The sequence below is a fragment of the Myripristis murdjan genome, chromosome 5, assembly GCF_902150065.1.
Source record: "Myripristis murdjan chromosome 5, fMyrMur1.1, whole genome shotgun sequence".
NCBI classification, from domain to species: Eukaryota; Metazoa; Chordata; class Actinopteri; order Holocentriformes; family Holocentridae; genus Myripristis; species Myripristis murdjan.
The window spans coordinates 30729712-30782968 of record NC_043984.1 but is presented as its reverse complement, the minus strand read 5'-3'; the positions used below and the strand labels follow the sequence as shown (position 1 = coordinate 30782968).

The following is a 53257-nucleotide window of genomic DNA, read 5'->3' as shown; positions in this document are numbered from 1 at the left end:
GAAACTAACTGGATTGCTGTCCCTATTAAGTCTGAGAGGTGGAAACACAGCCTCCAGGTAATTCGAGTCCCTTCAGCTTGAAGATGCAGACCCTGAGGTGCTCTTGCCTCTCCGAGCTTAACTCATATCTTGGACCATTTTTGATGTAGACCCGACATCGTTTTCTGTCATATCAGATGATTCTGACCGAAATCTTGTCCAGTGCCTTAATAAATATCTATACGTCTTGCGTGCCTTGGAGCATGACTCCCCAGTACAAAACAAAAACACCAAAAGCACGCAAAGCATGTTATATTAATCACGTTAGCTCTGTTATAAAACAAATATATATTTGAATTTTTAGTTTATTCATGTCCTTACAATTTTCAGTGTATTTTGCATTATTCTATACAGAAGTGCAAGTTGACTGACAGCCACAGCTGCCCAGTAAATGATAAACAAGAACGTACTAAAGGAATGGCCAAGGTAGCATCAAAACTGCAAGACAAAAATGTGACTTGACATGAATCATTTCTGGTTTTGTTGGCGTTTCTCATTATATAACATCCATTTGCCTTATGGGATTGTAATGAAGAGGCGTGTACCATGTGCAACTAAAAGTCTTTCTTGCAATGCAAAGACAGACCAACTCTAGGGCAGCATTTCAATCCTAATTTCATGGAAACTGAATGTTGCTTATGAACATATTGAGTATTGCAGTTACAAGATTTTTTCTAGTGCAATGAGGCACTGTTGAAATAATTCATTTGTACAAGACTGTGTTTCATAAATATTTGTATTTCTCACATTTTTCTAAATATTGTGATGGATTCTATACTATGACAGTGCAGCTAGTATTTAGGAGGTCTATCTGATATCATTTGGTGTTATTTCGTTGAATAACATTTCCAGACAGGCAGCCCCTGATTGGATAAGTGCCCCACCACTTTTGACATATAACCGCTGGGAAACAAGACACAAGCAGCTTTACAGTGAAGCACTTTATGGCTTTTTTGTTAGAATCAATCTGTACATTGGAATAAGATGAGAAAAGAGAGACAAGCTAGAAAATGGCTGGAGTTGTCTTGTATAGCCAGTCCGGAGTAACACACAGAGACCGTGATATTTCAAACCTGAAAGTGCTCCACGCCTAGGGACCTGTGGTAGAGGCACTGCCACTCTGTCTGAGCACAAAATAGCCCAAACATCCAGGTAATTTAGGGTCTTCAGTCCCCCATCACTGCAGGGGTGCTCAGACTATATTGAACCACCCGATGAGTGTGTGAAGAGCAAAAAATACTCCCGAGGGGAGAGTACACAATACACTCTGCATTTGCAACCTTGGGAGCCACTTGTGGCGTTCTCAGGTAGGCACCATCATGAGGATCCATGAGGGTGATTGTGGCAATGTCTGAAAGCACACTTTGGTAACCATGGAGCCTTTAAATTGCTTTCTGAGCATGGAGGAGGGTCCTGACCAAGATTAGCCCACAGGTCTTCTCCATATGTCCTGGGTACAGCGTGATCAGAAACAACTTGGGAATTCCCAAGTGTGTCTCTGCAGCGGAATACAAAAACATGTCTTGATGAGCCCGACAGACTGCGCAGAAAAAAGGTTATGTGGCTTTTGACCCCAGCGACAGATCCACCACAGACTGAAGTTTGTTGTCATGCTGGGGGATGTCACATAGATGTAACCTCCGTGAACCAATGTATTGCCTTGTCATTGACTTGGCCTTTGCTTGGTTAGCAAAGCACAAAAACATCTGGTTGCATGTATGGAAAGCCTGCTGCGGCACCATTTATATGCACTAAGCGCACAGAAGGCATTTCAGCTTTCTTTGCTCCTCTAACAAGAAAGAAGGGAGGGAAAAAAACATCCCAGGCAAAGACCAGAGCTTAAAAGAGGCTGGGAACTTGAAGAGTGCACACTCTCTTAGCCAGATACTGATCTTAGTTCAATCCAGAACATATCTGGTATAGGAAATGTGGACGAACAATAAGCTAAGGTTTTCTTACAAGAAAAACAACAGGAGGGTAGTCCTTTGTGCTCGCACATCTAAGCCCAGCAAAAAACAATTGTCTGGATGGGCAACTGAATTATCCAAAACCTGTCTTTGTCTAAGATCAAAGATGGACTTCGTAATGGTGCACCTTGTTTATTAGTGGTATGCAAGCACTGAATATCCAGAGCATCCAGCCCCAGGGGGTTACTGCTCACTGGAAAAACTCCCAGGTATGTCTTGATGGTAGAATAAGAGACTACTAACTCGAAAGGGTCCTGTAAATACAATAAATGCTCTACAGTAAAGGATCTTGTCAATAATGAACAGACACTTTACAGAATTAATGACATTAGGAGGTAATTTATTTGTCATTAAGCTCCTACACCCTGGTGTGCTCACTTCCACAATAAAATAGCACCCAGATACAAGCACATTTCTTTTAAAACCAACAAATGTGACAGTGTTGACGACAGGCAATGAAGACGTTGGTAGGTTTGTATGCTAAACTAATGTATTATGTGAACATAATGGGAGCCTATAGGACCAACTGGGAGCGAGTGACTATGTGAGAGAGTTTACTTACATTTGGAATAACATAATACTGACATGCTTGTATTGTTTGTGCCAGACAAATCTCATGCACTGCACAATCCTTGCTGGAAAAAAATATGACCAAATAGAATCACCCACTGGGCTCTTGCATGAATATGTGCTTGTGTGTTAATTTAGGTCGTGACTCAAAGATCGGAGTAAAGATAGGTTGTAGCTGCAAATCCTGTGCACCCTGCAAACTAATTCTAGGAGGAAAATGGGTGAAAGTTCATGCACATGTCAGCTAATCTGTGCATGTTGCCTGCTGCAGAGTCCCATAATGACCAGTTATGCAGGGATTAAATGAACTCATAAAGATATTGTGACATTTTTGTTATACCTCTACAGTATTGGTTGTCCCAAATAATATAAAAATATATATAATATAAAAAAATATATGTGCACATGTATTAAATTTCACTTCAGTTCAATATTTTATATTTGTTGTACAGGGGATCACTGTCATGGTCCTGGGTTTTTGTGTTTTGGACACAGCTGTTTGTTTCTGCCAGTGTTTTTCTTGTGTTTTGGTGTAGCTTCCTCTGCCCTCTGTGTCAGTCTTGTTTGCCCTTCAAGCTCCCCACACCTGTCTCGAGTTTGTGTAATTATTCTGCTCCTTCCCCAGTGTTTCTCTCAGCCAATCGTCTGTGTTCTCCAGCCTTGGGCTCCAGAACCTTCCCCAGGTGTGTCTGGTTTCCTCGTTAGTTTCTGGCGTATTTAAGTCTTGTTTCCAGGTCAGTCTTGGTCTGGTTGATGTCATTGTTCCCAGCGTTCCCAGTGGTCCCAAGGACTCTTAGTTCCCTCAGTTTGTTAATAAATAATGACGGTCCTTGATGTGGCATTCACCTACCTACACATGCCGGTTACACTGTTTAGATAATGTTGACTTACGCAACTAATTTCATAATACCAAAATTAACCCCACCCTAAATAAATAAATGAATTAAATACATGGCAAATACCTGTATTTTTTTTTTCTTCTGTGAAATCCATGTTGTATGTTCCTAATATAGGGAATTCAATCATTTTCAACGATGAGAGTAAATATCATTGTTTTAAATATATAACATATGTACATCATTTATGTTAAAAAACTACCTTAGATCAATAAAACTAGCTGATTTACTTGAGTGTTCATTGATTCATTTCATACATTAATTAGTTTAGTGTTAGCATCTCTCTTACACCTTATACACAGAATAACCTTTTCTATTAACTTTTTAAACTGACTTTTGCGCAGTGTGAAATTTTTGTCTTATGTATTCAGACAAGATGTAAGAATCAATATTATGCTGTAATGATATGGATTTATCATCCAAATTGATCATAGTGACTTTGACCATTTTCAGCAAAAAATAGGACCTCACCATTTCAGATCAATTTTGTCCTTATTTATAATCAGATTACTGTATTCTGAATATATGCAATCCATCACTTCCCCACCTGACTGAAGCATACTGGGGTCTTCTCCAGGGAAGATGAGTGGAAATTGGCAGCCTGTCTTACTGTACACCGCAGTCCTCAGTGCATCTTGATATGTTGGCAGGAATTAAATGCAGGGAAGGAGAGGGGAAACATTCAATATTCTCACCGAGTCGAGAGCAGAATGAATTAATTAAGCTCTACTTTCTGACTGCTCATTAGCATTCCATTGTACAGCTCTGTCACTGTGCTTGTATTCACGAGGCCTCATACCTCACTGAGACCTTGAGCTGCACTTCTTATCATGGCGACTTATGTAATACTTGTGGTGATATGTTTTCTGGTCATCTCAGTTATTTCAGAGAATATGTGCAGGACAGAGGAAAATCCATCATGAAGGGGTTATTAAAATCCCACAGGTGGGATTTAAGCTTTGCTGCTTTTAATGTTTACTTATGCTTATCTTTTAATGCTAGAACAATATTTCAGCCATTCAGTAAGAGGGTTAGGGTCAGAGTAGGGTAGGACTCAGATGCTTTAACCTTACCCGGAGGGCAGGTGTGACTTGGGCCCAGATGGGATGGCTGTACTGCATTCTGAATCAGTCAATACGACAAATTTCACCTTTAATTACAAAGCCAATATTTCCATGTCTTTTGCATGCTGCACAAACAACAGCAATACAGCAGGAAAGCCTTTTGTTTTCAAATGACCTATCATCTTTCAGCAGCAGCTCAAAAAGAGGTCAAAGAGGGTAACCTGGCAATTTTGCACCTCAGTGCGCGGTTCTCTGACCTCTGCGAATAAAAGAGCACAATTATGCAACCTCAAGTATTAAGGGCACACTTTACTTTTTGATTTTTGCATTCTCAGTAATTACATGTCCATTGCCTACATGGCAGTAGGTAAGCTTTAGATGTGAACAATTTGAATTAAATATGTCAAAACTGTGAGGAATCACTGCTGATTTTAGTCAAGATGAATGAGAAAATGTTAGATATTATACACATAAGAAAGTCAGGGTTAGCCATTGCTAGAATGTCTTTATTCTTACCTTTACATAATAATATGACACACCTCCACAACCCTGAAAAATGCCTTCATCCATTTAATCAATGGTGTAATCTAAAGTATGCATCAGCTTCATTTTTACCATGCTATGACTTCTAAAAGTGCTGTGTCATGGCCTGATGGTAAGCACAAGGCCTTGAAAGCCCATTTACTCTGGGCTATGATAAGAATGGGCTTGGGCACTTGTCCAATGAGCCCTTAATTGTTCACAGGACATGGACAAAAGCGGTGCAGAGCTGGTGGCATGTAAAATGTCAGGCAGGTCTAGGAGATGCTAAATCTGAAATTCTGTTTGCTACGGGGAAAAGTTCACAAGTTCACAGAGTGCAAGGGGTACAGCCAGGAAGAAGTAAAGCACAAGTCTGAGCTTGGATCAGGCTGAAAATTTGATTTGCATTAATTGATTTGCATTGTTTTTTTTTTTTGTTTTTTTTTTTTTTAATGCCACGTGTAGCATTTCAAAACCAATACATGGGACAATCACTGAGAAAACTGGCCTGTACACTGAATTTTACTTGTGTAGCACCAGGTCATATTTGGATCTGGATTGCTTTATGGCACAAAACAGGCTACCATTTCCTCCATGGTCTCATTTCATTACTTACATTATTTTAGCAAAATTAATATGACAAACTGATGCCATCTTAATGACATGTGGATGTGTAAAAATACCACATATAGCACCTTTAATCAGTTTCTTAGAAGAGATATGGTTTTCTTTTTCACAGTGCAAAATAGGACCTTTCCAAAGACAAATATTCATTATTAAACTTGCCATTATTACGGTTTTAAAAAAGGCTATTACAGTGGAAATGTGCTGGAACATTATGTTCAGAACTGAGTGCTGGTGGGAAAGTTTATGCAAAACTCCCATTAAAAGACTTGGGACTCCCCAAAGCTAATAATTCTTCATTTTTTTTTTTTTCCTCAAAAGACATCCGACACTCGTCTCTCTGTCACTTAAATCCAGAACTGTCTTTTGCCTGAACATTCAAATAACTAATATCAAATAATAAAATGAACCTTCTCTAGGACGTTGAGGTAATTCCTGCTGTGTATTAAATTCCATCTGACATAAAATAAAGTTACAAACACAGACGTTATAATTTACATATCAAACTTTCATAACTTCCTAGCAATAGGTGCCTCTTTGCCTCGCTGGGGCAGAATGCAAATATATGCCAAGGACAAGCTAAGTGCCCTTCATCTCTCCACACTTTTATTAGTTTTATACTTTTGATTATTTTTCACTTCAGCATTCATATAATAACATCAAACTGTCATCAGAGAGATTAAACAGGCTATGAGCTGCTCGATTAACTTTTTCAATGCAGAGTTTGATCCTTTGTCCTCAAGGGATGTACATTTCTCAATAAATTATTTGCCGGTTTCTTCGTTGTCATTTGCATTTTCTTGGCCAGGACATATTGAGGCAATGCTGGGTTATGTTTTTCTTATTTTAGCTGTTATGAATGAGTGGCTTACCGCCGCGTCCAGTCAATCAGGTCTCTCTCAAGGTTATTTGCCAACCCTTGTGTCGTATTAGTGATTTTTCAGAGTCAATCTCTCCAAAGTAGCCCTGCTGCTGGCACTGTTTGAATATGTATAGGCTACTTTTTTAGCGCCTGACCTTCTGCTGCAGCCTCTGCTTATTTTATCAATACTGGAAGCGAGCGAGGGTCCCGTAGTTCAGCAAGCCCCAGGGCACTGGAGTGAATCGTCCCACCAAAGTCCTACCTATCGCAGTGAATCAGGATATTAGTGAGCATACACTAAAATAGCATGACTGAGTGGAGCAATGGGACGGCGCCCTTGGGCAGGAAGAAACAATGCCGTAGCAGAACTGGGGCAGAGAGTCTTCCAAAAACAATCAAGTAACTTTTTTTAATTAAACAAACCAAAAGAAGACACACATACTTGAACACAGGAGATTAAAATCCTCAAAGGCAACCCCCGTTTCCAGTCATCAAATTATTGTTGAGTATTTTTTTTTTTTTTTTTTTTTTTTAGTTTTTAAGATTTGTGGGTCTTTTTTTTCTGTAGTTGCTACACCTCCAGGCAGCTGTCACCATAACCCCCATCAGACGCGCTGAAGTTTGAAAGCTTAACAAAACATGAGACGATATTGTTATGATTGTTGTCTGATTGCAGTTTGCTTGAGCAGCAGCAGAACCCAGGCAGGGCATCGCGCTGGCCCCTCCTTCATTAAGCGCAAAACACACAGAGAATCGCTTTGTTACCACGCACATGCAATAAATCACTTAAGCAGCTGCTGGAGAGTGATTAAGTGAAATAGATGCCTTAGAAAATTCAAAATGACTCTGGGGTACATTCTTTATCCAGGTGGCGTCTTCTGTGTGTTTGCGCTTTGCACAGTTTGACATTCGTCCGTGGGGTGAAAAAGCAAACTTGACCATAGACACTTCCCTGCTTAGCCTGAGTTAAACGGCCTCCTTTTTATAAAGTGTCCAAAGTATACACAACTTAATGAAATGGGCTTGCACATTTTGCGGCACCGCGCCCCTCTCCACCTTTGTGCACTATCATATAATATTATTACTTTTCATGACAATTGCTACAGATTTGATGTGAGATCAGGCTGCATATTTATATTTCACAAACCTCCACTAAGCCTCAGAGAACTGCTTGGCTGAATTTGACAGGTTTAAGCTGCATGAGGCCACTTTGCACGTTGGAAGCCCCATGACCAGCCACGTGACGCTTTATATCAAAAGATACCGAAGAGGATGAGAGGAAACAGATCTAACAGCGGTGAGCACAGTTATGATTTCAGTTTCAGTCGCCATGTCTTGTGGACGGACACATGTCCATACCGACATACCCGACAGCCTAATTTCATCAGGGCAAATAGGGCGAGTCGAGCACCTCAGTTAGGGGGAATGGGATGCTTCCTCTCTGCTGTAACCTCAATTTGTGATTTCAGGCTGACAAGACAGGTGTATTTTTATAAAGCCTGGTGCAGCTTTCGCCGGACAGCTTATTCTGTGCCGAGGACGGTGGCATGTATAGACTGAACATGACAGCTTTCCACAGAACGGTACACACACATTTCAGTTCATCAGTCACACAGCAGGCTCAAAACATAAACACAATCAATCACTGCACCGTCCTGCACAGAATGGCCGTAGAGTGATGAATGAAGGCGAGGGTGTTTAGCAGGGGAGCTCAGCCACATTATGGATTATTTTGAACAACATGAACACCTCTCTGCTCTGTGACGCCTCAGCCTTGTTGATTATTGTTTGCGTGATTGATTTTCCTCGGGAAACATCCCTCAGGTTTATGACACACCGAGCTTCCGTGCTCAGTAAATTCCCAACACACAGGTCTGAACACAAATCCACTCTGATCTCGTCTGGATCACACATACACGAATACACACATCCAAACACATGACATAGCCTCTGATCATCACTTCCTGCTGAGCTCACATCAGGCCAGGCCACATGACTTACAGGTCACACACCAACCAAAAGCCTTTTGGCAGATTTCATTCTCTGCGTGCTTTGAAAAGGATGTCAGGGGATTCAATTTTATGATGTAAACCTTTTGACCAGATTATCCAACGTAATGTTTAAAAGAGAAAACAACATAGAGGTAAAACCCTGCAACACAGAAATGTAATTATGCTTTTTTCTGATCTGATAACATGGGAACAGCGCTTTAACAGCAGCAAACCAAAGTCTGGAGACAGTATTTGAATATTTCAATAATTTCATAATCCTTATTGTTTCAGTTCATACAGTCAAGTTGATGACATGACTGCAGGTTGACTGAGTGGAGCAATGGAAGCAATTTCAATGCTTCATAGATAGCAAATAACATTTCATGATATGAATTATTATAATCATTTTCAGTTGTTTTGAACAACATAGAACATCTATTTGCTTGTGTGAACTAGCAAAGACGGCTGTAATTGTGACAGCTTGTCTTCTTCAGTCACTCATTGTTTCTCCACAGCATAACTCTTAACATTACACACATTTTTCCTGTAAGAAATTCTTTATAAATTTACCTGCCTGGACAAACTCTTATACCCTCTGAAGGCCTCAGTTTTGAAGCTGTAGCTGTATTCATTTTCATAAGGATTTAATTACCCCACAGGTCTCATTGGCTTATTTGGAGTTTATTAACATTTTTAGGCTCATGAGAAATCTAAGTAAATGGTATCCCACTTATCTGTATGTTATATAAACATGGTGCATTTTAAGGGAAGATCCCACATTAATGTGTTAAAGTAAATATGTTTGATTTGTTTTTAATGTGCTGGCCTTGCTTTGATCACTGATTGGAGATCACAGTTTATTTACCACTACATTGTGTAATCACAGATGAAAACCGGCTATTAAAATTATAAACTGTATGGGCTAAAGGGAGTGGTTTACTTTCTTTTCCCCCCATGGCTCTCTGGAGCCACAAAGTTAATGAAGCTGGAATGACGCTAAAAGACTGCAAAGGTCATTTTATGTAATAAGGTCCAATAATAAGACTCACATGTGCTCGAGCTCAAGCTATAGACTTCTGCAGAAAAGTAATTTCTGCATAAAACCGGGCCTAAATTGTGTGTGGTTGTAAAGAAGAGACTCACTCATTGATGAATTTCAATGGTCATTAAAACAACATATTTAAGTCAATCTTTTATCTTCATTTGATCAAAAATAACAGATACATTTAATGTGACATACCCATTTTTTTATTTTTTATTTTAATGTTTATTTGACGGGGGCAATACATACAACATTGCCACAAAAAAGGGAAAATGTGATACATATAAGATGTCTAGCTTCAGTTAATTTGCAGTCTTTGTCCCTGGTCAGGCTTTTGGAATACAATAATGTCCTCTGTACATTGTGTAATATCTTAAGAAACTATCAGATAACGGTTGTATTTTGAGCAACGTTTACAATATTTTTCAGTGAATCAGTATGATGTGATTGTAATTTGTCATGTTTTTGTCAGGTTTAGGCATAAAAACCTGGAAACTGGATGCAGTGTCAAACACATGCAGAAGGATGGTCCCAGGCAGGGCCGGCGCTAGCCATTTGGGTGCCCTAAGCACAAATGCTTTGTGGTGCCCCCCCCACGCCGCCGCCGCCGCCACCGCCACCGCCACCGCCACCAGAAATGAACAATAATTCAGTATTTGTCATTGCGTTTCTCTTTATTTTACAAAATAACTTTTCAACATTTATGTTTCAAAAACTGTTGGAAAAAATAAGAGATAAATAATAATAATATTTTTTTTTATAACACATTGACTAAACATTAACTAAATATGGCACCAAACACTTGAATAAATAAATAAAATAAAATAATTTAAAATAAAAAATAAATGACACCACTATTAAATAAAGATCTGTCAAAACTGTAAAAACAGTACTAAGTATCCTTGAATAAGGAACTGGTTGGTGATTGACGTCTGCTTGTGGATGGTTGATGTCTGCTTGTAGATGGTTGATCATCTGGATCTTCCACTTGGCTTTGTGTTCCTCCTTGCACATATCGAAGCATTGAGCCTGTAATCACAAATACAAGACAAAATACTCAGGGATTCTACAGTGAAATACAGTTTTGAACCATGGTACAAAAATATTTCAAAATTAATTATAGTATTATGTAGGCCTATATTTAAAACACTGGTACATGAAAAATTTATTATTTTACCTTTATAGACAAGGATTAATGGGGCACAATATAAAAATTCTGTACATAGTTTGAAAACTATGAATATGAAGAGGGGAAATCTACACAACTTTAATATTGATTTTTTCAAATTACAGTTTCACCAGCAGATGTCGCTCTTGGCCTATGAACCTCACGAAAATGTTGCGTGAGCTGCCGGCCAGTCGGTCACCGTAATGACTGGTGTATCCGCACTCCATCGGAAAGCTCCGGCTCTCTGCTTTTGGAAACCGTCGTAATTTTTTCGATAGCACCATTGGTTCAGGATTTACGGTAGTGCCAAGCTCACATTACAAACTGGGAATCTTCTGTGATTGGACGGTCGAAGTGTCAGTAGTCCTACATGCTACCGTAATGGCACTCTATATAGGCGCAAAGCTCCGGTTTCAGATGTTTCTGAATATCTTAAACGGTCACGGAGACACCGTTATGTAACGTCGGCATGCCGAATCCTGTCGGCTCAGACATCGCCGGTGTAAGAGGGCTGATAATCAAATAGTCTTATTTGGCATATCACATCAAAGTTCAGGTTACCAAGACCCGTTTTCCATTCATCAACTCATTATTTTTGTTTTTCACTACACAATCACATACTCGTTGGTTCATAGAACATAACAAACGCCAAATACAGACATCTCAACTCCAGATCCATATCCATATACACAACTAAAAATAACTAGCTAGCCCAGCATCAATTATTTGAAACGTAACACTTACATCTGAACATGGCTAGTGGGAGCTAACGTTACAAAGGTTGTTGACGGTAGTATTATCTGGCACGAGCATAGACATGCATACTAGGGCAAAAAGTAACAAAATTAACATTTGTTATTGTCTTACCTGCAAGTGACGCGCGAGCATCATCTCATTGTTTCTTTCTTTCCCTCTTTTCCGCCCCCGACTCTTGCTGCCTTTTCGATGACATGTCCAAAAATAAAGGTCTGCCAAACTTGCGATTGAAGCGTAATGGAGCAAACCACTAGGGGATGGGGGAGGGGGGCACCAAAGGTGGACTGGGGAGAGGGCCGCACAGGAGATTCATGTTTTTCTCGAGCAAATAAGCCTATGTTATTTTTGTATTGCTTGTATCTATTAACATGTTTTACACACTTTACACAATTTTAAATATATCATTATTATGATTACTATTATTATGATGATTTTTCACGAGCTTGTTTTTTTTGGTGCCCCCCCAGGCACTTGGTGCCCTACGCGCAGTGCGTGATACGCGTGTGCGGGGCGCCGTGTCTGGTCCCAGGTTTCACTCACAGTCTTTTTCAGTCTTGCCTAACATGCTTAATGTGCTTTGGTTCTCATGGTCTCACTTCTTGTTCTCTGCAAAGCCCCAAACCCGGGGCTCCTCTTCGGGGTATTTCTGTGCATGCCACCCGTCCCAACACCTCCCGGCGTCGGCTTTCTCACTCTTCTACATCACATGGATGTTCTTGTAAATCTGCCCTCTCATTTTCTCATTTTCTCTCATTTTACAATCTCTACAGGGTGAATTGATTGCATACTGTGGAGTCGTACTGTCAGACTCGACAAGTGCCCTCTTGGCTGATGGTAATTGTATTAGGCTATTATTATTTTCGTTTAGTTTCAGTTTAAACCATAATGTAGCTAAACAGCTTAAGAGACTGTTGCTATATTCACATTTTCTTCTTTACATATTTGACTGACTGAATGTCATTTCAATAATTCAGTTATTTAGTTAATTTAATGAAAATTGTTTAAGGAAAATATATTACGGGCAATCAACAAAACAATGGAAATCAGGCAACTTAAGTGTTATTGTATGAATGGTGAGCAGCTCCAGAAATGTGAAATCAACCCAGAAAGGAAAAAATGCTTGCCATGTATTTGTGCAGTATAAAGATATACAGATGGATATGGATAATATGATCTCTGCTATTTTGGTTCAGGCCAAGGCGTGTTTGAGAGTCCTAGTGATAAACTAATGATGTCAGTCATTCATTTTGATAATCTGCTGATAATATGCACAGCTTGAGAAAAAAAAAAAAAAAAAACAGAGGGAGAGGAGGGATGTTGGTATTGGCATAAATGTTGGGCAATGTGAAAAATGACCCCATGACAATCTTGTCCCTGGTAACATGTAGCTCTCACATGACAAATTAAGCTAAACACAGGTAAATGTGTTTATCATGTCCCTTTAAACTGATCATTTGAATTGCTACATTTGAATTGGCTGTATAAGGGAACCCTTCCTTGAACAACTGTCAAAATGCATCAGATCTGTATTTGATTTGAAGCAGGTCTTGGTCTTCCACTAATTTCCACCACCAATACTTACACTCTAGTAAGTCAAGCCATATTGCAAACATTTTATTTTTCTGTGACACAGAAACATAACCACACTTGCAGCAGAGGCAGAAACACAGTTTCTACCATAGGTCAAGCTATAATTCATCTCGGGTTCACAAAAGGGTGATGACACACCTCCCCACCTCCTCCTCAGAGAACAAGCAACTGAGTGGTGTCTTTTTCGTTCTTTCTCTCTTTTTCTTTCTTTTTGTACTACACTTCTACGCCCTCCTGTCAAGTGTGTGAGTGTTGGGGTGAAGTGGGACCGGCTGTCAGATGTGTGGCTGGATAAGAGGAGTTGGGAGCCTGCGGTGACAGCCCATTGATGTCCATGCTGTGGGCCCTGCTATCCCTTCCCATGGCTCCATAGCACAGTTTTTGTCAGGACCACAGTGCTTTGAGTGGCAGTGGTCAAATCTCCCAGAGGAAGCGTGGTGGCATGCTGGGCGCACAATTTAAACCGCAGAATTATGACAATGTGTCGCAGCATTGTGAATTTATAGTCATTTTTGGTTTGTTTCAGCATTGCAGTTGCAAACAAAGAAATGCATCTCAAGCTGCTTGCAGAGCTTAAAAGGTGGATGGTGGAGTTAAAGGATTTAAAACAGACTGGTTAGTTCGACGGCGGTATAATGCGCTGTTGTGAGGTTTCTCGGGGCTTGGTGCATAAAGGAAACACATCAGAGAGCTGTCAGGAGGCCAAGGCAGATATGAGTTAACCGAAAAGGCAGAGTTTCATGAGATCACTGCCTGGCTCTAGAAATCAGATGATGTTTACATCAGCCGGAGCAGATGGGCAACTGAGAGCCATTGTTTGAGTGGAAATAAATCGTACTCTGTCTCTCCTGAGTCTTCCGCCCCGCAGTCTAAGATGTGAAGCCCAAGGATATACACACAGTGCTGCCGTTACCAGTCATGTCAGTCCAAATATTAGAACCATAACATCTGCTTCACGATTTGAAAACTAAGCAGGATATATTGCATTGTGCCCACATGCATAATTTCAGTTCTTTTTCTCTTAAAGGAAGAATTACTCAGTGTTAATCAAGACTGGTGCTTCAAGATAAGCACCCCTCAAAGACAGAGAACATCATATGTGACTCAACTAAACAAAAAAATAATATTACACTAACTAACACCACACAGAGTTATTGTCAGCATTTATGTCTGTATAAATGGAGATGCTCAATATACTGTGTAAGACAATATACACTGTATTACGCCACACCTCTTAATCATTGCATTCAAGTGTTTGGTTCAGCCCGATTGCCACAGGTATATAAAATCCAGCAGCTATCCATGCCTTTACAAACATTTGTGAAAGAATGGCTCGTTCTAAAGAGCTCACTGAATTCCAGTGTGATGCTGTAATAGTAATATAACAGGATGCCACCGCTGCAACAAGTCAGCTGGTGAAATTTCTTCCCTCCTAGATAGTCCAGAATCAACTGTAAATGGTATCATTGCAAATTGGAAGCATTTAGGGACCACAGCAACTCAGCCACCAGGTGACAGACCACGTAAAGTTACAGAGCGGGGTCACTGAGGTGCATAGTGTGTAAAAGTGGCCGACGCTCTGCTGACTCAATAATTGCAGAGGTCCAAACCTCCTCTGGCATTGACATCAGCACAAAAACTGTGCACCGGGAGCGTCATGGCATGGGTTTCCATGGCCGAGCAGCCGCATGCAAGCCTCACTCACCAAAAACAAAGCCAAGTGTTGGATGCAGTGGTGTAAAGCACGCCGCCACTGGACTGTAGCGGTCTGATGGACGAGTCTGAGTTTGGCGAATGTTGGTGAACAGTTTGGGGAAGGCCCTTTTCTGCTCCAGCGTGACTGAACCTCAGTGCACAAAGCAAGCTCCGTAAAGGCATGGCTGGCTGAATTTGGTGTGGAAGAACTTGACCAGCTCGCACAGAGCCCTGGCCTCAACCCCATCCAACACCTTTGGGATGAACTAGAGTGGAGATTGTGAGCCGGGCCCTCTCACCCACCTCATCTTCTGGATGAACGGGCAAAAACTCCCACAGACACACTTCCAAAATCTTGTAGAAAGCCTTCCCAGAAAAGTGAAAGCTGTTCTAGTTGCAAAGGAGGACAAATTCCATATTAATGTCTATGGATTTAGAATGGGAGGTCAGAAAAACTCCTGTTGGTGTAATGTGTCCCAATACTTTTGTCCATGTGGTGTAGTCCAAGTGCACTGTACTGGAAAACATCATACTGTATTGAATTTGATCTGCATTGCTCTGCAGTGTGATCACATGGCTTTCTGCTCTCTCCTTATTGTATACCAGCACAGAAGATGGTGCTATAGTGATGACTGTGATAGCATGACTTTATAAATTGTGTCCTTGGCCAGCTGTTTTTTTTTCCCACCAATACACAAATGAATGCTAATAAAACAAAACAAAAAAACTCTGCAAGGTCCAGACAGTAATTGCCATGGCTCCTTGTCTGCCTTTTCTTTATTAGATGATCCAGCTCAATACAAACAAGAAGAACAGAGATAATTGATTGTATTCAGCCTTGCATTGTGTTATGTAACTGCTCCATTATGGTCTCACCTTAAGGTCAACATCAGGCAGGCTGGTCCATGTGAAGCATTAATCCTAAAGAATATAAGGGACATAAGGACCTGATGGACACAATGGTTTTTAGCATTTTTGTCTTCGGTGTCATAACCTCACTGTATTTTGTCATTTTGTAGTAGATGCTCTGACCTTTAAGCCGGTGTGTCTCAGCGTTTTTGGTGTCAAGGACCTGCAAATGGATCCACATCAGGCTGCAGACCTGTATTTGATTAGTCTCAGATTTAGTTATTTCATAACTGTCTATACTGTAGATTGGCAGATTAACAGTGAGGAATATGAATCTTATGAACGTGAATAATCATTCTTACACATTGTCTCATTGGCCTAACTTCTAGTCCAAGAAATAATAGTAAAATCAAAATGTATGAGAATCGCTGCTTTATGCACAACCTCTATGAAAGGCACAACATATAAAACATCCTCACTTTCAATAAAATAATAATAATAGTAATAATAAAAAGCAAACATTCCCACATATTGTGCTATAATAATATCTACATGGCCATATTCTCCTAATGGAAAGGTAACACATTTACTTGAGGCTTTTTAGGACATTTAAATGATTGTGTCGTGATGTCCCAAAGCTTTGCCGTAATCCCAAATATCTCCTCTAATATCACTGATTGCAGAATGTGTTGTATAAAGCCTAAAGTATTTTTGCAGTGCACTCAAATGCTTTAAACAATCTCCTCGGTGTGTACAGAGCGGGCTGGGAAGATGAGATATTATCCCATGAATCAGTGTTAAGGAAATATTCATTCCCTGCACGAGATAATTGCTCCTTCCGGCTTTTGTCGAGCAGATGGATAATAGTGTGTTTGGAAAAACTGGGGGAAATCTGAATACCTCCCTAAAGACTTCAAGAAGCTACTTTCTCATCTATCTGCAAAATAGCTGAGAGTCACTGTTATGTCCATATGGAGTTATCACAGTCTCACTAAATCAAGACCAGTGTGTGAGGACCCGTGACCATATCAGGTTAGAGATGTGTGTGCTGCGTTTGAGTTTTCATCCGTGGTCCATTTCTGATGCAGTCACATAGTACTGCTTTGGCTGTAAGAGCCTTAAATAGCCAATCAGTTTATTTGTACTCCGTTATATCTGGGGAAATGGGCAGCTGTCATACCTTCTTTGACAGTTTCTATGGTAACCAGTGGTCAGTACTGTTAGTGAGGTGATTATTGCCCGGAGCGGACCATATGAAGCATGTCAGATATGGTCCAAACAGTGTCAATCATGTCTGCTTAAGTAGGCCGACACAAAGAGAATTACAACAAGACAGACAGACCAAAAAAAACAAAACACTATTCATATGTGGCAACAGTTGAAAATGCAGTGTAGATTAGGCCAGGTCTAATGCTTCAGTGATTTTTTTTTTTTTTTTTAATCATAAATATGAGATGAACTCATACCTGCATCTCTGAATGCCAAACACTGCACAATAAGGAACAGGGAAGCATGAAAAAAGTGCATTATCCACTCTTGGCCAGTCATGCCGGAGAAGACATCTCTTTTCCATAGAAACTCACTGAAAGCAAAGTAACTGCACTTGATTTGAATGGGTATGACCAGACAAGACTATATGGGGATGCATCTTGTCATCACAAAAGAGCCAAGATAAAAGATCTTTTAGTAACTCTAAAAGACGAATGTGTATGGGGGAACATTGCTCTGTTGTTGTACAACTATGTATTTCGTCAATAGATAACCCACGCTGTTATGCGGCTGGCTCTACATGACTCACTACATTCAGCCAAAACAAATGAAACACCTGCATATCTGAGGCACACGGCATTAAGACAGTTCAGGTTCATTTCACCATCATGAAGATAAGCCATATGATGTGACATCATCTTAATCCCATGATGGAGCATCTCTATACTGATGCAAATAATCTCTATAAAGATGAATCCCCCACCGACAGCATACAAATTATCATGATGTGATGAGCAGGAAATAATATAACTCCGTCAAGGATGTCTTAATCATCAGATATTTATGCAAAATGCACTAGAACAGTTGCTGCCAGTAGGGACAGAACAGCACATCACAATGCAGTTTCCTTGTGGAGGTTATATCAGGGATTAAATTAAAAGTCGGCGATACATTCATATGTTTTTAAATTCATCTCATTTCATTGAATCCTATATAGCCAGGTCATAAGGAAATTTTATATATGTTTTTTTTTTTTTTTTTTTTTTCGCCTGGTGGGTTTTCTCCTGTGAAAAAAAATCTCTGGTACACAGGAAGTGGTGTGTTTAATGTTTCCAGTGGCTTGTGTTTGGAATAAACAGAAGAGGAGTCAGCATGAGCCACAACTGTCATCATGGCTGAACAGACAAAGAAAAAAGTGCCGCCCATTGAAACTCAAACTCCATCTACAGAAAATCCATGTATAAAGATGTCACAGTCCCACTCACTGTTGGACTGGAAGGGGTCTATAACAAGTGCAGTGCTGAAAAAACACAGAGCACCAATGATGGTAGTCAAATAAAAACCAAAAAGAGAGGACTACTACTTCCTTTTGGCAAGTACTTGTAGGTGTCCGAAATTGGATGTATTTCCTCCACCATATATAAACCTACAGTTGGTTGCTGTTGGCCAAACTGTTCCCTGGAAAGAAATATCCCTGAAAAAGAGCTATAATAATACCATAAAGTACAGTACCCAGTACCCCAGACACACTGTAAATATTACAGTGATTTTTTTTCTCTTCTTTGTTAAGGTTTTAGCAGATCACCAATGAGCAGGCAGATTATGTCTTCTCTCGTCCCAGAGGCAGACCATCACTATTACATAAGCATTAGGCAACATACAGTTGCTATTTATAGACGTTTGCTTCTTCAGCTGCCAATAGGCAGGATTACAGAGTAATCCAACTCACATGAATTACAGGCCGCATTATTTTGACTACTCCGTCCATGCATTGCTGGTGACGATCTGTGTTTGGATTCGGGCTGCTGTATAGTCTCTGGAACTCTGGGGACAAATCAACAGACTGACATTTCAAATATTTTGACATTCACAGGGTTTATTAAAGGGAATATGCTGCACATACGGAGATCAGATGAAACTTTGTGGATTCCTAAGGGGGGAGTTTGGCCGTTGCTGCAGCAGCAAAAGCAACAGGATCCAGCAGAATTCAGACACAAATGTAGAACATAAAATAAGTGATAAATAAATAAATAAATAAATAAAAACAATAAAGCCATGTAACAAAAAAATATAAACCCTTGTGGGCTCATATGCACACATGCAGCAGCCACTTTTATCACAATAAAAAAATGTGGATGGGCAGTGGGAGAGGAGTAAGGAGTATGAATGTAATACAGTTTTTACTGCAGAAATAAAAATACAGGCGACAAATAGTATGCTGGTTACACAAAATGATAAAGTGGGAATATTTACTATAATCAATACATCTACCTATGGTTAATATGTTACGTTACTGACATAACACGGGTGGCAGAGAAGGTTCAGGCTTTTAATTTCAATGCTCCTTCTCTCTAAGGGTTAAATTTCAAGTGCGCAACGAGCGTAAGTGACGGAAACCGCGGCTGGTGATCGTACGTATTCTACGTACACTAGTGGAGGAGCAGGAGGGAACATACAGTCGCAGAAATATTGCAAAAAAATTATTTCTCTCTGTGTTAATGCAACATATCCCGTCTGTATTCTGTCGGGGAGGACACACTGGCAGTCACAAGTGATTATTTCCAGCGTCCACTGCGGACATGCATTATTATACATAGCAGGTGAGTAAAGATTTCCGTGATGCGAGGCAGTGTTTTTCTGTTTTGTGCGTCCAGTCGATGCTGTGTCTCATTAGGGCTGCAGCAGAGTTTTCATTTCAGCGTTAATGTGAGCTGTAAATCAGCTGAGGTCGCCTTCCATAGACATATGTGAGAGGCACGGAGGCTGTCAGTCGGGAGAAGCGTTTCCTTGTGTCATTGCGTCTTTGGAAATGTTTATATACCTAGGCGCATGCGCAAAGTTTACAGCGCATTCTGGTTCATGTAGTTTTTCATTTATTTATTTATTTATTATTTAATTCCCACTCTTGTCTGTAGGAAAAAAAAAAAAAAAAAAAAAAAAAAAAAACAGAAACTGATTATCTCTGCCCAGTAATTGGCTGCATCCATCCAAATTGGAATATAATTATATTGTATCAAATGCATTTATATTAAATTAATGTAAGAATTTACAGCTGCCACAGCATGTGATTCATTTGTCAGTTGATCATTTTTCATTTGCAGATGAAAGTAGAAATGCCTGAAAACAATGTCTCACAAAGAAGATAATGAAGGGAAAAAGAGGTGAGCACAAACAACCAGCCACCCAGTTCCAACTGTGCTTATTAGGCCACCGGGGAAATCACTTATACTCCTCGCAAAATTTATGCAGCAATGCTGTATTGAATACCTTTTGAAGTTTTTTTTTTTTTTTTTATTGCAGCTCTCACCGCACTCAACTGTATGCCAGTGTCCCACGATCATGTATGCCCATTGTGTACCACCCAGACTACAACATTACCTTTATGGGCCTTGAAAAGCTCCACCCGTTCGATGCGGGAAAGTGGGGGAAAGTCATCCGCTTCTTAAAAGGTAGGACAATGCAAAACAGTGGCAGATGGGGAGGACATCTCCTTGAGCTGATGTATGTGGAATAGCTCAGAGTGGATCAGAGAAGCGAGAGAGGCAGGGAACAAAGAGGAGAGTTGCAAAGAGTGGAGAGGTGAGGTTTGGTTGGTGCAGAGGGGGAAAGGCAGAGCAATAGAGCAGAGATAATTAGAGAAACCTCCCTCTGGGAATCTGCAGGTACGGTAGATGAGACCCGGCCCTGGCTTCAGTCTGAGGCCTAGGGAAAACATTAGCTACCATATAAAATAGGGTGTAAGTAGTTTTAATGAATTCGCAAAACTTCAAGAAGTTCAGAGTGCAAATAAAAAGCGTGCCACTGCTGACACAGGAAAACACTTTTATTTTCACATCTAGCACCAGCAGTAATTAGGGAAAAACTGGATGTTATAGCAAATGTATCCAGCAGCTCTTTTTTTTTTTTTTTTTTGAAATAATACAAATAAGTTTCTTTCTGAATTGAGTTTATATTTATATCAAAAATTGGACTTTAGTGTATTTTGAGGATGATAAACATGTTTAAAGGAGCATTTCCCCCAAAAATACAAAAAAATCCCTGTCTGTAATGCAGTCTTATAGTTTCAGTGTGATTTGGTGAGGTTTCTCTTCTGCCATGCCTCCAACAAAGAGCACAGTTGCACAGATACAGTTTACTGGTGTTCTTTGACAGGAAATAGATCCCAATAAATCTCTTCACCCCCAGGGCCTGTGGATTATCTTGGGTATGTGTCACCGTATTTGGAAAGCTGAGTCACTATTGAGGTTTTTTTTTTTTTTTTTTTTTTCACACCTAAAAATTCGACTGTTTGAACTCCACAAAACAATATCCATCCAGCCCCACAGTGTTGGGGTGCCAGGAGGCAGGGAAGATGGCATCATAGTGGAAACACTGGCCAAGTCACACAGAAACTACTGGATATGTTGTTTTTTGTATTTTAGGTGAACTGATCCTTTAAAAGCAGTTTTTTTTTTTTTTTTTTTTTTTTTTTTTTTTTAAGTAAGAAGCCAGAAACTCCAATTTTCCATCATCTCTTGAATGCAGCATTAGTGTGATGAAACTTAATCAGCACATTAAGGACTGTTTGACACTAGAGTACAAGGTTTTCATGTAATTTTCAAGCATCTTTTGCAATACTGGTTTTATGCTTCAACTATTTTTACTGTATTTTTTTTTTTCTCAGAGGAGGGGTTGATCTCTGATGGGAATATCGTGGAGGCCCATGAAGCTACGGAAGAGGATCTGCTGGTGGTTCACACCAAACGCTACCTCAACAGATTAAAGGTGGCTGACTTGTCCCCCGGTGTCCCTGACCTTAGATGTTAGGACATTCATCAGGACAGCATGGCATGTCCGCAGTTTTTCACGTCTTTCCGTTCCGCCCTTTTTCACATGCATCACTCAAAACTGGTGACACGGAAAGGTTGTTCGTTCAGTAATCTGAGAGGAATCCGTCAAACAGACTGTTATCAATAATCAATCGAGAGTCATTTAAAATCAACATTGATGTGATTCTGTTTCACACACCGAGCTGCCAGGAATTACCCTGTGCTTATTGCTTCCTCTGTCATGACATTTTCTTTCTCTATTGTAATGCAAGAGGTGAAATGAGAGACCAAAAAGTGCACCATCGGAATGCAGTGGATTATCCCATAGGGGAATTGGTTCTCATTCAAATCAGTCATGTTGTAGCATATTCAGCAGATAGCTCCTCTGAGTCCCTCGAGTAGCATTAGTCATCCCTCTGCAATTTATCACACAGAGGAGTTGCGTCGGATCCGCAGTGTTGGTCATATACTTGTACAGAATAGTTATGAATAGATTCAGTTAGGTGCGGCCAGTCTATAGGTAGTGGTGATGTAGGAATCCTGAGATGTGACTATAACTCTCTGATATGGGATTGTCTTCTGCAGAAAAAAAAAAAAAAAAGCAAAGCCAGTAACAGTAGTTCCATCATGTTCAAAAGCATCTATGTATTTATTCTCTCTCCCCTCTACTGCATGCAGAACCAAATCTGCGAGGCCTCAAGAGAGGTGTGTCAGTACTCAGCTGTGAATTCGCATTATTCTATACTGTCCTTTTTTCATGAGAGCTGAGATTCTGTGCATAAGCCTATTGTCAGCTCTATAATGTCATTCTTGAGTCAGCTTTTTTCACCCTTACGTCCGAACCCTGGTGTATGCACATCGGAAGAATGCAATTTTGGCCTTCCCAATTTGCCTTTTGTGCTTTGCAGTCAACTGAAGGCCGTTTGTGTTTTTATAATGCTTTCCACATGAGTGTGAGTGACAGAGCCGTGGCGCATGTGTGATTGTGGTCTTTTTTTTTTTTTTTTTTTTCCACTGTAGTGGTCTCTGGTGGTGGCGAGCATTACAGAAATCCCACCTCTCCTGTTTCTGCCCAACTTCCTGGTGCAGCGGAAGGTTCTGAGGCCTCTGAGGACGCAGACAGGAGGGACTATAATGGTAGGATATCTGAGAGCCTGTTTTTGTGCATCTTTGTCTCGTGGTTTAATTTGCAAAATATCTTTCCTTTCCCATACCCATTTTGCCTGTCCATGTACTAAGACCCTCACTTACCAGAGGATGTGAAAGAGATCAAGTTCTGTTGTACAATAATTTTAAATAACAGTATAATCCACAACAGTTTCTGTGCTTTTAATCAAATTTGAGGTGCATTACAAATCACAACATCTGCTACAAATGATTGTGCCCATTATATGCCAGCATCTCAGACAATACAGTCCAGCAACAAATATGTTTAAGCACATGTGTTTAAATTTTTGGGGAAAAATAATTAAATGGATATAAAGAAATTACAATATTGTGTAGCTGTATTTCTGGGCTAGAAAAAGGGAGTTGTGTGCAAATGATTAGTGTGGATGCTCTGTAGGTCAGTTAACTATAATGGAAATGGTACTTTTGTTTCTAAACTGAGGTTTTTGTGGCACAGCAAACTGCATTGTCTCAGCCCCAGAGTATACTGCAAAAGAAGAATTGTGAAAAAATGTCCCGTTTAATCTGAACAAACAGCTGGTTTTTAGCTTTGTTAGCCAGCAAACCAGCCAGCGGGCTGATTTTTACAAAGCAGCCAATGCTAATGTTCTGATGCAATTGCAAGCCACTTCTAATGCCAGCTTCAACTATTACATTAGCTGCAGTGACACACAAAATGTGCATTTTTTTGTGGCTGATGTTTTACATTGATCAAACAACACAGTGCTACTTTGTGTTGGAGTGGAAAGAACAAAGTAAAGCAAGCAGCAGTTAACTGGTGTGTTTGATTGATGTGATTTGTTTCATTAACATTAGAAAAGTGCGACAACTAAAAGCTAAACAAATAGTGAAACTAGTAACATACACCAGTACTGAGATGTCAAACAATAATGATAATGCAGTAATTTATATCATTTGTTACATTGTTACAGTCATTTATAAAGTCCATAAATGCTTACCAGTTTGTGGGGCCATTCAGCTCGTAACTCTAATATTTCCAGCATGATTTTCAAGGCAGGGTTAGAGCACAAGTTTCGCCACCGTAGACTAAAATATTTCTGATGCAATCCATTTTTCTCCAACTGAGAGATCTGATATCTTCCTAAAACTGCAGAAAATGAAGTCCCTTTGCAAATATGCTCTGGATGTCCAACTTATGCACTGGAGAACCTACCTGTATTAGAAAGGTTATCTGCAGAGTATCAAATAGCAGCATCCATACTGGCTCATCCTGAATATTGGGAGCAGGCCAGTTGTGCACTGGCTCTGCAAATCCCCATTACTTTAATAGTCTAAAATATGTGGATCACTGTAGCAGCACTGAAATGTTGAGCTTCTTTTAGAGTGTTTACCAGAGTGTTGCCCACCATACACTTTGTTTTTTTTTTTTGTTTTTTTTTTTATCTCCTGTGATAAAAAATGCAGAGACAAGCATCATTTATTATTGTGCTTGTATCTAGAGATGGCATTTTGTACTTCAAAAGTGAGCTGCTCCGCCCTTGATAATACATAATGTTAGAAAGGATATTCAGATTGTTTAGCTTTGAAACACTGTATCACTTTCAAGCTTTGCATTGGACGCTGCGGCATTAGCAACTTTTTTGTTGTGTTTTGTTCAAGAAGTAGTTCCACAAGATTTACACAGTAAAGCAGCACCCATCTATTTGCCAGATTACAGACAATATGAATAAAGATGTTGTTACGATTTTTTGAAGGATCACAGTCCCATATAGTGGTGGCCCCATATGTCGGCACCTGCTGTTTGCATGCAAAACTGGTTATCAAAAATAATTGGATCACTTGCACATTTCATTTTGCACAAACTGAAGTATGATTACTCCTCTATTTCCTGTGAAACCAATTGGTTCCATCAAATTCCATTAAAATGCCACCAGATTATTTGTACAAGTTCCCACTTCGTTATGCCTGTTCCAGAAACATATGTTATATGGTCTTATTCCTAGATAATGTGCCTTTGTTTTGCAAAAAGTCTGATTTATGAAAGTCCAGGCTACCAATTAAGTTAACATTGAAGTTACCATTTTGGAATCAATAACTGAAAATCCCCATGTGGGGGATTAACTGGGTTGTGCATTTAGGTTTGTTTCTGAGTTTCCTTTCCTTTTCCCTACAACATAAACTATTGATTGATGTTGTCCTCTGTGTGCCACTAACTGTGTATTCAGTAGAGCATAAGGAGGAAAGTGAAAGAGGTTTCTATTAGGCTTGTTATGCAGAAAGGAGGAGTAAGGGATAAATCGCAGCTAAGATGCAACCGTGGCCGCAGACTTGAATGCACATGAGCTCATTAGTATCTGGAAATGAGACACACTGTATGGCTCTCTGAAATTACTGCCAAACAAATCCACGTTCAGTGCATGCTCTTAATATAATTTCAAATGATTTGAGGCTTAGCTTCATGCCAAAGGTCTTTTTATTCCAAGGGCTGCATTTTATCACTGATGTTTCATGCAGCCATGCACATGAAATTAAGGGGCTGTAGTAAAAGATGCCTGGTACTTCCTGTTACATGGAGCACTTATTCCCTCCAGACAGCAGAGTAGTTTAGTCATGGGCAGCGTGTGTGCATACATGCTAATATGTGTTATTACTCTTCCATCAGAGAGGTATATTGGCATTTACACACAGTCTCCACAGCTCATATCTCTTCCCCTCAGGCGTCCTGCACGCTGAGCTCCTGGAATACGTGGCAGACAACTGCCTTTTTCATCCAGCGAAAAAAAAATCTTGACCTGCCTTTGGAATGAGCAGCTATCCCTGCACATGTCACAGTATTGCTCTTACGGAGCTAACACACACATTAGTAGGGAACTTCCTTGGGGCTTTCATGATTATAGCTTATCTGTCTCAACTATGTACGATCTGATTACGCTGGGGCCATCAATCACTGAAACAACTAGGCAGTGGTTTTTAGTTTTATTATTATTATTTTTTATTATTAGATTCATATGGTTTTTCTTTCTGTTTTTGAAATGTAGTATGTAAACCCTGAGTGATTTCCTCAAAGGATGAGGCTATCTAAAGCTAGACAACAGCCTCCTTATGCATAGCCATATTTGTTAGCATTAAATCTCAGCATGTGAGAGGTACAAACACTGGCTGTCTCTCTCCCTGCGAACAGTCTAGTCATCAGTATAATTCACTTTGGGGGCTGTAAGAGGATTCTCCAAGGAAACGTGAAAACATGTACACCATAGACCTTTATTCCATAGGTATTTGTATGCTCCAGTATTACATTACATTTGCATTTTGAGCGTTTGTTTGATGCTCTAATCCAGAGTGACTCACAAGCTGAGCCGGTAAGGGCTTCAGTTTCCTGCTGAAGGACGCTTGGATGGCACATATGGACACATTGATGAGCCTAGTGGCGCTCCCATGGATGAAACCTGTAACCTTTTGATCACAGGTTACTCTTCCCTCCCACCGGCACCGCATGTGTTGTGTGTGATCTCATCTAGCGGGGGGTTGCAGGCCAAAGGCCAAACCACTAAAGGGTAACGAGGTAATGGAAAAATTATTCCATGCTGAAATTTTTGATTACATTTCCTTTCAACTCCATGGCCGCTGTACAGCAACATCCAAGGAACCCCAGGGGTAATTGTGTGACGGCTCTTGTTGTGCGTTTTCCATTGCTTTCTGTTCAGTGAAAAATAATTACATGTCTTACGTGTTGGAGAGAATGTGGTTGGGATTCCTACTTGTCTCCCGTCCAGCATCATAGACAGATTTTGCTGCTTGTGTGAGATTACTTTAAGATATATATATATATATATATATATATATATATATTTAATAAAGTTACATGAAACAGCCTCAACTGTTGGCGTCTACAACGGCAGTTAGGTGATTGTGGTTCCATTTTGTGGCGTCTAATAAGCAATGATAATTTTGCTTCATAAATTGACATTTAATAATGATAGTAGGCTATTATTCCAATGTTTTTCTCTTGCAAAAAAATGTTCAACTGGAACTGTTGTGTCTTCTGCAGGCAGGAAAACTGGCCGTTGAGCGTGGATGGGCAATAAATGTAGGTGAGTCCATTTCTCAGTACTGGCACTGGTCTGATTTAGAGAAACAGACAATCCATCTTTGTGTAGCCACGTGATGTGATTCTAATATGAGGAAAATGGTGTGCCTGATGGACCTTTCCTTTAGTTGACAGCGCCATGCCGTTAATGGCAAAGCCGATCATCCTCCTGATGTGTCAGTGGCTTTTGAAGTCTGATTTAAGTCGGTGACTTTTCTTTTAGAATCACAGTGGGATCACAGCATAACACTCAGCAAGCACGGGACAGTCCAATCAGCAGACATCAGCGTGAACAGCTCACTCTGAAAGCAGGAAACCGGTGAAGCAAGACTCTAATCACCACTGAATTGGAGGCTAGCTCTCTGAAATTATGCAAACATTATGTGAACTTTAAAAACACTTTGTCCAAAATATTAAAAAAAAAATCATATCTTCCCACTAACCTCTAGTGCAGTCTTCCCATCCAGGTAATAAAGTCTTGAAACCGCCTCAAATTTGCATTCATTCCGACCCAGTTTGTTGATGTTACAACGAAACTTGCCGTCTCTGCGGGCTGTCGATTATGCTGGATATCTGCGTCATTGTTTTTGGAAAGAGCTGTTGATGAGTTGCTCACAGGTGAATTTTTGATGTTTTAATGCATATCCATCCAGCTCCATTGCATTAGCGTGCCTAGAGACAGGAAAACAGGCAGACCAGAAACCTTGCCAAATCACCGAAACTAGCTGGATGGATAGATTGCACCAGGGATAAGTGGGAAGATATTTGCATTTTTCATGTTAACTGTTGAGTTGACATCTAAATGATCTTTTTGTCATAACAGATCCATTAGTCCTCAGTCACAAAATGCTGCCTTATGTCCTCAAAATCACTCTTCTCTGTTGCTTGTTGAAGACAGTAGTAATACAGGACTGTCCTTGGGAACAGAAATGAGCTATTTCAAAACTGAATCTTAGCGGCTTTTACTCCTTGATTGAATATGGCACACAATTGAAAAAAAACCCATACATATCATAAAATGTTGTATAAATTCATATAGATACCATCTTTGACAAGGGTGATGGTGTGTGTTGCCTGATGTTTTTGCATTTCCACTCTGACTTGCTGCCATCAGTGTCCGGAGTGACTCCCCCATCTTGATGAGGAGGTCTTTGGCTGAAAAGCCGGGGTCATCCTTTTTTTTTTTCTTCTGTGGTTTGTGCCAAGCAGCGAGGGGAGAAAGCAGCATCAGACTTTTACTTTGCACGTCCTGCTTACTCAGCTACTTCACACTTTGTGTTGATGAATCAGGAAAAGATTGTTCTGCATCAATAAAAATGATTTTAATCGAGATTTTTAATACAGATATAAAGGTTATTCAGATGCATCTGAGATCTGCATTTTGTGTGTCTCAACACTTTACGGATGTAGAGGCAGAGTAACAGAAGAGTGTTTTGGAGGCCGTACGATAAATTATAATCACACCTCGCACATCTCCTTACGTCCCTGTATTAAGATTCTGCTCTCCACCACAGTTTAATGAACATGAGTACTGCAGGGCTGAGGGGGCTTAAGCTCTTCACCTAAATGAATGGCTATCCCAGTCATAAAGCCGCCTCTCAGTCTCTCATTGCCACTCTGTCCATTGCCTCTTCAGGCATTTCGGTGATGATTGAGCAACCCTCACTGTGGTGTCAATACGCACATTGTTGTTCCACAGGGGAACGGCAACCGCTTTCGGAACCAGCAATAAACTCAATAACAGCCTTTTTCAAGGAGTCAATTATGGTCATTTTGAATAATGGACTTCTCAGATGTATAGTGACCTGCTCTGCCGGTCTAATGGCCCTGACATTGAGCCAGGGGCTTCTCTGTTTCCCAGGGGGAGGCTTCCACCACTGCTCCAGTGACAGGGGAGGGGGCTTCTGTGCCTACGCTGACATCACTCTAGCCATCAAGGTAAGACCGATGCTGTCTGCAGTTTTAGCCACTGATCATTAAAAAAAACATTCAATCAAACAGTCATACTCTGGTTTAAGGGATAGTTCACCCATTTAGAATATTTGATAGCATTTCATGCACCCCTGAAGTGGTACATATGGCAGTAGTGACTCTCTCCTCCTCTCGCTGTTGTTGCTGTGCTGAATACTGGCTGGATGGCCCCAGTGCTAACCATTAGCCTGCTGCCATTGTTTTAATATCGCCCCCGGTTTGCTGTCTTTACCACGTAAATCCACTTAAACAAGGTTTAACAGTGCTTTTGCAAGCAACACAAGTGCACGAGCACAATAGCTTTGCTCTAATTACTGTTTATAATTCTACTGTAACTGTGTTTTAATGTGGTACGTTCACTCAAATACACAGGAAAGCAAATATCCTCTTAGTATTTTAAACAAGCAGAAATATTGTCTTAAAACAAACTCATTTGTTTTTAATTGTAATTGTACTCCTTTCTACCTCCCAGCTACTTTTTGACTGAGCAGTACTTGGTTAATTATGATGCAGGGAAAGACATTTATAATAGAAAATGCATAAGTCCCACTCACCAACATTGTTTTTGACTGACATGACAATATACCATAAAGCTGTGCAAGTTTGAGTTTGCGCAGATGGCAAAAATCAAAACTGAGGAAAGTAACGTGTTTACATTGTTGCTGTGCAGTTGGATGTGATATCCAACAGGAAGCCTTTAGTCTGTGGTGCTAAAACACAAACTGTCGAAAATAGACAGGAAGAAAACCTTTATTACACCATGATCTATACCGTCGTCGCACCATAAATAAATTATGGCCAAAGAGATCATGGTGTACTCTATGTATTATTCCTGTCTGTTTTTGAAGGTGGGCGAGTGCTGCCCTCCATCTTTCAGTGTTTTTTTGCTTAAGATGTTTACATGTCACAGAAACCCTTTAGAGCCATCATAACTGCGTTTTTCATAATAGGAGTATGAGCATAACTAGCTTATTTTAACTCAGTCATGATGTTTCCATGCGTCACCTGAATGTAATTTCCCCTAAACGGCTGAATTAAACAGCCCAGGGCATGAACCTGCAAAGCAGAGGTTGTGTGTTGGAATTCTCAATAAGAACGGTAAACTGTGAAATTTGTCGTCTCCAGAGAGAAAGATAATATTTTCTCTTCATCTCTTAGTTTCTGTTTGAGAGAGTGCAAGGCATCTCCAGGGCTACCATCATCGATCTGGATGCTCATCAGGTGAGCCGAGGCCATTACTTCTCTCAGTGTCAATGCACATTGCTGCTAAGGAACTGACATTGATGACAAGATAACCCCCCTTTTACCACTGCACCAATCAATGAGGCTCCCTGCGGGCCAAATTGGCCCTCGCTGTCATATTCAGTGGAATGTATCTAACAACATCTCCACCGGCTAACAGTTGCTGAGTGCTTACGGGCTTTAGATATGCTGGAATATCACTGGCAAATCTGCAGGACCAGTAATGACTTGACTAGTCTCTGGTTTGCTGATGCTATAACAACATGTGTGTTTGACCTAGCTTTTTTGTCATTATTAATTTTTTTTATAACCCTTATCTTCTTGTACTTTGTGTCAAAAAACTGTACAACTTTGCAACTATAACTACAACTTCTGTGACTGCTATAGAACTATTACAAATAATATTTATAAACCTAAAGGAATACAGCAACTTCACTTAGCGTGCTAACGTGTTTGGAGAAAACGATCATCTGGGGACACAAAGTGGGTCTCTATTCTCCTTATTTAAAGGGTTAGTTGACCAATGGGATAGTCTGCCAAAAACACAGTGCAATTAATGTCAAAGAGACAAAAAATGTGTTGAAACTTTCAAAACTTTCTTCACTGTAATGGCAATAAATCCGCAGTTGCCATATTTCCCAGAACCAAAGACAACCGGTGAAACTAAAGACAATGTTGATGAACTAGTCTGAAAGAATTTTTTGCCAGAAATGTGAGTCATATTTTTATTCTGTCTGAATTATGAGTCCAAAGAGTTCTTCAGCCTTGTTTCTAACAGATGAGATATGTCTCAAAAAATTAGGTCATCTCTGTCCTTTGTCTGACTTGGATAAATCCCATATCAACTACAGAAACTCTGTATTCTTGCCTCCGCTGTAAAGCTCCTTTTTCATCTGCAAGTAGCTCAGAAAGCAGCAGCGAGGCTTTAACTAGAACTGCACAGGGAGATCATATGACTCTTATTTTAGTAACATTGTCCTGTTAATTTTAGAATCAATTTTAAGTTTTTATTAGGTACATTTAAAGCAGCGACAGGGCTTGGGCTCAGACAGAGCTATTGCATCTGTTCCAAAGTCGAGATGAAAGGACGAAAGGTAAACTTAGCATTTGCAATGACAGGTTGTGCAGACTATTTATGAATTCAACGCACAAAGGCAAGAGAATGCACAGCTGAAGAGAGTGATCACTGTTGTTTTTATTGTGAAAATCTTGCAGTAAAGTATTAATCTATCCTAACTCTTGTTCTGAAAGGTAGGGAGCCTATTTTTGCTGAGTGACAGTTGGCTTGGCATCAGAGTGGGATTTAGAGACTAGACGAGACTTGGAATAACAGGAGGCCTGTTAGGCTGCAGCACTGCAGCAGGTCAACTGCAACTTTTCCATCTCTGACAAAGCCACCTCATGTGGGACCAGTGTGTGCTTATTATACAGACTTTATAAAAGCAGACAAAGCTGTCACCTCCATCCAGCCAAACGGACCTATATAAGGCTTAATAGCATGCTGTCACTTCTATTAACCGCATCTTAACTATTTAATGATGTGATTCTTTGTTAAAGCATGCGAGTAAGTGGAAAATCGGTTCGCGAAAAGGTAAAAAAAAAAAAAAACGAAAGTATAGAAATACTTGAGAGGGAAGCTGCTTTTTAATGCAAAAAAGACAGTTTTGTATTAATACACACCTATTACAGCCCTCATAGGCTTCTGAGACACAAATCCTATACGTAGACCACTTATGTAGAGCCTTTATATTTGTGTCAAAAGTCTATAAATGCTGTAAAAATGTTTATTAGAAGGCTGTAAGATTGTGTGATCTTATTTTTTGCATTTTACGCTGACTTTCCTCTCAGGGAACTTTTTGGTCACTCTTTCCTCAAGGTCAAGGTCAGATACAGAGAGGTAACTGTTGACTTCATAAGGATTCTGTGGTATATGTTTAAAAAGCATTTTTTTTTTACACATTAGGCCACTGTACATGAAATCATCAAGAATGAGTGCTCAGTCACTTAAAAATTTGATCTTATTGAATTGAAAGGCAACCTGATCTTTTTTAAAACAAATCTTCTAATTCTAATTCATATCTTTCTGATCTGCATAAAAAAACAGCCTGTGGCTACAAAAAAAATTAGTGTCCACTCCATAGCAGAGACTAGACCAGTGTGTGCCCTGGGCTTTTGTTTGCATGCCTCCATGGTATGAAGCTCCTGTTTACAGCAGAGCATGTTTATCGGGTTAGTGAGTAGATTGAGCTCACCCCTAGCAGTTGAGAATAATGACTCAACATTTTAGGGAGCCTGATTATCATATTTTAGCCTTACTTTGTGTTTTCAACGTAATGACTCATATCCACCACCAATTAGCCCTGGGAACTTTGTTAACATTGATGATGTCTCAAGGTTCCCAAGGTCTATGGCTATATTCCAGGAATACAGCTTTATTCATTTTGAAGTATGGGTGCATGGTAATGATGCCCTTTTACCTATATTGACAGAAGTAGGTGATCAATAAAGATGCTAAGTAAATAATTCATGAAGGCTGTACAAGTACAAAAGAGCAAATCTGCATGAAAGCATGGAGATGGGCCAGAATTGCTCCTCTCAGCACATATCAGGGCAGAGAGAAATATTGAGGATGCATGGCAAAATCCTAATTAGGACCCTGGAACATGACACCTAAAGTGCTCTTGTCCTCCACATAAATTGAGATTATAGCCTTTTCTGTTTTGCTTATGCACCAAGACAGCAAATTGTTAGTGTAAAAGCACTGAAAAGCTAAAACAGTAATGATCAATATTTAGTTGCCATACAAGCCGACCAAGTAACAAGCTTTACTGAGCCCCCGCTGTGGAGGCATGCCCATATCTGTTGGTTATTACTGTGCATACACAGTATAGTGAACATTTCTATATGCGGTCAGGTTGTCTGAGAAGGATTTCATGTATGAGACAGTTAAATTGTTGCAGAGACAAGCTTCCACTGTGCTATTTCTTTTTTATGTTGCACATACCGAATCAAATCACATTTATTTATAACACACATAAAAAATGGCGTTGACCAAATTGTTGTACAATAAAATAAAATGTAAAAAAAGTAAAAGCAGAAACGCAGAAGAGGTAACATAACATCACTCTTGCAAATGCATACACGAATAAAAAAAAAGTAAAGGAACAGATGGAAATTAAAATAATAATTTAAAAAAACAAACAAACAGAAGAGTAAAAAGTAAAGCACTAAAGGACACTCAAAGGCCTGTGAGACATGTGGGTCTTAAGTTAAGTTAAGTGAAGCTTTGGAGTGGCTACTGCAAACACACGATCACCCTTACCCCTGTTATTTGTTTAAAGCTTTAAAAAGAAGTAACCGAACCTTGAACTCAGTCCTATATTTGACAGGTAGTGAGTGCAGGGACACTGATGCTGTCTCTCTTTCTGGTACCAGTTAGGGGTCTAGCTGCACTGTTCTGCACCAGCTGCAAGCGAGACAGGGATGACTCTCTAATTCCCAAATATAGAGCACAGCAGTAATCCAGCCAAGAGGAAATTAAGGCATTAGTGACTATCTTCAGATAATGAAATGAGAACAATTTAAGTTTGGTGATATTTCTGGTCCTGAAAGAAACAACCTTTCACTGCAGAGTGTGTTTGGTTGTCACATTGTAAGGCTGGATCAAAAATGACACCAAGATTTGTGGCATGGGCATGAAGGTTAGGTGCAGGGGGCCGTAAGTGATTAGCTGTGTCCCTGTCAGAGTTGAAGGGACCACTTCGGTCTTTCTTTGATGTAAAAGAATTTTTGCCATTCAACGTTCACATCTTGGAGGCAGTCAAGGAGGGAGCTAACTGCATTATTATTATTTTTACAAGGCTCCACTGGAAGGTATAGCTGAGTATCATCCATGTGGCAATAATAGGAAATGTATTTTTGGATGAGAGGGCCTAATGGGAACATGTGCAAGGTGAATAACACTGGCCCTAACATAGAGCCTTGAGGTACTCCACAGCTGAGCAGACGAGGAGAACAGGTTTTCAGTTCTGACAGAGAAAAGTCTATCAGGAAAATAGGAGGCAGACCATTGGAGAGCACTACCCTGGATGCTAGAGTGGTGCTTCAGAAATTCAGGAGGATAGTATGGCCAGCTGTATCAAACGCAGAGCTTAGGTCTATCAGAATTAGTAGAGCGCATTTACAAAAGTCAAGAGACAGCAGTAGATTTTAAGAAGAGCCGACTCCATGCTGTGTCCTGAAAACTGACTGATATTTTTCCGCAGTATTGTTATTTCCAAAACGCGACTTTGGATAAAAATGGCAACTTGGAAATGGGTCAGAAATTATATTGGGTTGTAGTAGTTCAAATTGTACTAAAACAAACAAATTGGACTAAATCAAATCTATCAATCCATTGAATCCTAATTCAAGTCCATCCCGAGAGCCAGTCTATCCATGCATGCATCAGTCAGATCTATCCATGTACCTGTTTATCAATCCAACATATGTAATCTATCTATCTAGAATGTATTATGAATATGGTATACCATAGTTATTGATCATCACTGGTGATATCCTGTCATCTGGTCTTGCAACTGTGCCATAGAAAAAAACATAAGCTTCTGGTCCTTTGCATGATAAAAAACAAACAAACAAACAAACAAACAAACAAGCAAACAAAAAAATAATGAATATGATGAATATGTAATTGTACCCAAATCCTTTTACTGTTCCATGCCAGGGCCTTTTGTCACTGCCCTCAGAGATTTGTTACAGAGTTACAAACGCACTAATTGATAGAATCTTTCTGTTTCCATTATTTCCTTGCCCTTTTGATCAGGCTTTGTTAAACAGAAATGGATGCAACTGGTATTTATTACAGATGTTTGAACATGGTAGGGGAGGGCAGCCATGTGTTTTAAAGGACTGGAGGAAATTTCGGCCATTAAAAGTGTTTTGGCTGACCGTAACAAATGGTAGTGTAGCAGCAGTGTTTTATTGTACAGTATGTGGGGGAGAAGACAGAACTAATAAGCAGTCACTGGGAGAAAATGCAGCATGTGAGCTGATTCATAGTTGGCAAGGCCATCAGTTAGAGGTGGAGAAGAATTCATGCGCTGTTTGCTTATATGTTGATTTAGTGATTGTCTGCAGAAAGCCTGCAGGAATCCTCAGTGCAGCATGAGTTTGTTGGTGTACTTATATAATGCAGCTAAAACCCCGGTGTTGATACCTTTCACGGAAATGAGTCAATCTTACCTTTTTTTCATTGTGTTTTGCACATTGTTTGCACACTGCACAGTGTTTCCTTTCTGTTGCAAAGGTATTTGTTGACCTGCTGACATGGACAGTTGAAAGTTTCATGTAATACTTAGTTTTATTTCCTTCGCTATGTAACATAATTGACTATTAAAAGTGCATTGAGTAAGATTTTTACCGCCCCATAAGACACAGTGACCATAAACTTTTTGTACGGGCAGGGGGTTAAAGGTGAAGAGACAGACTATGACTGAGCGAGCGAGCATAGTTTTCACGGTGATATATTGCCTCTTCACCAGGCGTTTCTATTGGATGTTCTGCTCTAATTACCTAACTTATTCATTTTTATCGTGAAAACGTATATATATTACTTTTGTCAATTCCAGGCTACTATAAGCTGTGCCAGAGACCTGTCGATGTAATTGCAGCTTCTTGGGTGCTGTTAGAAGTCGATAAAAGTCATAAATTACTTAATACTCTTGTAAATGCTATGTTTTTCCCCCAATTATACAATTTTAAAGACAGTTAATAAGCACAGAGATGGGCATCATATTTCTTTTAACTTCAAATCTCTGACAGTACCAGTCATGCGTGGGCTGTACACTCGCTAAGTCAATATATATGTATTAAATAAATGACCTCGTTGTACATTGTTTTTTGCCTTTAGCAGATGCAGCGTTGCCAGATACTGAAAAAAGGTTTTCTGCCTATATGAGTATAGTGCCTTTAATGCCCATTAGCATTCAGCATCAGTGATTTATGCAACTGCTTGGGTAGGATGTTCAGCTGATTCCAAATTGTCCTGCATGCCCCATCTATCCTCCTTTTCTTTGATTAATAGTGGGCTTGGCACAATGGCTAATGTACAGCTGACAGGAGCTAGACAATTGGGCTGACATATGGAAGGGAGGAAATGAAAAGTGATGGAGTAGCCATGCCTTTTTTATGAGTGTTTTAACATTTAATGCCCATGGACGGCGAGGCTATTTATCCCTCATCTAACCCTGTCAGTCACAGCAGCACATCACAGGTAAATAAAATGGATCTAAGAGACATCTGTGTGGACTTTGGCACAGCGAAGTGATCTAGTGGACTGTCACACAGCTGTGAGTTATGGGCTGCTTTGTATTACACATAAATGAAGCGTCATCGAGGGTGCAAACCAATTACCTGATTCAGTCTGTCATTGCGGAATGATCTTAGGGGAGGAGGTGACTTTCTCTGTTCAATTCTTCCATAGGGAAATGGACACGAGCGCGATTTCCTGGATGACAAGCGAGTTTTCATCATGGATGTCTATAATCGTTACATCTATCCGGGAGATGGATTTGCCAAAAGTAAGTGAAAGCACTAAGCTTTTCATGTCATTTTTGTTTTTGTCATCTAAAATCACATGATTCAAATTCATGAATAACATGAGTACTGATGGGGTGAAAGACACACTCTCTTTTCACTTGCACTGTATGCTTCTAGTTGTTGCTCTAGAGACTTGCCAGTGACAGATATTTCACTGTCCTGCGTGACAGTCTCATTTCCATGCCTGCGTCAGGCACATCAAAACAAAATTTATATCCTCAGTGGAGTTCATCACAGCAGCATCAGTATTCTTTTGTACTTTTACTCTAATGCATACTGTCCCTGAAACGAGCATATTGCTGCTTCTGATTCCTGCAGTAGTGGTGGGGGTAGTGGACTGGTGGGAGGTGCTGTTGCTGTCTCCTCTAATTCTGGCCCCTAGGTGTCACTGACTGCCATTTTAATTATGACTTGATTTCACTCCTCCCTCCCCACCAGCAGCGCTTACTCTGTTAGCACACTGCAGGAAATCTGTCACCCAGTGGCCATTAAACACCACAATCAGGGCTTTTATGCAATTAATCTGTCAATACATTAAAGGTGATCTGACAGAGAGCGTATTACTGTTTAACACCGGCTCTAACTATACTCTGCGGCAGTGTTTCCCCTCTATCCCTGTGGTGGTGTGAGACGCAGATCCGTATTATGCACAGTTTTATCGTACAAGTGGAAGTGTAACATCTGCTACAGCACTGGGAGTTACTGTAGAGACTTGCCATGTGGCGTGTTGCAAAGCCAGGGTTTGAATCGTACCTGTTGTGGCCACTTGGGATCCCATCCTCACAGCCTGTGCTTTGCCTCACTGGGAACTGGCCTCACTCCGCCTCCACCCTCTCCTCTTCCTCTTCCTCTCTCTTCTGTTCCTCCATCTTCCACACCTGTCTTTTTTTCTCCTATACTATCTTATCCCTTCACTTCAAAAAAAAAAAAAAAAAAAAAAAAAAAAGAACAGAACCAGTCACAAGTTCAGAACTTCAGGTATCATCCAGTGTCTCCAATTTCAGTTCAAGTGACATCAGAGCACACAAAATGCAAAAAAACAAATTGCCTTTTGTTGTTTGCATGATTGCATCAGTATAAGACTCTTAAGCAAATACTGCTGCATACAGTTTTGGTGTTTCCCCCTGGAGGAAAATGAAAATATTCTTTTTTGTTGGCATCCATTTTTTCCCTGAGTTAACATTGTGAGTGCAGTGATGTCTCAGGTCTGTATGTAAGTCAGAGATATGAGTTGAAATGAACATAAGTAACACTAACTTACATCTAAATGTAAAATTAGCCTGTGTTTTTATTCACAAGACATCATAGTCGCTGATGTGAGTCGACTCTCTCCCATACTGAGGAAGCATAAATATAAACCTGTATCAGGTACATCAATCCTTAGTCAATCGAGTTCTTGTCTGACTACCTTAATATCCTCCTCCTCCTCATCTCTTGTTTTCATCTTCCTTCAGAAATACCTTGATAAACTCATAAAGATAAATGAGGGAAATGTTCTGTTATCTGGTTTTAGCCTATAAGGTTTAATATGGGGGATCCCATTGGTCAAAAGGCCCATTTTTCCAAAACCCCAGTAGTCTGAAAAATATCTGATTGACAGCCCATTAGTCTGATGGCCCATCATCCCAATAAGAAACGCCCATTATTCCCAAATTATGTCCACCCCGTTAATTTCGTTAAATTTAGGCAGTGGTTTCCGCAGGTTAAGATCAGGGTAAACAGGGGTGGATGCATTTCTCGGCATAGCATTGGCAGTCACTGAAGTCCAACAACTCCAGTGTGTATTTTCAGAGCAATGGGCATTTGTTTTTGGGATATCGGATTGTCGGACTCATGGGTTTTTGGTCCATTGGGACATTTTTCGGACTATTTGAGTTTCGGAATAGTGGGCCATTGGTTCAGTGACATAGCACCTTAATAAAACCAAGCATGACCTGTAGTAGAGTCTTCAATTTACAAAACTAAGTTGTACTTGCTTTCACAAAAGTTGCTATCAGTCGGTCGTATGTCTTAGCTTATCTTCGCTACTTCTTGTCAGTAAGGAAGCTAGCACAACCTTGAGCTTAAATTGAGTTTCACTGACATGAACACAGGTTGCTCTCAGATCTGGCACTGTCCAATAGGCTTGGCTGCTCGGTGGAAGTGTGGCTGCATCGTGTCATATGTTTTAGTGTTGTCTGCCAGTCATAAAGCTCAATCAGTCACATTATAATTGCATGTCAACCAGCTGCCTCACAGTCTTTAAGCCTACTGCACAATAGCCTGGTCTACGTAAAATAAAATATTTGATAATACTCTCTATTTAACACTCTCTCACACACACACACACCTACCTACACACACAGTTTTCAAGATATTTTTGCATGGCTGGTCATGCTCTTGCCATGTCTAAAGGGGAAACGGTGCTCTGTGAAAATTACATGGTTCAGATGTAAAACTTCTCTCTGTCCATATGCTGTCTTTGTCTCTGCAATTAATTGAGTATTAGACCGATTCAGCAATTAATCGTGCCTCTTCCTGCTCTAAGTTAAGTGAAACAAATGTACATTCTGGTTTGTTTTAGATAAAGACCATAGAGTCCCATTCTGCTTCATGTTTTTCCTCTAAGACACATTTATTTCTTTGACATTTAAGTATCTTCAAAGACAAAAGCACACCATTTCTGGACACTGTCTTCCCTTCAGTACAGTTAAAAGGCTTAAAAAACTACCAAGAATGTCGTTTGTACATGCTATTGCATTCTTCTTTCCTGGTCTTGTCACTTAATTCTGTTTGAACTTTGAACACGAAGGCCTCCTAATTAACCTTTTTCACTACTTGCATTAATGCATTAAAAATGCATACTAATTAACTAAAGTAATGAAACAGAATTACATATATGAACAGTACTGTAGGAACAGAAACTCAATTACTTATCTGAACACTGTATAAGAATTCAATTATCTGAAAGAGAATATTTGAGCTTTGCATTACACTGCATGTGAGGAATGATTTTGTAAGCCTTTACTCTGGTGCAGAAAGAAATCGTTGCATGAAATACTACAACAATTATGCTATGTGTAAGCTAAGAATAGCTGCTGCTAATTTATCATGGCCAATTTATTGATACAAGCTACCTTGTGTGGCTTCAAGATACAGATCAATTGAGGAGTGCAAGTTGCACCATTACAATCTTGATTTCTCTGCGTGTCCAGGAGCAATTAAGAGGAAAGTGGAACTGGACTGGGGCACCGAGGACTCGGAGTACCTTCAGAAAGTCGAGCTGCACTCTGAGGGAGCGCTGAACGAGGTCAGACCTGACATCATTGTCTACAACGCCGGGACAGACATTCTGGATGGAGACCCCCTCGGAGGACTCTCCATATCACCACAGGTATCCCAATCTGTCACTTACCCACCATCTCAATTATTCAGGAGCTAACAAGCAGGTAGCTTTCATAAGGTCAGTCTCAAGAATACTTTTTGTGCCCTCTTAAGCTCCAGGTTTCATATCGTTTTTGACTTAAAGTTGTCTCAGCGGTGGCCTCAGTGGAATCACTCAACTTTTTCCAAAAAGTTCCAAAGTGAGCAAAAACTTACTTCTAACCGCATAAAGCACATGTTCTGAAGCCAGGTGATGGCACTGTGCGTCTACAAGTCCAATATTTACCTCCTTATCCCCCAAAATTTCTACACCTGTTCCAAGTGTTTAACCTGACATGTGGCTGAGCAGATAATGACAAATTTTTAGCTTTGGATTAACTATTCCTTTAAGCATTTGGAAAAGCATGTATACTGTTAAGTTCTATTTTGGTCTCAATGGTGTGGTGTCAGTCTTTACTTGGTCTTGATCCCCTTTGGACTGAGTTTTACCTGGAGCTTAAAGTGATAGTTCTGACCCATATAGTGATATTTGCTGGTCTATAAAAGTGTAACACATCCATCAAGTTTGATCCATGAGCTCAATCTCTGTTGCAAGAACTAGAGCTGTACAAGCTCTCCAGAATAGAAAGTAGAGATACACTGGAAGGCAACATGATTTTGAGTGGTGACATAAAGTTTAAAACATTGTTTTGAAGGATGCACAGGAACACATGTCTGTTTCTTTTCTTTCTTTTTTTTTATTTTCATCGCTCTCCTTCAGTCAGCTGGTTTCCAGAATAGCAGATCTACAGGGTGACATCCTTGAAAGCATTTTTTCAGCTTAGTGTCCCCTGCTCACAGTCATGTTGTTCATTTTGGAGAAGAACAGTTCCAGTGAAGCTGAATGGTGACAGAGAAGGATTTAATGGACCAAATTTGTTGGATGTATTAAACTTACATGGAAAAATAACAGCAAATAACACTATATAGGTAAGAATCCAAGCTGTAATGGACCTGTCTGTATTTTGACTTGGACTCTACTGCAGTGGTCTACACCACATCCATGTTATCAGGTGTTTTCCCATTGGACACAAACTGGTTAAACTCAATATTGTCCTCCAAGACTGTGTCCGATTGAAGTAAATCAATCAAATTGGATGGGATCTCTTCTCTGTTCACATTCCATTTTGTGATTTAGGCTGATAAATGGGCACATTTTTACATAAAGCTCTTGCTTAATGCAGCTTTAATGATTGTTATTCAACAATTCTGGTTAAACATGTGTTTCTGCCATGGCTAATAATGTCCAGAATCAATCCTGGTGTCAGAAAATTGCTCCATAATGAATGTGAATTGTGACACAAGCTGTTCCCATCTCAATTCCCAGACCAACAGGGGATCTGTGTTTCCTCGCGGTCCCTCCCATACATGCCGGCTCGAGAGTCTTATTAGTGCTCCCGTGTGGAGAAGTGAGATGTGAGAACAGTCGGGCTACTTCCAGCCCCTCCCTTGTTGCAAGGGAATGTGCATAGACATTCTGTTTTCAGCATGACAGAGTTCAAAGAAATTATGATTACCATCGCAGGCTGTGGATAGAGTGACATACCAGGTTTTCTCTTCTTGTCCCCCCTCATCCTCTGCCAGGGTATTGTAAAGAGAGATGAAATCGTGTTCAGGGCTGCGAAGCGACGGGGCATCCCCATCCTCATGGTGACGTCCGGGGGATACCAGAAAAAAACGGCCCGCATTATCGCCGACTCCATCCTGAACCTGCATCGGCAAGGCCTGATTGGAGCAGAGGTGCTGGAGGGGGAGGGATCATCATCGCTGGTGACAAGCATGATGTGCACCTCTGTGTCTGTTGGATCAAAACTAACTGCCGTCTGAATAGCATTAATCCTCGGTTTAGCTCTCAAGGGTGTGGCCTCTGCAGCTGTGGCACTTAAAGGTTCCGGAGTAACTTATTGTGCAATTACGGAAGTGAGTTATGCATTAGCGCATGAATTCACAGCAGTGATGATTTCGTTAAATTATTGCTGTCAAACAGAAATGTGTTTTGATGCGAAATTTATGATGGGGGGCGGGGGGTTTAACGCAATGCCTGTTTGCACACAGAGAGCAAAAACATGAGCTTTGGCGGATTTTTACATTTTGTATGAGAGTTGGCAGTTACTCAAAGGGAATAACGATTGAAAAGTTCAAAAGTTGTGCTGAAACTATAGTGTTCTCCTGACTGCTACCAATTTCATAAGCTCTCATACCACCGCGAAAAAAAAAAAAGGATTTCTTTAAATTTTCATCCTTGTGAGAGTAGTAGACATGATGTTTAATGTAAGTTAGGGGCAACATTTTAGAGAGGTATTCTTTCATCTCAGGAAATGTAATAACGTAATGTCTGACAGATATTATACATTAATAGTCCTTGAAATGGAACCGGGGTTCGATATAGTCACATGGGAGGTACACTGATTATCCTCCATTCCAGTTTATGGTTATGAAGGTGGAAGAAAAGATAATTACACACGAACATTTTAACTACAAAACATAATTCTAATTGTGATGTTTAACCCTCTTGCAGATGATAATGTCCTCCTCGATCCTCATTAGCATTCTGTTTAATCAGGTACTGTATTAGATTAGTGTTTTACTCCATATCTCTTTACAAGATAATATTCTAATCATTATAGAGCTCATGGTGCTTCATTAATCAAGTTCAGCCATTGAGGGTGTTACATACGTACACCTTCTTCTTCAAATCTACTCAGATTTTTTTAAGTTAAGGGTTTACAGGGTCCCAGACATGATTTTTACAGGTACTGAAGTATTAAGAATCTAAGTTTGAGAAGACATTTGAAGCACTTCACAATGCTGTTTGAAGCCGAGCACTGTAACCAGTTTGTGGCAAAGCTGAAAGTAAGCTGTTAAACATTCCCAGTCTCTCCCCTGAAAACTGATGAATCCACTGCAACAAAAACTCCGTCCGCAAGTCTGAACGTTGTCAAGTGATTAATGCGCCGGCCTGCACCGTGGAGATAGACGAAATAACATCAATAACAATGCACTCTGGAAAAAGGTTTTTATGAAGCTTAATTTATGATTGGTTTGTTGAAGTCAGGCGTGCCTCCCCTGAGGATGATGCACATACCGCAGGTCTCAGGAGGCGTGTGCAAAGACAGAAAAGGGGACCCTGAGGAAAAGATCAGCTCGATTAATGCAGCAGCTGGAACAATATTACGGTGTGAACTATCTTTGTTGAGTTCTGTCTCCCTGAGTGTCTATGTATTTTTCTTAACTAAATTATTTTAGTTATAATTTCTAGATAAAACTTTAAAGATGCACTTCCTCTTCCGTCCTTATTTAAACCTGCACTACACTTTTTGCATGTTGGTGGCTCCGGCGGGGTGCAAGTTTACAGATGTCCTGATCTCTTTACACAGTACTGATTTCTCCTGACATCAGTAAACTGCACACAGCGCACACATGTTTACCAGTTTGTGATGCTTTGTATCAAAGAATACTGACAGGATGGGAGTGGTAAAATGTCTAATGTTGGCGAGTCCGGCGTTCTGTGGACGGAGCGCCCGCTCACTGCTGTCGGATGTCGCTCTGAAGATTCAATTTGTCCCCTTCCTGTGTGGCGAAAACTGTGCACACCTGACACCAGAATTTGGTTTATTTACTCTTTCCCATCCCCACTAACTGAGATAAACTCTTTTCTAAAGCAGCCATGCTTTGTGAGCTTTGAGATGGGTGTGTATTGATATTAAAGGAACATTCCAGCCTAAATTCTCCCAAAAAAAAAAAAAAAAAAAAAAAAAAAATCGCACTTATCTTCAGTGCAGTCTATCCATTTAGATAGCTAATGTGTGATTTGGTGAGATTTCCAGTCTGCTGCATTCTCCCCTGTCTCCCCTCACCCGAAACACACTGGAGCTGGATAGATGTTTGTTTCTTGGGCTCAAACCATCATAAATTTACAGGTGAAAAAAGTCATCAATAAACAACTCTTTCCAAAAGCAAGAGTTTGTTGGAAACTATCAAACTATCAAAACTGTCAAGAACACCAGCAAACTGGATCTATCAGCCTCTAATTTGCTCAGTGGGGATGGATAGATATTAGGGTCCCGAGAGACAGAGAACATCACAGCAGACTGGAAACCTTGCCATATCACAGATCCGGATGGATAGATTGTACTAGGGGTGAGTGGTAAAATACTGTTTTTTTTTTTTTGTTTGTTTGTTTTTTTTTTTTTTTGCTTTTTGGATTTTGGGTGAACTGTTCCTTGCCTAGTGCAGCTTTAACCAGGAACGTTGACCAAGACCAAATTCTTATTTACGGCAACAGCATGGGACAGGACAGAAGTACGAGAGAGGTGGAAGTTGCACAAATTTCCACACCAGGGAATTGCCTTGTCTTGTTGGCTACTGAGAAATCCCAGTTGTGGGTTTCATGCATAGAGAATGATGCCTAGAAATCACAGCATCCTGCTCTCACCTCTGGGTGCTGGGTAATAAGTGTGAGGAGAGCTCAGGAAGGAAAGAATTAGACAAACAGGACAAAACTGTTTAACAAATGTTAAGATTCAGGGCTTGGCGGTGATGCATTGTGGCTGTGAATGTGACTATGGGAGAGTTTTGATAATAGAGTCACACCTTCAGTGGACTTGCCTCTGCCACTGCACTAGCTATGTTTTGCTGCGCTGCCTCTGAGTGGACTTGAAGTGGCATTTGGCAGCTACTGCTGTAATGATTTTCTAATGCTTTTTCGCATTAATTATCCTCCACTACTTTGGCTCTACGGTGCAAAAAAAAAAAAAAGAGACGCAGACGTTAGGAGACTCATGATCATTTAAAGCACTAAAAGGTCTGTCTTTGAACAGAATGAAAAGTAGTCTTCTGTTGCTGATCCAGGAAGCTGTTTGGACAGAATCATAATGAAACTGTGAAAGGCGGGCCTTATTAGCAGTGTCAGTGCTAATTAGCAAAACTCTTTGATGTGATGTGCTGCTTTTGAATGGGCCTGAAAGGTTTAACATAGTCTACCTTTAATTAGGACTCAGAATATTATGTAATGTATGCAGCCCTGTCCTTAATACTCGATGCAATCCTAGATTCCAGCTCATTAACTCCTTTCCATGTTGTCCAGCATTTTATCTATTTCAGTTGATTGACTGTTCATGTGCCAAAAACACTACTGAATTTTTCTAAGCTTTCGGTTTATTTTGGGTGTTTGTGGTTTGCGCTGACATTGACATTGAATGATACTTCTATGCATTCATAATAAAAGTGAATAAATCCTCTAACAACCCAAAGGCCTCTTTTGCAAAATTTCATCATTGAATTGCTTCATCAAGTGCCTATGCAAAAAATACGCTTTGTGCATGGAAAAAAATATACATTTTACATAACACTGGGTTTTAGTCAGGACAGTAATGTTGGTGCTATATACTTCAGCATTTCTGTATATTTGATGTTGAGTGTTGTAAGTGATCGCTTTCTTAGCTTGCTTCAGTGTTTCCACAGCCCAACTACATATGATGTAAGAAGGATCGTGCAGAAATACCATAGTGGCTCAGCAAGTAAACATTTAAAGTCCCTTACATCATGTCAGTGTTATTTATTCATCCTGCTGGTACAGTTTCAGATCGTCTTTCTACATTACAGATCGCTTAAAGTGGTCCAAGCTTAGCTGAAATTGTCGAATTGCTGCTATTTTAAGCAGCTGTTATGTTTTAAATTGCTCATTGCCAAACAAACTATAGTTGATGAACAAAGTCACACAGTTGTAGGGGTCACCCGCTGATTGGGGAAAATCTTGCAACATAACAAGCAGATGTGCAGACAAACAATACTGTAGTTTCGACTTGATTTGCAACATAATGAGCATCCCTTGCAATGGCAGCGTCCATGTCACTGTCAGCGATTGATTATGCATGTGTATACAGTTTGTTTGGTATTATACTGTCACTCATTTTTAGTTCACTACAAACAACAACTTATGGTTTTACATGTATTTGTAGTGGTATAGGAAAAAAGCTTAGCTGCCGAAAGTGGAACCATAATAATAAGACATATTAGACATCACACATAAACAGCTATTTTAATTTTAGTTTATAAAGCTCATTAATGCATTATGTGCTAAACAGATGGATGGTACAATATTAATATGAACTCTTTATCGTAGTCTTAAGACAATTTGTTTTCAGCAAGGTGCTACAAAGTCTAATCAGGCACGTTGTCCTATTGAGTGAACCTGTCGTGTCAGTATAAGTTTCTAAATATAATTCTTGTGTTAATGTGTTCATGAGAATGTGTCCACACACACCTAGACAGACAGATGAATGCCACCGTGACGACATAATATCCTGTATACCGTGTACTGTGGTAGTGGGACATAAAATCTTCTAATAAGCTTCATTAAGCAGGATTCCCTGGCTGTTTTCCCAGCACTTGGACTGCATCTTAGTTCAAATGAACTGCTCCGGGGTTCACTTGGATGAGGGCCGAGACTGGGAGCAGTTGTTCAGTGGGTGGTTTGATTGCAATGTTCTCGCTTCCCCAAATGAACCAAAATAAGGGGGGTAAACAATCCAAAGTTGGACACAACAGCCTCAAACGATGCAGGTGTGTAATCACCCTTGCAGCGCCTTTCCTAACATTGCATTTAATGAAATGAAAGTTCTGTTCAATGTGCTTTTTTGTTTTATAGAAGTTGCGGTGATGAGAGTTTTATGGTCTTTTAGCAGAATTAAGATTTGGATGGGTGAGATGCTGGATCTCAGTTTTATTGTAAGAGGCTCTGCTCAGCTGTGTATAGACAGCCACAGCATGACAGCCTTCTTGTTCACAGCAAAGTCTTTGGATCAATCTCTTGAATGTCAGTCTGAACTTTGTTGGTTATTCATGATCTACCGTTAATGGGCCCAGTCAATATTTGTGAATATGGACAGCTTTCTCCCAAAGCCCCAAACTAGAGAACCAAAACTCAAATCTGTGAGCTGATAATGATGCACAGCCTGGAGCTGCTTCACAAAAAAAAATGTATGCTTAAACTTTGAATCCTGCATGATCATTTTTAAAATCTTACATTGCATTGCTCTGAAAATGCATCTCCTCTCTCTCAGAATATCATCCTCGATACTGTCAGTCTCCTATTTGATCCATTCTGATATGTTCTCCATGAAGATGTACATCACTGTGGCAGTGCAGATTAAAGCTCAGACCTCTTCAGGCTATGAGATACAGTTGTAAATCTTCACTTACATAAGCTTTGGGCAAATGAATAGCTTAGAAACAGGCTTCAGTAGAGGCTGGTGTCTCCCTTGTGGTTCCAAGGCAGCTCAAAGATGCCAGCAACATCATTAAAAAGACTGAGCAACATGTGACACCATGGGCTCCTGGCTGTGCTGTCAGAGTAAATGGGGAAAACCTGCAGAACGGGGTGGCAACATAATCTAGATGGAAATTTGATCAGACAGAAGTATTAGAGTTTGCTCAGGTGGTTAAATTAAGCCAGCAATTACCCGCACACTTACCATAATGTGATGTCTAGATTTGCTCCCAGTCTCTAGTTCTAAATATATTCCCTGGAAAATGTATCAGAGCAGTGCTTTGTATGATTATCCACTATACATGTGAGTGGGAAATTAATGATAGGTTTGTTGGTGATTTTGAAGGGTTACCAAGCCACATGGGCTGACCTTGCCAGTCTCTTAGAAAAGTGATTTTCAAATTTCGAAAGCAGTGTTCAAGACCGATGAATGCAAGTGAAGTGTTTGTCAGGCCTCAGGGCCTCATATTACTATGCCCTTTATTAAGTAGACTCATTTGCTATGTACTTTTAATGTATAAAATTTAAGGTCAAAGGGCTTCTCCGGCAGAACAGTTACATGAATGCACCTAATTCAAATTGGCTAGATTTTGATCAAACATTGAGTAGACCTTGCAGCTTGTGGTCTCTGGTTAGAGTTCTCATCGGGCCTGAAAATTAAGACCCGACCCGACCCGGGCCGGACTGGGCCAGCCCGAGGCCCGACCCGACCCGACTAATTAGCCGAACTTTAGGCCCGACAGCCCGATAAAGCCCGAAAAAAAAAATCGCCAAATTCGCCATTATTTAGCAGAGCCAGTCGGCCGCGGCACCGGGGCACCATCAGTCGGTATCAGGCGGGCCGGCCGCGGCACAGGCCAGCATGAGGCAGCTCACCTGTCAGATCCGGCAGACCTGACGGGTGGGCGCGGTATCGGACGGTGCCGCGGCGAGCCGACTGATGGTGCCGCGGCATGTGCGGGTCAATACGGTAGTCTAGAAAACTGGCGATTTTTTTTTTCTCGTGCGCCCCCAAGTAGATTGCGCCCCCAGTTGCACTGCCCATCGCAAAAACCGTCCCTGCTGCCGAGTCTGCCAGCACAGCGCGATACTGCTGCAACTCTCTCTCACTTGTTTGCGCTGCGCTCGCACAGCTGGTTGTCTGTCTGTCACTGAAAGTTTAGCCTCCAAATCCAATCCAGTCTCTCTCCACCAGTCACATAAAAATGAAATGTCATAATCAATAGCCTAACACAACACATAATACTATTTTTTTTTATTAAAAAAAAAAAAAATCCCCCACAGAACCCGAAGCCCGACCCGACCCGCCCAATTCACGTAAAATTTAGGCCCGACCCGACCCGAAAATGTCGGGTCGGGTCGGGTCGGGTCGGGTTCGGGCAGAAAATGAGAACTCTATCTCTGGTCAAGGTGAATGTCTCAAAGTGATATTGGAGGAGATTCAAAGCGACTCAGGCTCACTCAGTCAACTTAGAGCAGGAATTACACTGGCCAGTTCAGCTCTCACAGCACAGCCCTGTCGCCTCTGGGAAGTGGCACCTGTAGTGTGCAGGGAATCACAAAACTCTGTGTTGTTTAGAAATTTCTCTCCAGTGTTTGAGTGGGGGAAGACTAAGGAACACGTCTGATTTGTAACTAGCATAAGCAATTTTTTTTTTCTCTAGACAAATCTGCCGAAGGGGATGGAGCTGTAGCAACTGATTTGCATTCTAAAACAAAGATCAGGGATTGAGACGAGTGCTCTGTCACTTCTCACTTGCATGATGGGCCATTGATGCATCAGCTCTTCCGGAGCTCATGTTGATCTCTGGGTGTAACATAATGTACACTGCCAAGAGGTAATCACATCATGATGTCCTAACCAATTTGCACAATGTTCCTCCTGCGCTAAATGCATGCATAGAACTCAGTTCTACAATTTATGACATTAAACAAAGACAGACTTGTGTCCATAAAGAAGATTTAACCAGTGCTGATGTCCCATCTTCGTCTTGACTGTGGCCTTGAAGCCACTTCTCTCACGTGTTGAAGTTGTTTGAAAGCCACTTCACTTGACTTTTTACTGCTTATCTGGAATTTTAAACAAAAAATTGACTCCCTTTTTAATTGCCTCTCCAGCACATCAAACAATTTAAGGGACATATAATGGTCCTTGAAGTTCTTATGCATTGATTAGCCGGATGTTAATGCTTTTAGTGCAGAGTACCTGCAGATGGGTCTACATCTGTTTTGATCGCTAAGCTTAGGAAAATAAATTTTATTACCTATATTGGTCTTGTTCTGGTCTTGCAATTGACTTGGCCTAGAGTAAGGTGGTCTTCACTACAGCGCTGTTTGCTTCCCAGAAAAGTAATGTAAACAAGGAAGGGCACAATTGCTTCAGCATCAAAGTAGAGGCTTCAAAGACGATATGTGTTGTTGATGCTTGTTGGTCTTTGTGATGTCTGATTTGATGTTTGTGGGTGTTAGAGACTGATGACTGCGAGACATTTGTGCCAGACAGACTCACCGGGGTGATCAACGGGGAGTTTTTTTCCTCATTGTTTCGTCGTTTCACTCCAATTTGGTGAATGCCTCACAGTGGAAAGGGTTTGCAGCATAATGTCTCACAGATTATGCAATGGCTCTCCTGCGTGCAGTGAAAATATGAGTTGTTTCACTCACATTGTCACCTGATGTTTTTTTATGTGTCTGCTCACTGGTGGATATCCTTTCATGTTTTGGGCACAGTACAATCAGTGAGACTCAAAAGTGACCTTTGAAGACATAGAGATGTTTGCTCATCAGCATTATTTCTTTGTGCTAGAGCCCAGGGAGTTGTCCATTTTTTAACGCTGCTTGGCTTTGTGTCCACGGGACACAGATTTGTATCATGCACCACCAAAGAAGCTGTTACTGTTGCCTCATGATGTGGAAAAAAAAAATAGTTTGCCACAGATATTATCCTGCTTGATCATTCTGGACTCTCCTGGGCTTAGAGATATATTGAAACGCTGCTTGACTTTAGGAGGCTCTACTCTAAGCAATCAAACTCTGCTCCAGGACAGGCCTACAGCAACTGTCAGGAAACATTGTGATCACATCATCTCCCTGCCAAGCTCCCTTTCCCTTCCACAGTATACCTGGGATTAGAGCAGCATCATAAGATTTGAATATTTGAATATACAAAACAAATGTAGATGTCATTTTCAGGTATCTGCAAGCAAACATCATAACTTGATCAAAGTCACACTTTTACTAGGTCAAATTTTGTATTCCACAGCCACATCGCTACCTTGTGGCCAACAGAGCATGGCAATAGAGGCAGTGCATAATAATCCAGTGATAGGTTGGGCATTTCGCCAATCTCCCCACTGGGATAATTCATGTTTTGTCTTCTCTTATCTTATCTCATTTTGTGCATGGGGCTATAGTGGCTACAATATTAAGCCACAAAATTTTGCCAGTGTCTGCATTGTGATTCATTATGTTGGGACAAGGACTGATGCTAGCAGCTGTGTGATTTGTTTATGTCTTTAATGGCATTATTCAGGCTGCCGTGCTGTTTGGCTTGTGCTAAAGGTACCCACCTTGAAGAGGTCCATGAATTATTCATCTCTTTGGGTTGTAATTTGGGCCACTAACCAGCAGGTGGCCCCATGAAGAGGGCAGGTATGCACAGCTACACAGCTGTGGGATGGGGCAGATGTATTTGAGGAGAGGTACAGGATTTATTATTTATTTATTTATTTTTTTTTTCAAGGATAATGTAACAGTTAGTGATATCTTGCTGTATTTATGTACTCTAACCTTTAGCAACCTACTGTAATGTATGAGAGCAGCATGAATAATGGATTATATTCCCAGACCACAAACTTTACAGTAATTACGCTGCTTTACTTCTTTGACATATGTAGTAACTGTTGACCTCCATTTGTTTGCAGTGATCATTAAACATAGTTTCTCTAAACAAGACCCCATTTCTCTCCGCACAGCCACCATGAGGAGTTCCTCAAGATAGGGCCACAACGTAAAGTGGAACTTAAGAGGGAGCATGTGGGGAACAGAGGGGAATTTGTTGTTTTTGGCTCTTGGAATAAAATTAGGTTTGATGAGCACTGCCTGAGCCCCAAAAGTGCCTTTTATGTAGCTTAATGCACCATAGAGCTGAGGATGGTTTTCAAGAGAGTTCTCGGCTATGTTGGTGAACTGTGAGTTGAAGGTGGAGTTGGCCTGCAACTGGAAGTAAATGGAGCAGATATGCATGGGGTTTTGAGGGCGGAAGGCTTGCGCTGAGAATTGAAATTGAGCGGGTGGTGCACTCCATGTCGGGTAGTGTTGGCTTTGCTCAGGCCATCCCTGGGTGATCTAATGATTTTTAATGGGGTGGTGTGAGTCCATGCAAGTGAAATTGGGTTTGAGGTGCAGATGTTGGTGGGTTCTTCAGAAATGAAGCTTGAGAACAGACTGACAGGTGCAGGTTGTGCCAAGATAAAAGTGCAAATCACACAAGGAGAAGGATATTAGAGCTTGGCTGGGGGGAAAAAAGGGCTTTCCAAAGTACAAGAGTTTAGCAAAATGAGGAAAACTGTTGTTTAATTACACTGAAAGTATGAGTGATTATTTCAGCATTATGTTTCAGTTTCATCCATTTGAATTTGTCAGTGTTGAAATATGACATCTAAATAATTTAATGCTAAAATTAACCAAAAAAAATCTTTTCACATCAACCTCCCGAGGGAAAAATCATTCAAATAGGGATCTGTAGTTTAATGAAATCCAACTTGGAGGTCCAGAGCATGAACAAAAATGTTAAATCTCTGGTTCAGTGTCTAGCACAGCCCAGTCTGTGAAGCCTGAATGTTTGTTTATCACTCAGACTAGTAGAGCAGACAGTTATTACCAGGCAGATGTTATCTAAGTTTTGTGCAATGAAGGAGAAAAAGAAAATTAGTGTTTCAGATGACCAGTGGAATTTTCATTTAAAATCATTTGTTTTACTTAAATAGCTGTTATATTTACTTTTCTGCACCTACTGCATATGTTTTTTTTTTTTTGTGCACATTTAACGGCAAATGATGCAAGGAGACTGAAAGAGAGACAGGAGAGAGAGTTGCCCATGAGAAGCTGTTTCTTTTCCCAGCAGGGTCTGGTCCGCAGCTGAAGCATACGCTTTCCGTAGGGCTCATGTGATCACACTGTAAAAATCAGGAGTTATATCCAAACATTCCTTGATCCGGTTTTGTGATCATTGGCTCTGATGCACAGCAAGTGGACTGCTTCCCAAGGCTGCAAATTAAGCAGATATAATGTACAGTAAATAGATCTATTACTCTCTGCAATCACAATCCATTTCCAACATCCAGGCTGTCCAAGATTTTGAAGTTATGCGTTCCCACCCTTATTTTGTCATAATCAAAGATGAACTTCAGGGAGATGTTAGTATGTTTAAGACAGGACGTTCAGTACCGCACAGGGCTCCAGACTGAGCTTTCATCGCTCAGTCACTCATCAGCCACAGAGGCATGGCTGTCTGCCTGGATGCAAACTGAATCATAATCAATCAAGCTGTTGACTTGTCATGCCAAGACTCACCACAGACTTTTGGTACGCCGACAAAGTGATGATTTTATATCTTTGTTATAACCATCTTATCTGTTAATTTTGCCTTGGACATTCCCCTTTCTTTTTCTGAGAATAAGCAGGCGTTTGTCATCTCAAATAACAAAAAAAAAATAGCTGAGAATTAGTTTGAGTTTCAAGTTTTTAAAGCTGCACAAACTTTTCACCCTCGCGGCGCCAAAGGTCAGCAAGAGGTAAGTGAAAATATTGTGCTTCAACACCAAGAAATCATGTAATGAGATGCTGTGACTGCTTTATACCAAAGGATACCAGAGGAGCAAAAGCTCTAATGGACGGAGTGCTCGCC

The 53257-nt window shown here is 40.5% G+C and overlaps 1 protein-coding gene across 1 annotated transcript; it reads left to right on the top strand.

The window, feature by feature from the left end:
• The first annotated feature begins 19254 nt into the window (after positions 1–19254).
• On the top strand, positions 19255–45208 carry hdac11 (histone deacetylase 11). Its single transcript, XM_030051180.1, has 11 exons — positions 19255–19444; positions 19946–20005; positions 20145–20293; positions 21508–21608; positions 22673–22789; positions 26829–26871; positions 28729–28805; positions 29997–30059; positions 36562–36658; positions 39872–40050; positions 41664–45208. Exons 2-11 carry the CDS (start codon positions 19971–19973, stop codon positions 41904–41906), a joined length of 1104 nt encoding a protein of 367 aa, XP_029907040.1. The 5' UTR covers positions 19255–19444; positions 19946–19970; the 3' UTR covers positions 41907–45208.
• The last annotated feature ends 8049 nt before the right edge of the window (positions 45209–53257 follow it).

Bases quoted from the DNA above. Each gene is read 5' to 3' on its own strand.
- hdac11 (XM_030051180.1), top strand. From the start codon at position 19,971: ATGTCTCACAAAGAAGATAATGAAGGGAAAAAGAG. The intron at 26,872-28,728 runs GTGAGTCCATTT...TCTGTTTCCCAG, and splicing joins TGGATGGGCAATAAATGTAG to GGGGAGGCTTCCACCACTGC. The intron at 30,060-36,561 runs GTGAGCCGAGGC...ATTCTTCCATAG, and splicing joins TCGATCTGGATGCTCATCAG to GGAAATGGACACGAGCGCGA.